The sequence below is a fragment of the Panicum hallii genome, chromosome 6 (assembly GCF_002211085.1).
Source record: "Panicum hallii strain FIL2 chromosome 6, PHallii_v3.1, whole genome shotgun sequence".
NCBI lineage: Eukaryota > Viridiplantae > Streptophyta > Magnoliopsida > Poales > Poaceae > Panicum > Panicum hallii.
The window spans coordinates 9,250,255-9,307,976 of record NC_038047.1 but is presented as its reverse complement, the minus strand read 5'-3'; the positions used below and the strand labels follow the sequence as shown (position 1 = coordinate 9,307,976).

The following is a 57,722-nucleotide window of genomic DNA, read 5'->3' as shown; positions in this document are numbered from 1 at the left end:
CTCTCTCCTCTTCCCACTCCTTTGCTAATTTTTGCTAAGTGTGATCAATTCTGTTCATCATTTTTCTGCATTGTTTTATTTGGTTTGCTATTGCCAGTAGAACGAACAATTAACAAGTAGTATTTGTTATCTTTGAGACCTGTAAAGCTTAGAAAGTATGCATCAATTTCAAGTCTAGCATCTTTCTGCTGGTGATCTAAGGAAATTCATGAACATCTCAGCCACTGACATCACACCTTTTTGTAACTTTTACTTGAATGTAAAACCTGCTTTGTTCTTCAAAGTGTAATAGTGCTACTTTATGTATGGCTACACTGAGCAAATGCTCAGTATCAGTTTTTAGGACTTAGGATAATGAAATATTTTGTCATCTTTGAATGTGCTTTTATTTATTCATTGTATTCTTTTATCTATGCGCAGATTACTTGAAGGAGACTGTCCGTGATACATTAAGATTTGTCAGGTTCTGTTTTGCAGTTTTACTTTTGCTTCTTTAGTCATTCTATTCATTCCCTTTGTAGCCCTCTGCATGTTTAGTCATAAACTAAGCTTTGCACAAATGCTTAAGAAGAACCACTGCTAACTCTGCGTCTATATATATTCAGCGTCAGTCCAAAAGGGGTCAAGTTCCTCTCTACTGCTGGTAAAATGGATGGCACCACTGGTTTTACAGCTGACTGCAGAGATGATTGATCTAGAGGAACATGCTAGTTCACAGCAGAAAGAAGGTGGTGGTTTAAATCATGTGCCCACAATAGAATCCGAAAAATTTTCTGTGGTAGGTTTCTCAAAATACTATTTATTAGATCCCGATCCACCCACTACTTAACCTGGAAATTTTAGCTTTTTTGTGTCTTGTGTCTCATTTAAATTTCTTTCAGGATGAAACAAAACTTTATCAAATGCTCCTGAATGTCAAGATGAAGCTGGCTCAAGATATTGGAACCGCTCCGTGAGTAAAAATCTAAACGATAACAATGCGTTTAGGAATCTGTGTTGTTTAGCTATTTTATGTTGGAAAGGTTAGCAAACCGATATTTTAATCCCCCTTGTTACAGATATGATATATGCGGTGATCAGACAATAAGAAATTTCGCAAAGATGAGGCCTTCTACTGGAGCTAGACTTGCTAATATCGATGGTGTCAGCCAGGTATTACTTAATATGTATTGTATGCATTTCTGCAGTACATCCAATTTTAAAATACACGATAGTGTGAACATTCTATTCCATCTTGTACTCGTATTTTAATACATCAGGCATTTTGTTTGCAGCATTTTGTCTCACGTTTCAGTGGCATTTTCATCCAAAATATCACACAATTATCGAAGGAGTTAAACCTTCCATTGGATAATTCACAAATACCACCACCAACAACAACAAATCCAGCTGTTGAAAATATAGCTGGTTTACCGAAACCTGTACAAAACAATCTTCCAGGGATCTTGGGTGATGCAAAGTTGACTGCATGGGAACCGTGGCAGAAGCAGGTGTTCTCATTCCTGAAAATCGCAGTGAGTTACCATTGTTTTCATTTTTCGTTTTGCACTGATGGTATACTCAAGTTCACAACTTAATATGATTATGTATTCCAGTATTTTCGCAGAGCAGTGCCAATAAAAGAGCAAACTGTTATTGCCTACATACTTGATGCTGCTCAAGAAGGATGTGAGATGGACTGGAGTAGGTTTTGCAGGGAGGTAGGGCTGACACCTGAGATAGCCTCAGGGATCCGTCTTGCAATAGCAAAGGTTGGATCACGTGACAAGTTGAAGCCGATCAAAGAGGAGCTCCCAGATAATGTAATTTTCTCTTAGCGCATAATCACTCTATTTCTGTTTGTGATTTAGTATTGCTTGGAAAATGTAATAGCCACTCTTATCAAACATTGGCTGTAGTTCATTGTATGTGCATCCAAAGCTGTCGTGAATGTCCAATTTACTTCTGACAAAAAGAAATGCTACATGACAATCGCAGGTAACTTACGACATGATCAAGACCTTCCTGACAATTGAGGGGCGTGGATTGTCAGAGCAAGTTTTTAGTAATGCGCCTGCTTCCCCCCATGCAAGCGAAGCCGGCGGAAATGATAATCTAGGAGATGGTGCCCTAACAAGTGATGCAAACCCTACAGCAAAGAGAGGCCAAACTGACGGTATGGTTGGTTCTGCTAAGGAGCCAGCAATGAAACAGCAAAAGATACAGGAGCATGGAGTTGAATCTTCTGGCACAATTGGTGTCACCGAAGAATCTGTGCTAGAGTTTGTTGCTAGCCGTGATGGGGTAAGCGGACACCCAATCATTCCTTCTGAAGCTCGGTTGGAAACCCACGTCGTTCATGTCGTCCTGTGTTGACGGTTGACTGTTTTCAGGTGTTATTAGACAAGGTAGTCAAGCACTTCAATGGCTCCAGGAGAGAATCAGTTGTCGACATATTGGACAGCCTCGAATCTGAATTCAAAATTGACAAGTAAAATGGGAAAACATGATGATGTAACAAACTTACACTACCGGACCCAGGCCCTTTGCCGAGTGTCCCAGACACTCGGCAAATACACAACAACACTCGGCAAAATGTTTGCCGAGAGTAACACTCGGCAAAGGGCACTCGCCAGCGATTATATCGGCAAATAGGTCTTTGCCGAGCGCCTTTTCTCGGGCACTCGGCAAACACTTTGCCGAGGGTCAGAGGCGGCACACGGCAAACGAAATAAACAGTAAGGCCGTTTGGGCCCGTGACGGCATCTTTGCCGAGCGTCCGCGACGTGGCGGTCGGCAAAGGCTAGGAGTAGATTGTTCCCCAGAGGAATGCGAGATTCCGAAAGCTTTATTTTTTATTGTGGGTAGGGGTAGATGATTTACTTCTGTGTCCGTGATCAATCAGGTCTAACATAATGGCATTTTTGTTAAAATGACGAATACAAGAATTTGCGTTTATTTAATAGTGGTAGAAGCTATATGTAATGGCCGTGTCATTGTCAGAAACATGAAGTGTTGTAACAGATCGAGCAGTAGTAGGTTGTAACTGTCTTTTCAGTTTGCTCCATGTACCTATACATACATTTGGGACGGAAGCATTGCCCGTATAGCCATGGCTGCATTGACAACTAAAATTTCCTGGTTTATTCTCGCAAATACCATAGCAAACATATTGGAGTTTCAGGAATTGATTAACAAAATCCATTCTTGGGCAGATTGATAGTAATACAGATGCGCTAGTTGATTTTAAAGAGTTTGCTGTGGCACTATATGTGCATCAGCTGGTGGAACATGAATGGATGCAGTACCTGTGGCGGCCGGGGCGCGGCCGGGGGCGCGGGCCGGGGGCGTGGCCTGCGGCGGGAGGGGTGGCGGAGCCGGCGGGGCGGCGTGAGAGTGAAACTGTGTGGATAAGGTGGAGGGAACCGGCCGGTTAAATATTCAAACCCTTTGCCGAGTGCCAGATCTTGGGCACTCGGCAAAGGCACCTCTTTGCCGAGTGCCAGATCAAAGGCACTCGGCAAAGGCCCTCTTTGCCGAGTGCCGGCAAAGAAATCACAATTTTCAAACCCATTTTGTCAATTTATTGAATTTCTTGTATTTATTGAAATTTGAACTACAGGTCACATGAATAATGGAAAACAATGAATGAAAAAAATGATATTAACGTTATTGAAGGATGCGTTGAGATCTTATCAAAAAAAATCAGAAATTTCGAACTTGTTGTCCACGAAACATGACGACGAACTTCTTATCCAGTTATTTTTAAAATGTAAAAAAGCAAATATGGTCGGAAAATTATGAAACTTGTCGAGATGTAATGATATCACGTGGGAAAGCTGTGATAAAAATATAACGAGGTTTCGTGAAAGTTAAAACATACGATGCTTACAAATTGAAAGTTCTCCAAAGAAATATATGATTTTATGTGAAATCCGATTAGGTGTTATGCATCGTAGATGTCAACTTTCACGAAATCTTATACAAATTTTATCACAGTGTCCTCACATGATAACATGACATCTCGACAAGTTTCATAATTTTCCGACTAAATTTATCTTTTATACAATTTAAACACGACTTGAACATAATTTAGTCGCCATGTTTCGTGAATAGTAGGTTTGAAATTTGTGGTCCTTTCTTCGTTAACGCCTCAAAGCATGCTCATTAACATGAATATGTTTCATACATTTTTCCCACTATTCAAATGACCACGCAGTTCAAATTTGAATTATTCAAGAAATTCGATACAATGAAAATAAATTATCGAAATATAGCAAACACTTCGATAAAAGAACCTAAATTACATATCTTGTTCAGGAGAATATAGGAAGGCAATAGAAAAATTTTTAGAGAAATTAAAGAGTCAAATTTTGTATATTTTGCCGAGTGTCTGCACCAGACACTCGGCAAAGAGTCACGGCGTGAACTACCGTTACGGCCGAGTGTCTTGCCCAGGCGCTCGGCAAAATGCCTCTTTGCCGAGTGTCTGCACCAGACACTCGGCAAAGAGTCACGGCGTGAACTACCGTTACGGCCTGGCGCTCGTTTGCCGAGTGTAATTCTTTGCCGAGTGTAAGGCTCTCGGCAAAAGTTTCTTTGTCGAGTGTTTTTCTTTGCCGAGTGCCCTGCTCTCGGTAAAGGATGAGTTCACCGTGTGTTTGTCTTTGCCGAGTGCGGCCCTCGGCAAATACATTCTTTGCCGAGTGCCCGACAGTTTGCACTCGGCAAAGTGTTTGGCTCTCGACAAAGTGCGGGTTTCCGGTAGTGTTAGGGGTTGCTATGTCAGATTCCTAAGAGCTTGCCAGGCTAGACCAGGTAGGGGATATGCCTGTCGGTTGTATCTAGATGTGTATACATGCTGGTGATGACTTTGTGCTATGGTTGGGTGAACCTTTTATCAGCAACATCGCTGTTCCGACTGGTGTGCATGTGCACGTTTTGGGGATCGACCACAAGTTGTACGAAAGTTTGTCTGGATATCCTACGACTGTACGGGCTCTCATTCTCACAAGCATGCAAATAAGCATTCAGTAGGATGGCAACCCGTATCAGTGATATATCGAGCTATCTTAAACACCCATGACATAAGCAAATGAAAAGGAAAACCATGACATGTTCTATCAATTCATGCCCTATGTTCTAACTCTATGAAACATGAACATTATCATGCAAGAGGAACTATACCCCATCAGACAACAGATACTGTAGCCCATTCGAGAACACGTATACAAACCTAGGTACCGTAGCGATGAACTCTGATCTCGGTGGCTCGTGCTCGACAGCACGGCTGTAGCGGTAAAACAATTTCCAGGCGACCTTGATGTCCTCACAGCGATGTTCGTGGAGGGTGAGGGGAGGGCTGGGGCCAAGCATAGGGTGGACTGGGCGGCGAGATGCCAAATTACCAGGGTGATGGAGGTGACGGGCAAAGCATCGAAGGGAGGAGGCAAAGACGGGCGGCTTCTAGACCGCTGTAATCGTCGATCGGTGGGCCCATGGGGAACGCGGTTCAGGGGCACGATCGACAATTGGACTAAGGCATCAGATGGTTGCAAGGGGGAGGGGGTGGCGGATGATGTACCAAGCCCGTTAGATTGTCGAAAGGGGGCCAGAAGTTATGAGTTTCATTTTGTCAAATTTTTTAAGAACATATACAATTCTCAGAAACACTTAGTGAATTATGATGTTTTTTGCTCTCCATTACTGTGTTAATTTCATAAACTTTGTTTTTTGGATTAAATGACACTTTAACATCGTTATTTAATTTCACAGTATTGTTATCTTATCGTGCGATCCGTTTGTTTTTAGTATAAAAGTTTTGCTGCCCTGTAGCAACGCACGGGCATGCAACCTAGTATACTTCAATGGGCAATCTCAACATGTACCCGTAGTATCCATAGATGATATCTATCTCCCACATAGGTAACACACCTCCTTTAGAAACTCCACTCTACAACCCATAATTTCTTAGTGTCGATCAAATAAATTTATTCTTTTTTCTCTCCACCTATCACATCTGTTCCCCATCTATCGTGAAGATACTATCTTCTCCCAATGCAAACTTCGCCTTGAATTTTGCATTGAAATTGAGTCTTACATGAGACCCGGTTTCTTCCTGACGGGGGCGAACATCACGGACTCCCCAAAATGCGATCTTTAGGGAGCTAATCATGGATAGGCCCTCCCAAACTCTCGGCCTGACCGGGAAATCATGTGGCCGCGGACGGCCCACTGGCTGGAGGAGCATCGACGGCCCGGTATTAGGTTCAAACGCAGAGCATAAGCCACCTCGCCCAACCCCGAGAGTGCGGGCGCGGCCTCGCCCGACCCTGAGGGCGTGGGTTCCGCCTCGCCTGTCACATCCTGAATTTTCAATTCCGCAATTACCTTAGAATTAGCTTAATTAATAACTATCCAAGTATTTAACTAGAAAAGATTAGTAAATAAAAATAATAATAATACAGGTGAAGAGTGCTTGCATGTGTCTAGCAGACAACGGAACAAACCCCGCGGACAAACTATTCAGCTGTAGTTTGATTAATAGCCAAAGGCTCATGTGGTGATTAATTACGACACCTCAACGTTAGCCCCATCTACATGAAGAGAAATAATAAAACATAATAATATATATAATAATAATACTAAATAAAATATAATAATAATAATAAAAAAATAAATTAAACATTAAATCGAGCTGTACAATATATTGGCTCTCCAGACTTTATAAATTAATGACAAATACGCAGACTATACTCATTCATGCACCAGACGCAAAACTCCATACGCGCGGATAGAACTCCGTACCGCGCTAGCGTCTCGCAGCGCCAGCACCTTCTCGAACGAGCTCGCCCCTTCCCTCGCCACCGCCATTCTGTGTCAGCCGTTTCCCCGACCACGCGCTGCAATCTGCCTACCTCTCAGCCATAAAGAGAGGAGGAAGAGATGAGGCGTGGGAGAGAAAAGAGAAAGAAAAGAAAGAGCGATGAGATGTGAGACAGGAGAGAGAGAGAGAGATGAAATGTGATAAGGAATGGAGAGAAATGAGACATGACATGCATGCGTGGTGCAAGTTGACTACCATGCATGGATGGGAAATGGCAAGCTGCTGAGACACAAGCGCCAGGAGTCCCATGCATGTGAAGAGCAAAGTTGACTACTATGCCTTGATGTGAAATGGCAAGCTGCAGAAGCACAAGTAACCAGCCCTCTCTCTCGAACTATCCCTGCAGCATTCAACCAAAGAGAATAGTTCGCGCACGGCACGCGTTGTCGTACGCTCGCTACAGCGCAACCTTATCTCCTCGCACTGTGCCGAACCGCCTTATCCCGTTTATAAAAAGGCAGCGGCGCTGGTTTGCGATCTCTCGCCAAACACTGAAAAACCAATCGACCCTCTCCCAAGAATCACTGAACTTTCTCCAACTTGCAGTAACAAGGTAGCCATTCCCGCCGATCTCCGAACTCGTTTTTCATTTCCGAAATTAATACACAGCCACACTGTAAATTTCATATCTCACCCATCCGAACTCCGAATCACCCAATTCTTCTTCCTAAATTCATATAAATTCAAGTGCTATTTTATAATGATGATTGTGTGCTGAGCTTGATTGTCTGTGTGATTATTTGATGCGATAAATAGGCCGTACCCGAGGAAGATCCTGTCGAGCAGAACGACCCTGTGACGGGTGTTGGGAACGTTAGCGAGGACGAAGGCAAGTCTCACTGACCCTTTGATCATATTTATCCTATGAATGATTGCTTATAGTAGAGCCTGGATAGGTGATCATTGCATAGTTGAATGCATTGCCATTGTGAACCTCATTGACTGCCTTGATTTGCATATTGTGATTTTGAATGCCTTGATATGAGTCTGCATTTAATATTTATTATTCCTTGTTATTGGATGCATGGTTAAATACTTGTCTATGTTTGAGAAGTGATAATGATTTATGGACAAGGCCTGTAAGTACTACCGTTGGTGTAGGCTTACGCTCAAGCGCTATCATGGTGATAGACTTGGGTAGGCGAGTTTTGTGATTAAGGATTTGTGGTTGTGGTGCCATCTCACCTAACTTTTGTTCGTACAACCACTCGACCCTGTATGGGCAGGGCATAGGCTAATCCCACTGGCTATTTCGGTGACCGTCCTGAGATTGAGTTGATTTATATTTGTGACCAAGAGTGGTCTGGATATAATGATGGTGCTGGACGGGTTTATCCGAGATAGGCCATGGCTTGGTGTCACCTATGTTCGGGCCGTGCTGAGCGGTTCCGGCTTGTGGGTAAAGTGTACAAGCTCTGCAGAGTCTGAAAATCCATTCGAATGGCTGTGTCCTTGGTATAGGACAGGTTACGGTGTGGACATCACACCTAGAGTGAGATGCTTGGAGATGAGATATGCTTTTGGATAAGATTTGTTTGCATATATAGTTATTGCATGGGTATATCCTGATAATTTGCATTACAGTTTCGAGTTCATTCACTTTTGAGCATATTTATTTGATCATTGCATTAATTAATTTCTCTATATATCTCACTCCCTGGCGAGGTGGGACTTGCTGAGTACCTTGTACTCACTCTTTTATTGTTGATGTTTTTAGCAGCCGATCCGGATTACGTGCCTGAAGACTGCGAGTAGTTCGCGTCCGCACCCAAGTCAAGCCTGTGGAGTTCAATGTGGAGTTGTGGTTGAGTCATAGCGTCTAGTTAGTATGTCTGAGTGTGAAGACCAAATAAATGCCCTCCTGTTAACGACCATCGCTGCTTTAGTCGTCGTTATCATCTTGATGAGGTGTTGTGAATGTCATTAGTGTGTTATACGCCTATGTACCACTTGTGTTATGTATTGTGTCAGGCCTCCGATGCGAGAACAGGCGAGGGCATGCCTTGACGTGACCACCGGAGGTGAGAGGCCATCATGGTGAGTCCCCGTCGCCCGCCGCGCCAGGGGTTAAGCCATAAAATGCGCCGGGGGCTCACGCCGCCTGTCTTGTCAGAGCGCACGTTGCCCACCAGAAGCGTCGGGGGCCTATGCCGCCCGTCCTGTCGGAGCATGTTGCCCACCAGGCATGCCGGGGGCCTACGCCGCCTGTCCTGTCAGAGCGCACATCGCACGTTGCGCCAGGGGGGCGGGCGGCGCAAAGACACCCCCAACATCATCTGCAGGGCCAACGGAGCCCATGTGAAGGGGAGGAGAGCAGCGGATCCTGGCAACCCTCCTCTTTCTACTTCTTATCTCTCTCTCTCTCTCTCCGTCACTCGGGTATCCGACACCTGCCCCTTAGCTTATAAAAGGGAAGGGGAGGACCCCCGTAGGGGGACCGAACTCTCAGATACTCACGCACTCGCATAGCACTTAGCCACCAGAAACTTGGGAGCCCGTTCCCTCTCTCGACCGTTTGTAAACCCTACTGCAAACTAGTGCAAGAACCCCTTGTGTCTTCCTTGCACACCATTCGAGCCAGACGTGCAAGCATAAATTTACTAGTTGGCGGGCCGAAACACCAACACTTCCTCTCTCTTTCTCATTTATTATAATGTCACGTAAGCTAAAAGTCCTATATAGCAATGCAATTAATATCATGGACACCATCCTACATGAAGGGTTGGGAATGTCCTAACATCTATTTTAAAGGTACTATCCAACATAATTTTTGAATTTTGGTTGGTTGGATCAAATACTCAAAGATTATTGACCGGATAAAGATTCATATTTTCGATCAGATCATGGTCAAAGCGTCGCCAATTTGTGAATAAAGGGACTTCTAAAGTTAAGGGCGTAATTTTTATTACGTGTATTTATATCCAATTATAGTGTTATGCGTCTAAAAAAATTATGTTGTTACCATTACTCATATGACTTTGTGATTTTATTCTCGCTCCCACAGTAAAAATACAATACCCTAAAATACTCTAAGATGAAATGATATTCCTCGCAAAAAAATAAAAATGATGTAATATTAGTTTGTGCACTTACATACTTATTAATTAACCAATTATAAGGGTATATGTTGTGCACTGCCAATTCACCCCTAGGTCGGCCTAGTGACTCTAGGGCACGACTTCGCGTCATGGATGTGAGAGATGATGAGTGTATGATGACCATTCAAATTTTTAAGACCTAAAGTTGGTGACATTATTGAGCTTTCATTGGGCCAAGTCGCCTACCTATTTTCTCCGTCAGATCTCGAGCAATGCAAATCTCAGCCGTCCATAGGAGTGCCAGAGTTTCGCGACCCTTCGCTGAGCTCGTCGATTTTCCGGTCGTTTCGCGTCGTGTACTCTCTTGCACCAACGCCGTCACCATGGTCATGGCCGCCGTTGAGCTCGAAATTGCCGGTGCGGGTGCTCCACCCACGGCTAGAATCGAATCTGCCGTGTCGCCATAACAGTGTGCTGCTCAGAGAGCCCTCCGCCGCCACCGCGGCGCATCCATTCATGGCGGCCTCATCCAGTCGCCTGCCTCCTGGCCTCGTACACCATTCCGACTCTCCACCTCTGCCTCGCTCAAACACAACGCCGGCAGCATTGAAACCGCAGGCCGTCTCATTGATGATGCGCTCAGCTATTCGGCCGATGCCGAAGCCGTGCTTTTCTGCCCGTCATGGCCATCGTCGTTGGCCTCCATCCAACTTGTGACGAGCGACAGTCAAGGAGAAGATAAATGAGCGATGGGGTCACAACCACGGCCTACCTGGCTATGGGAAATTTGGTGATTGACTATGATTTGTGAATTTAGAGGTAAGTTGGAACTGAGAAATTTTAGTTTAATTGAATCTTCACGGGTTCCTGATTTGTTTAGAGATAAAAATGCAGATACAGAGACTGACATGGAACAAATTGGAGCTCATGTGGCCAAAGAGCAAGAACAAATTACAGCAGATGGAGGTCCGACTTGGAATGCCAACCCAGAGATGAGCCCCAGCTCAGTCGCCCAATGACCCAATAGCTGGAACTGTCATAATTTTCCGTGTTGTCACAACCATCTTGTCAGGAGAACGGGAACGTGGTGATGACCCCATGGTCATATATGTTGTGCCAAAGGAACACGTTAAGAGTATTTTGCTCCAGAAACAGTGCAGGTAGTTCCATCCAATTGACTCTACTTTTCTCAAATTGATTTAAAGAATCAAGTATCTCATGATTTGCAAGGAGCTAGAAACTAAATACTGCTTTCATATTACGGAAATCGTGTAAACTTGTTGCTTTGTTTGAACCCATCCGATATTGACTCTCATTATTGTGGAACAACTGGATTACTCATTTGTTTTCTATGGTTACCTTTAAACGAGAATCGGGTGATCTCATTTATTTTTTTCTTCTTGTACCCAATGGCAAACTGCAAATAGCTTCTTTCCTTATGCCAATATAGAAGATTAAACATATCTTATGATTTCTATAAGAATTAGAGATATATGATTTCACCTAACTATGTAAAGCAAATTTTGATATTGTGTAATAAGATTCCAGTGTGCAGGTACATCTGCTATCACTACCGGAAACGCGGTCTTTGCCGAGTGTCCGAAGCTTTGCCGAGTGCTAAATATCGGGCACTTGGCAAAGAGACTCTTTGCCGAGTGTAGCACTCGGCAAAGAAAAACACACGGTGAACGCATCCTTTGCCGAGCGCCAAGCACTCGGCAAAGAAAAACACTCGGCAAAGAATACTTTGCCGAGTGTCGGGGGCAAAGGAGGACACTCGGCAAACAAGCGCCACGCAATTAACGGCGTCATTCTTTGCCGAGTGCCACGTCACAGGCACTCGGCAAAGAGACGTTTTGCCGAGTGCCTGGCCAAGCCACTCGGCAAAATATACATATTTTTTTCTCTATTTTCTCCTAATTTTTTCTATTGTTATCCTACATTCTCCTCAACAACATATGTAATTTAGGTTCATTTCTCAAAGTGTCTGCTATATTTCGTCAATTTATTTTATTTTATTAAATTTCTTGAATAATTCAAATTTGAACTGCGTGGTCATTCGAATAGTGGAAAAAATAAATGAAAAATTGTTATTTATATTAATGAGCATGCTTTGATGCCTTATCGAAAAAAGGATCAGAAATTTTTGAACTACTGTTCACGAAATATGGCGACTAAATTGTGTTGGAGTCGTATTTAAATTGTATAAAAGGCAAATTTGGTCGGAAAATTATGAAACTTGTCGAGATATCATGTTATCATGTGAGGATATTGTGATAAAATTTTTATAAGATTTCGTGAAAGTTTGTAATCTACAATGCTTAACACCTAATCGGTCTGTATATAAAATCATACACCTCTTTGGAAAACTTTTAATTTGTAAGCATCGTATGTTTTTACTTTCATGAAACCTCGTCAGATTTTTATCATAGGTTCCACATGTGATATCATTACATCTCGACAAGTTTCATAATTTTCGGACCATATTTGCATTTTATACATTTTAAAAACAACTGAACAATAAGTTCGTCGTCATGTTTCGTGGACAACAAATTTGAAATTTCTAATTTTTTTCTCGATAATGTCTCAACGCATGCTTCAATAACGTGAATATCATTTTTTGATTCATTATTTTCCATTATTCGTGTGACTTGTAGTTCAAATTTTAATAATTACAAGAAATTCAATAACATGAAATAAATTGACGAAATATAGGAAACACTTCGATTAATGGGCACAAATTGCACGTACTGTTGCATGCAATGTAAGTATCACAGCAAAAAAGTTTAGTGGCAGATAGATGTAAAAAATTAAAATTATTTGCCGAGTGCCTGTTTGGGGCGCTCGGCAAAGCCGCCTCTTTGCCGAGTGCCTGCTCGGAGCGCTCGGCAAAGCCTCCTCTTTGCCGAGTGCCCACGATCTGTGGCACTCAGCAAAGCCTCCCAGGCTTTGCCGAGTGTCCCAGATCTGGGTCACTTGGCAAAGAGGGAATATATACCAGTGCACCGCGCCCCCGCCCGTTACCCACACGCGCGCGCTCTTCAATTTCGCCCCCGCCCGCGCCCCCGCCCCCGGCCCCGCCGCGCCCCCACCGCTCCCCCGCCCCGCGGCCCCGGCCGCGTCCCCGGCTTGCGCCCCCGCCGCCGCCGCGCCCCCGGCCCGCGCCGCCGCCGCAATTGTTCACGTGAACTGCAATATTCAAATTTTTGTCATCCCAATTGCTGTTTAATTTTTGGTGCATATTTTTTTGCTAATTGGTATAAATCATGTGATATGCTTTGTTTTGGTTTCATTTCCTATAACTCCAAAGGTTCAAATTTCTCAAAACCACATAAAAAAATAAATGACTTTCTAAGCAGGTAAACTGGCCAATGCTACAAAAGGGCGCGGTAAAGCCGCGCTAGGATTTCTAGTTCAATATAAAAGGTGAGCTTGTTCGTATATTTGGATGATGAAGTATTTGACAACATGCCACAACCTAATTTTGGTCATATAATTATGTCTAGGAGATGAAATGAGGATGATGTATATGCGGCGTGGTTGGCGCATACAAAAAATATAACTTATAGTACAAGTTCATGAAAACCCAAAACACAGCTTGGAGTTAGCCCGCCAGTACAATGTTGCGGAGGTCATAATTCTTTCAACCAAAGTAGGATGGAGGTTCATGACTAGGGATGCAAGTTATATTTTGGATCATTAGGTCGATCTAAAAGTTGATAAAATATACTAGAATAGCATTCTAAGTAAATAATTTGGGAGGAGAAATAAACTAAAATGTCATGCCATCGTAATTAAATAGCTGACTAAAAAATACTACTGGATACAAATGGATATGGTTTGACCTCAATGTTATGTCCGAAACGGCTTTTAAATTGTCAAAACAAGTCACTTTATTTCTGCCAAGCGTTGCGCCTCATTTTTAATTGGGCTTTGAGTCTTATAATTTTGCTTGAAACCCATACTCATGTTACTGTGCACCCCCACCAGTACGAACACGCCCCAAGGATGCTCTAGGTCAGCCTCCCTTGGCCGCCACCTCCCTAGCTACCGTCTAGCATCTATCAACCCTAGAGTCACGGGACTACGCACATGGCACTAATATTTTAGAATATGGATGGAGCATGTTCAAAGGATCTTGGTGATGTCTAGAGGAGGGTGAATAGGCATATCTAAAAATTCCTAAAAAATCTTCGTAGTGGTTAAATCTATCGGAACTTCTGACACTGTGTAGGAAGTTTCGATGGGTCGGAACTTCGGACAAAGGACCGGAACTTTGGACAAAAAGGAAAGTTCTTATACGAAATTCAAAATTAAATTTGAAACTGCAGAACCTGTCTGAATCAAAATTTGCATAATGATACTAGAAGACTTCTGCAAGTGATCTTTGCAAGCACAACAACTTGAGTACATAGATCGGTACAAAACAAACTCTAGGTCAACAGGAACTAAATAAATGCAATAAGCACAAGATACAGGAGATTTATTCCTGAAGTTCGCTCCCACTAAAGAAGCTACATCTTTGTTGAGGAGCTCACAAAAAGCAGGGTCTTACACTAACCCTTTTCGCCCCTCAATCAACCATAAAGTAGGATTGAATCACTTACTATAAAATTCATGAAGAATGAGTAATACAAACTTCCTAGGCACATACACATGAGAGGACGCTTAACCGGGCGACGCCGAACCGTCTAGAAGCAAGCTTCAAGAGCAGCAAACACGAATCGATGGATGAAGATGCTTCAAGTGCTCTTGAGATGAACGTGGTTGCCTTCTTATTCAAATGCTCAAGTCTCACACCTAAATTTTGCTCTCACCCAAGCTCTAGCTCAAATCAACTCAACGATTAGCTCTTGGAGGGATTGGGGAGTAGTATTGAATGTTCTTGAAGGTGTTTGTCTCGGATTAGATCAACAGCAAATGAAGGAGGGGCTGAAGAGGTATAAATACTCGAGCCTCCAAAACTAGCTATTGTTGTGCTGGTTAAGTGATTGTCGGAACTTTCGAGCCATGGTCGGAACTTCCGACCCTATTAAATCAGCCGGCCCAAGGACCCCTGTCGGAAGAAGCTGGCAACTTCCGACACTCCGTCGAAACTTCCGATATACACTAAAACAGTGAGAGAACTGAGTGCACAAGTGTGTGATTGGTGTCTCTCTTGGATAGTTAGCATCTCAATTAGATACTTTGATATCTTCAAGCTATCTATTCGCATTCCTCTTAATAGTACAGTATTTCCAATACTCAAATTCGAAATAGAAATTAATAAAAGATCTTCTTTTAAACTCCAACACCATCCATAATTAAATTTGCATCTTTCCTTTCTTATTTTTCATTTCATTGAATTTTAACCTGTCCATAACTTGATAAGCTCATTAGCTACTAGGGGGACCAAATGCACTTTCACATGTCCCATACCTTATACCTGTTGTAAGATACTCGGATACGAGTAGGACTAGTCGGAACAGAAAGAAACTACCCGGTAGCACTCGGGTAGGACTCTAAGCTCTTATCTGGCTAGGATATCTGTAACCCTATCCTCTCAGACTATATAAGAGCGGGTAGAAACTCCCTCAAATCATCCACATCTAAGGCAATACAAACCACTACACAGGCCGTAGGGTATTACGCTCCTTGTGGTCCGGACCTGTCTAAATCTTTGTGTTTCTAGCACCTTCGAGTTCCTAATCTGGTGATATCTTACCTACAATCTACCACCTTGAAGGTATTCCTCGGTGGGCTTGGCAGTAAAACACCAACAGCATCTACCATATATTAGTATTTGCTGCCACCAGTTCTAACTTTGATTTTGTTGAGTTCCAGTTTTCCTTACCACAAGTCCTTTTGCTATGGATCAGGACCCAGGTTCTATTGAATCAATAACTTGAACCTTTATCTAAGGGTGCGTTTGGCAGAGCTCCTAAGCTGATTCTCTGCTAAATTCAGCAGGAGAAGTTTTTCAGAGAGAAGTGATTTTCTGCTGATTCTGTGAAGTGATTATGTGAAATGAACTAAGAGGCTCGGAGCTGGAAAAAAATAGCTTCTCCTGATTTTGTTAAGTGATCTCCATTCCGATTCTAAGAGTTTATGATAGAGAATAAAAAAGAATCACTTTCAGCTATAGAATCACTTCTTTTAAAAATCAGCTCACATAGAGAATCAGAATCAGATGGAGCTCTACCAAACAGATCCTATGTAGAGTCTAATTCTTGATGGAGGAATCTGTACCATCCTATTATACATAGTTGAGGTGTGTAAGCCTATCAAACAATACACGCAATTGATCTAAAAACATACTTTATTAGAACTCTATATATTCATGCCCTTTTAAAGTTTAATTTCATATGGGACAACACACAAGTCGACAAAAATATTATATTTTCTAGCCTTATGTTGTTATTTTCATTTGCCTCAAATACAAATCATTTTTCTCTTAAAATCTTGGATGCACAACTTTTCCTTACTACTGTAAAATTTTTAGTGGGATTGGATGTACAACTTTTCTTTACTTTTACCTCAAAAGAAAAATATTTTAAGTAGATGTTCTTTATTGAGATTGAGTATTTGTATAAAAAAAGCGCTTTAAAAGAGTTTCATAAAAGAACAAATTTAGAAAAAGTAGTATGCTTCATTCTTTTGTTTCCGACCGTTTTCATCCCTACGCGCCTCTTTCTTGGTATGTGCCCGCAGCCGCACGCCGTGGCGGCTAGTCACCGGCGCCAGTGTGGTAGGAACCACCACGCATGCAGATTCTCGGGGTCTCCCACTGGTTTTTTACTCCGGCCTCTAGAAATAATTGAGTTTTTTATCTTTTATATAATCCTCACCTCATCTAGTTTCTACTCTCTCCGTCCCAAATTATTAGTCGTTTTAGCTTTTCTAGATACGTAGATTTTGCTATATATGTAGACATAATATATATTTAGATATATAATAAAAACTATACTTTTAGAAAAGTCAGAACTACTAATAATTTAGGATGGGGGGAGTATACAATTAGATTGAAATCAAATCATTTGTGGCTTTGGGCAGGGGGCCACCATGGCCAAAAAAAAACCTCTGATACCCTTGTACTTTTTTTTTTGAGAACAGACCCTTGTAATATGTAAATACATAGCGCTGGACCAAAACGGAGCCTCAGATGCCTAAGCGTCGTTAGTGGCAATTCCGTTGCTCCGCGTGTCCCTTGCTTGCCCAGTTGCCTTCTGCGTGTGCGACGTATTTCGTGCGGCCCGCATGGTCTGGTCTGCTGCTGCCTATATTAAGCGTGTTTTGCTTTTGTTTGGGCCGTTTTTGTTTGCTAGGCCTTCCTATGCGTCGTTGGTGCCTCTTCATTATTTTGTGCATTTTTTGGTTGCTGCTGCTGCACTGCGGCCTTCTCATGGACTGCGGGCCTGTTTTGAACGCCGCCTAACCCGTCACCGTCTAAAACCCGCCACCGCCTAAGGTTAGGCAACCGCCACAGGTGCGGCGTGCCTAAGTAGCCATGCTTAGTTATATATTTGGTGTACTGCCGCGCCTAAGGTTAGGCATACTGAAAAAAAGTACGGTAAATGTTTGATATGCTTCCACGCCTAATGTTAGGCACATGTGGCATCTGTTTGGTAACACGCCTAACTTATGCATGTTGGTGTTGAGATGAAGATTATTCCAAAGCATTGAGCAGCAGAACACACCATCTCTTCAGAAGACTGGCAAAAGGGGAAAAAGACCTTCCGCCAGGGGTGGCGGGCGCCCACGTGGTGGATCGGGGGGGGGGGGGGCGCTCGCGGTGGATCCCGGGGGGAGGAGGGGGCGGCGGGGAGGAGGAGGACCTGGCGGCGCGGACGGGAGGAAGGCGAGAGTGTGGCGCGATTTCTGAGTGCGGCGGCCAAATCGAGCGCCGCACCTACGGTGATATTTACTATGGCGAGCTGTGGAAACACGCGTAAGGAACTGTGGCGCGCTAACTTTAGTACCGCTGCCAAAGGCACGCCTAAGGTTAGCCTGTGGCGCTTTGCTGTCCATCCAAACAGCCCCTGTGTGCCTCCTACGCCACATGCCACACCGGTACTGTCCACCACCCTGGTGTTCTGGCCCACGGTCCCACCTGTCCGTCATTTTCCTCGGCGCCGCCGACGACTGAATCCTTCTTTTTTCGTCCTTCCCTTTCTCGGTAAGTTTCTGTTCCTATTCTTTTTCGGTTGCTCTTCTTTGGTAAGTCCTGAGATCTGCTGCCCTTTCTCCGGCCGTCCGCCCTGCTTCCTTCCCTCACTCTCATCCGCTTCGTATTCCTCCTTTTCTTTTTAGATTTCTCTTCTTTTCTTAGTCTGCCTTTATTTCCAATATTGTTGGTGGTCTTGATGGATCCGTTTTCTTCCTGTTTTTGAATCGCATTGCTGTGCTGATCTGATATTTTCCTTTCTTTGCGACCAGGATCCATCCGCCTGCTCCGTGCTGTGGTCTTCGTGGTTCGAGGGCCCTCCTATTGGTGTTCAGTCCAGGTGAGATTATCTATTTTAGATTTTACGGTTCTTCATTGTCTGGCCCTACTATCCTGTCGTGGTTATTCTGGGGTATGATTTTTCTTTTTCTTCTCTGACTGCAGCTTCTTCTTACTCCTATGGATAGCCTCTGCAAATAGGGAAAAAAACTCTGTCGTTTTGTTTTATTTGTGCTATATGTGTGTCAATCATATCTACATTGTACTTAAGCCAGCCGTCTGCTTATTTTGCGCACTTGGCTTCATTTCATTTTGTGACAGTTCCTAGTCCTGCTCTTAGTATTAGTCTCTTAAGAGTATGATGTGTTCTTTGCCTGCGCTCATGTTTTATTCTATTGTGTATGCTCGGTTGCAAAGGCTTTGTTTTGTCATTTCATTGCTGTTGTGCGCATTTTTTTTTCCTGCACTTGCCTTGTGGTTCGTAAATTATGTCAATGTGCGTTGCTTTTCCTGTTAGTGTGTTCACAATTTAATTTAATACATGCCCTTTGTACTCAGGATATTGTTGTTGTGCAGTGACCTTTTTTGGGGGTTGTCATTTGTGCTATCCTGCCTTTAGGTTACTTTTGCATTTGACCTCCATTTTAGTTATGGTCTTCATTTGCTTAACTGCTTCAGTGTCATTTCTTTTTTTCAGTGCATTTATTTCTCTGTGTGGGTTGCATAGCTGTGTTGGCTTCTATTTTCAATGCCTTCTAGAAGGGCAACAAATGCTCGGTCAGCTGCGTGCGCATTATCTTCTACATCAGCCCATTCTGCTTTGTCCGTCCGTCGTGTGCGTGGTAGTGCTCGGGGAAGCTGTCATGGCCGTTATGGTCATCGTGTGCGCACTGGTCTTATTGAAGGCCGACCAGCTGCATTTTTAAGTGCAGGTCCGTTCTTATTTAAGGATCATCTTGATTCAGTGTGGCTCATTTTGTGCTCGGTTGTTCCATGTTCTTCACCCTGCTCGGTGTGTGGCATTATTGACTTGCTCTTCTGTGATCTATTTGCATCTGTACCAATATGTATAGCTGTGCTTATTGGCCTTCCTGCTCTATCAGGTGCAGCCTCCTCGGCTGTTCCTTGTTGGGGCATCATCGTCAGTTAGTGCCTTTTCTTCTATGTGCTATACATTTTCAAGCATATAGAATTTCATTCCTTTATTCAGTCTATCTATTTGATGTTGTCAACATAGGAGACCATTACTGTCCGCTGGGGCTACGTGTTGATTCTAACAAGAATCATGTTAAAAGAATGTGTTGCAATAGAGTCAAGGCGGCAGCGAGGCAAGTTCTGTGCCTTCCCTCATTGCCTGCCTATTTTCTTTGTTCTTCTTCGTTTAGTGTTCGCGACATCATCTTCATAATTATTTGTAGATCATCTTTGCCGTGCTCCTTTTATTGAGCCTGTATTTTCATTTCCTAAGGAGTATATTGATATGTTGAAAGATACATTCCTGGTATGAGCCTAAGTGATTAGGTAGTACAGGGCTATTTTTTTGGCTGCATTTGCATTGTCGCATTCCTTGCTGTTTTTGCAGCTAGGTATTCTGAACGGTCTTATTACGGTGGTCCTGATTATGTGTGACAATATTGCTTTGCTGTTTTCTGGTATCATGAGAGAATACATAACCAAAGTAACCACCATCAAATTTGTTATAGTGGATGCTGTCGTGGAGGCAGGGTGTCACTACCTAAGCATAGGGCTTTTCCTTCACCTCTTCAAGAGTTAGTGCGTTTTGATGGAGGTCCACGGTCTAATTCTTTCATGCGACTTATTAGGCAATACAATTCATTGTTTGCCTTCAGTTCTTTGGGTGTTCATGTTGACAAATCTATTAATACTGGAGATGGTCCCTATGTTTTTCGTATCAATGGTGTTGTCCACCACCGTATTGGCTCGCTGCTTCCTGCTCCTGGCAGGCGGCCAGAATATGCACAGTTTTATATTTATGACACGTCCAACGAAATCCAGAATAGGCTTGACATTTTCTCTGCTGAAGGTTCTGATCAACCAGATCCACAGATTGTTGCTGCTCTTATTCAGATGTTAAATGAAAATAATCCTTTGGTTCATAAATTTAGGATGGAGGGCGATAGACTTCTGTGCGCCTACTGCGCTAGAGATTGCCATTAAGCTGGCTGGCGCTAGAGATTGCCATTAAGCTGTCTGGCACTATAGATTCCCATGGTGATAGGTATTCTTTACCTGTAGTTCCTGAGTTGGCTGCCTTGCTCATAGGTGGTTTGTCACCTAATGTTTCATCCTTTGATGTTGTTGTTGAGGCTCATACATCTGAACTTAAGCAGATTTCTCCAATTGATCCAGCATTAATGTCATTGCAATATCCATTGCTTTCCCCCATGGTGATCCTGGTTTCCACACTGGGATAATGCTGAAACAGATAGATGCCCACCCTACTGGTCGAGACAAGGTGTCTATGCTAGAGTATCATGCATACTACATGCATTATCGTAGAGGAGAGCCTAATTCTGCTCTTTGTAGTGGAAGATTATCACAGCAGTATGAGGTTAATTGTTATTCCTGTGTTGAGGCCAACAAATTATCCTTCTATTTTTCAATGAAGATTTGCTTCGTTGTGAGACCTACCAAGGTATATCCGATGCAATATGTCGTGGAGCATCAACAGGAAGAGATGTTGGCATCAAGAGGATGTTACCTGCCAGTCATATTGGAAGTAAGAGATATATGCAACAGAATTTTCATGATTGCATGGCTATTTGTTGTGTATATGGTCCACCAGACAAGTTCACTACTTTTACTTGCAATTCCAAGTGGCCTGAAATTACCGAAGCGCTCAGGTTTGAGCCAGGTCAGAAACCTTGTGACCGAGCCGACATGGTAGTTCGAGTTTTCCATATGAAATTGGAGGAATATCTCACTGATATCAAAGAAGGATGCATTTTTGGACCTGTTTGTGCAAGTCTGCCTACACAGTAATTTTTTTCCTATTCTATTTCTATTATGTGGTTACACATTACATGAATTTTAATTCTGTTTATTTCTTCCTGTATTTACAGCTGCACATACAAATGAATTTCAGAAACGCGGCCTGCCGCATTCACATATCCTTGTGTGGCAAGCTGAGACAGGTCATGAGCCATCTGCTTTCGAAGTTGATAAGTACATTTCTGCTGAGCTTCCTGATCCAAAGCTGGATCCATTGGGGTTTTCTTTGGTCCAAGAATTCATGATCCATGGTCTGTGTGGTGTAATTAATCCAAGAAGTCCCTGTATGAAAAATGGCAAGTGCTCAAAAAAATTATCCAAAGCCCTTTCGAGTAGAGATAAACTTTGATTCAGATGGGTATCCTTTATATCAGCGTAGAGATAATGGCATTGTAGTGTGGAAAAACAATATCCAATTAGATAATCGATGGGTCGTGCCTCATAATCTTACAGCAGTAAAGAAATATCAAGCGCATATCAATGTTGAGTCCTGCAACAAAACATATCTCATCAAGTACCTTTTCAAGTATGTAAATAAGGGATTTGATTGTGCCATAGTGGGATTTCAAACAAAGCAATCTAATCCATCTGTGCAGCCTAATCATGGAGAGAGTACATCACCTCAGCAGCAACCTGATGATGGTGGTGTAGATATAATTGCAGAATATATCATATCTAGATATTTGTCTTGTTGTGAAGCAACTTGGAGACTTTTCAGATTTGAAATACATGGAAAATTTCCTTCCGTTGAACGACTCTTTGTGCATCTTCCAGGAATGAACTTTGTCACTCTTGATGAAAGTGCTGACCTACAAGAGGTGGTTGACGATCCAGAATCAGAAAAGTGCATGTTAACTGAATGGTTCACTGCAAATCAGATTTCGTCAGCTGGGCATGATCTTACTTGCTGTCAATTCCCAACTAGATATACTTGGGATTCGGACAAGACATGGAAACTTCGCAAAAGAGGCACTAAATTAGGAAGGCTCAGGTTTGTGCACATTAGTACCAGTGAAACATTTTACCTTAGAATGTTATTGATGGTCGTTTGTGGTGCCAGAAGTTATGAGGAAGTACGCACCTACGAAGGGACTGTATATTCTACCTTTCGAGAGGCATGTCAGGCTTGAGGTCTCATTGGAGATGACACTGAGTGGTCTTTTTTATTTGATAGGCCATTGTTTGGGCAACTGCATATCAGCTGAGAAATTTATTTATGATCGTCTTAGTGTACTGTGAAGTCGGCAACGTCAGAGCTCTATTTGATAAGTATTGGAAATATATGGCTGATGACATTGGTTACCGCCTTCGAATTGCACTTGATAATCCATCATATGTAGTACCTGATTCCGTGCTGCAATCGGGTCTCATGAAAGAACTTACTAATATGTTCAGCAACAATGGCCTGTCCATATCATCCTATGACCTACCCATTTCAGGGATGAACTCTATGGATGCCCGTGCCAATAGACTTATTATGGAGGAAATGTGCTATGATAAGGCTGCGTTACTTGCTGATTCAGTTAAGATGGCTACTTCCTTGAATTCTGACCAGAAGTCCATATATGACTCTGTTATTCAGGCTGTTTCAAGGCATCAATCATTTGTTTACTTTGTTTCTGGACATGGAGGTACTGGGAAGACCTTTTTATGGAATGCTATCTTAGCAACTCTGAGATCACATGATCACATTGTGCTAGCAGTTGCCTCATGCAGTGTTGCATCACTCCTCCTTCCCAGAGGTTGTACAGCCCATTCAAGGTTTAAAATACCACTTGGGTGCTTTGCATCAAACCAACCCGGTGGACTCAAATATTTATGAGAATAGCCTTTGTGGAATAGGAAGAGGAATTAACCTTGCTGGTCTCATTGCCAAAACTTCTTTGATTATATGGGACGAAGCTCCTATGAGTCACAAGCTCCGATGAGTCACAAGCACTATTTTGAGGCCTTGGATCGTTCATTCCGTGATATTCTAGCTGCTGATGACCTTAGAAATGCTTCATTGCCATTTGGTGGGAAACCAATGTTACTTGGTGGAGATATTAGACAAGTCCTACCTATTATTGAGGGCAGTGACCGTACTGAAATAGTGAAGGCATCTTTATTAGGACCATACTGTTGGAATATATTGGGCCATGTGTATAGGGCCCATAGAGGCCCATGTACATCTATAACCTCTCTACCCTGTTTAGGGTTTTGGTATGGGAAAAATATCCTTCTTCATGGTATCAGAGCCGCCGGCCCGCCGCCGCCGGCCACTATGGCCGGCCGCCGGCCCCTCTCCCTCCTCCCCTCTCCTCCTTCCCTCCCCTCTCCTCTTCCTCTCCCTCCTCTGCTCCCGCTCGCGCCGATTTGGGCACCTGGGCCGCCGGCGCCGGGCCGCCGCCGCCCGGTTTCCCCGCCGGCGCGCTGGTCCTCGAGGAGGCGCCGGCCGCGGGCGCCGCCGCGGCACCACTGCTCCAGGCGCCGCAGGGGCCGCCGCCGCCCCCCTGCTCCAGGCCGCGCCGGGGCCGCCCGCCGCCGCCGGCGCCGCAGGGGCCGCCGCGGGCGCCGCCGCCCCTCTGCACCAGGCGCCGCAGGGGCCGCCGCTGGCGCAGGGGCCGCGGCAGCTCTCTCCCGCCACCCTGGGCCCCCTGCAGCCCGACGCCGCCGCTGCCAGGGCTACTGCTGGCGCGGGCGCCGGAGCTGCGGGACCCCAGCCGCGCGCTGCCGTCGATCCGGCCGTCCTGCGGGCTGCTGCGCAGCTGCTGCAGGCCGCGGGCGCCGATCCGGCCGCCCTGTAGGCCTCAGTGCAGCTGCTGCCGGCTGCAGGCGCCGATCCCGCCGCCGCCGCTGTGGCCCACGCACGGTCTGACCTCGGGATGGCGCCCGAGGATGCGCCGCTCTCCGCCGCCGCCTTCCGTGGACAGGCCGACGCCGCTCTCGCTGCGGCCCTCCTCGCCGCCAAGTCGGAGGCTTCGGCGGCACAGGAGCGGGTCCGTGTGGCTGCCCTCGCCTGGGAACACGAGCGCGCCACGGCCGACGCCCTCGCTCTTCGGGTCGCTGAGGCGGAGCGCTTCCTCCGCATCTCCTCTGGCCAGCCCGTCGACCCTGAGCACGGCACCTCCTCCTCGTTCCAGGCCCCGCCCACTGGATCTGGAGCCCGATACGACCCGACCGACCCCATGGTCGCCCAGCTCCACCTCCAGGCTGCCGGCGTCCAGAACATCAGGGCCCTGGTCTCCGTCCTTCTCGACCCCGCGTCCTCCTCCTACAGCCGCTGGCGGGACCAGGTCCTCCTCACCCTCCGCCGCTACGCCCTCGACGACCACGTCCTCGTCGACTCGCCGATCGAAGCGCGGGACGTGGCGTGGCTGCGTCTCGACAGTGTCGCCATGTCCTGGATCTTCGGGACCATCTCCCTAGATCTTCAGGACCTCGTCAGGACCCACGGCGGCACTGCACGGCAGGCTTGGGTGGCGCTCGAGGGGCAGTTCCTCGGCAACGCCGAGTACCACGCCCTTCAGCTCGACGCCACTTTCCGCACCTTCGTCCAGGGGGACCTCTCTGTCGGTGAGTACTGCTGGCGGATGAAGAGCATGGCTGATGCTCTTCACGACCTCGGGGATCCGGTGTCCGATCGGGTCTTGGTACTCAATGTCCTACGGGGCCTGAGCAGCACCTACGACCACCTGAAGTGCTGGATCGCCCGTCAGAGGCCCTTTCCCACCTTCCTGCAGGTCCGGGACGACCTCGCCCTTGAGGAGATCACCAGGGGCCTCGCGCCTGGATCCTCCTCGTCCAACCCCGCAGCGCTCGTTGCCACTCCACTGGCCTCCTCCACTGCTCCTGCCACCTCCCTCCTTGGTGCTGCTCCCGCCGGGCAGACCGGAGGTGGGGGGGCCCGTGGACGTCGCCGCCGCCGGGGTGCTGGTGGTGGCACTGGTGGCCCTGCTCCTGGGGGTACCGGTACCGGTGGCCCTGCTCCTGGGGGTACCGGTACAGGTGGGGGCCGTCGGGGCGCGCCGACCCAGGCTCCCGCTCCTGCCCCTGCCCCTGGAGGTACACCCTGGCCATCCTTCAGCAACCCATGGTCAGGGCGCATCTCGATGTGGCCGTTCCAGGGTCCGGCAGTGGGGCTTCGTCCTCAGCTCCAGCCGGCGGCCATGTTCACGGGTGTTGCTCCACTCTTAGTGCCGTCCTGGACCCCGCCCGCTCAGCCTAGCCAGCAGCCGACCTGGCCGGGGGGGTGGGACCAGGCCGCTCTGACGCAGTCCTTTAGCACCATGGGACTGACACCGCCGGCCAGCACCGAGTGGATCGCCGACTCGGGTGCCTCGTTCCATACCACTCCTGATGCCGGTATCCTCTCTTCTGTCTGGCCCCCACACCCCTCTACTCCTTCTATCATGGTTGGTGATGGGTCTTGCCTTCCTGTCACCGCCGTGGGTTCTGCCCCTCGTCTTCCTAATGTTTTTGTTGCTCCTCGAATGGTTCACAACCTTCTTTCCATTCGACAGTTTACTGCTGACAACTCCTGTTCTATCGAATTTGACTCCTCTGATCTTACTGTGAAGGATTCGGCTTCCCGGCGTCCACTTCTCCGATGTGACAGCCCGGGGCCCCTTTACACCCTTCGGCTTCCTGCTTCCGCTGCCTCGCCTTCGGCTTCTTTGTCTGCTGCTTTTGCCGTGACACCTTCTTCCACCACCTGGCACCGCCGGCTTGGTCACCCCGGCCGCGACGTTTTGGCTCAGCTCAGCCGTAGTACCGATGCTCCTTGTACTAAGGCTCCTGCTGAGCACCTCTGTCATGCGTGCCAGTTAGGTCGTCATGTTAGACTTCCATTTTCTTCTTCTTCTTCGCATGCTGCGCATGTTTTTGATCTGATTCACTGTGACCTGTGGACATCTCCTGTACTCAGCATGTCTGGTTATAAATATTATCTGGTCATTGTTGATGATTTTTCTCATTACTCTTGGACTTTTCCTCTGCGCGCCAAGTCTGAGACCTTCCCCACCCTCATCCACTTCTTTGCCTGGGTGTCCACTCAGTTCGGCCTCACAGTTAAGGCCGTCCAGGGTGACAACGGGCGGGAGTTCGATAACTCCACCTCCCGGTCCTTCTTCCTGTCTCGGGGTGTTCAGCTGCGTATGTCTTGTCCGTATACCTCTCCTCAGAACGGCAAGGCTGAGCGGATGATTCGCACGACGAACGACGTCGTGCGCACCCTTCTGATCAAGGCCTCTCTACCCCCGCGCTTCTGGGCTGAGAGCCTCCATACCGCCACCTACCTGCTCAACCGTCTCCCTTCCACTGCTTCTCCTGCTCCCACTCCACACCACGCTCTCTTCGGTACCCCTCCTCGCTACGACCACCTTCGGGTCTTCGGGTGCGCGTGTTACCCTAACACCTCCGCCACCGCTTCTCACAAGCTGGTGCCCCGCTCGACTCGTTGTGTGTTCCTCGGGTACTCCCCTGACCACAAGGGGTACCGATGCCTTGACCTCACCTCTCGCCGCGTTCTGATCTCCCGCCACGTCATCTTTGACGAGTCGGATTTCCCCTACTCTACCTCTTCTACACCTTCTCTCGACCCCGAGCTGGAGATTCTGTTTCCGACTGACCCGGTGGTTCAGCCACCGTTACTTGTCTATCCTTTTCCTGCAGGTTTCCCCGGCGCGCCGGCACCGAGTGCGGCCCCGGTGCCCGCGGTCGCGCCACGCGCGGTCCCCAGACCTCCGGTCGTACCGCGCGTGGACCCGGTGTCTCCCGCTGCGCCACACGCGGCCCCGGTGCCTTCACGTGCACCTGCGCGGTACGCCCAGCCGCTGCAGGTGTACCGGCGTCGCTCGGCGTCGACCCCGACACCACAGCGGTACGCTGAGCCGGTGCAGGTGTACCGACGTCGTTCAGCGCCGACACTGACGCCGCCTCCTGCTCCGGAGGCTCTGGCGACGCCGACGCCGGAGCCATCGCCGCCGCCACCTCCTCCGGCTCCCTCTCATGCCGAGCCGGACGTATACCACCCGCCTATCCTCCATCGGGATCCTCGACATATCCATCCCATGGTGACTCGGCGGATGGCGTCTCAGGCCGCGACTCTCTCCGCCGCCGAGGGAGAGCCGCGGGTCTCTCCGGTACCCTCCTCTGTCCGCGACGCCTTGGCGGATCCTCACTGGCGTCGCGCGATGGAAGAGGAGTACGCGTCTCTTCTTGCCAACCAGACGTGGGACCTTGTGCCGCGTCCGTCCGGTTGCAATGTGGTGACTGGCAAGTGGATCTGGACGCATAAGCGTCGGGCTGATGGCACATTGGAGCGCTACAAGGCTCGCTGGGTTCTCCGGGGGTTCACTCAGCGGCCTGGTGTGGACTATGATGAGACCTTCAGCCCAGTCGTGAAGCCTGCTACGGTGCGCACAGTCCTCTCGCTTGCGCTCTCGCGCTGTTGGCCTGTGCACCAACTGGACGTGAAGAATGCGTTTCTTCACGGCACTCTGTTAGAGACTGTCTACTGTTCTCAGCCAGCGGGATTTGTGGATTCGAGTCGTCCGGATATGGTTTGCCGGCTCAACAAGTCTCTCTATGGGCTGAAGCAGGCTCCTTGTGGTTGGTACTCTCGGTTCGGCACGTTCTTGCTGACATTGGGGTTCACCGAGGCCAAGTCTGACACGTCTCTCTTCATCTACCACCGTGGGGATCAGACTTCCTATCTGCTGCTCTACGTTGATGACATTGTGCTCACAGCCTCTAGTCAGCAGTTGCTTCAGAGTGTCATCTCCTCTCTGCAGCAGGAGTTTGCTATGAAGGATCTCGGTCAGCTCCACCACTTCTTGGGCGTCACTGTTGAGCCTCGCCCGTCTGGTCTTCTCATGCACCAGCGGCAGTACGCACTCGATATCCTGGAGTGGGCTGGGATGACTGATTGCAAGCCCTGCTCCACTCCTGTTGACACTCAGGCGAAGCTATCCGCTGATCTGGGTGATCCGGTGGCTGATCCTACTGCCTACCGGAGTCTGGCTGGTGCTTTACAGTACCTCACCTTCACCAGGCCGGACCTCACCTACGCTGTCCAGCAGGTCTGTCTCCATATGCATGATCCCTGGGAGTCACACCTTGCTGCGCTGAAGCGTCTCCTCTGCTACGTCCGTGGCACTGTGGACCTCGGCCTGGTACTTCACCGCCCGTCCTCTGTTGAGCTGGTGGTCTACACCGACGCTGACTGGGCTGGCTGCCCGGACACTCGTCGCTCCACTTCCGGCTACGCCGTCTTCCTGGGCGGCAACCTGGTCTCCTGGTCGTCCAAGCGGCAGCCGGTTGTCTCTCGCTCCAGTGCCGAGGCGGAGTACCGGGCTGTCGCTAATGGCGTAGCGGAGGCGTCCTGGCTACGACAGCTCTTAGCGGAGCTCCACAGCCAACTCGCCAAGAGCACGCTCGTCTACTGCGACACCGTCAGCGCCGTGTATCTCTCCACCAACCCCGTCCAGCATCAGTGGACAAAGCACGTGGAGACCGACCTACACTTCGTGCGCGACAGAGTCGCAATCGGCGATGTTCGGGTCCTCCATGTCCCGACTACCTCCCAGTTTGCTGACATCTTCACCAAGGGACTGCCCTCCTCGACCTTCTCCGAGTTTCGATCCAGCCTCAACGTAGCCGGTGGCTAGTTGTGGCTGCGGGGGGGTATTTGCCCTTGTACTCTCTTCTTGTCCAGTTTTGAACACCGCTGCGCCGGTTGTTCAGACTGCGGGGGGGGGGGGGGGGGGTGTTGGAATATATTGGGCCATGTGTATAGGGCCCATAGAGGCCCATGTACATCTATAACCTCTCTACCCTGTTTCCTGTTTAGGGTTTTGGTATGGGAAAAATATCCTTCTTCACATACCTATGGAGACATGTCAAAGTTATGCGTCCCTATATAAATATGAGGCTGAGCAATCCATCTCTTTCTCTACAGGACAAGGTTGAAATGGAAAAGATTGCTAGATGGGTTCTTGAAATTGGTGAGGGCCGAGCTCCAATGGTAGCCAAGAATGGCCAGCCAGAAAATGATTGGATACAAATACCACAGAATTTTGTGCTGTCACCAAATGGTCCTAAGATACCAGCCATTGCTGATTCCATATATGATGATTTCCATCTTTTCTATGCATCCATCCCTTATCTTGCCCAACGATCTATAGTATGCCCTGTCAATACCATCATTGATGAGATAAATAATTTCATGCTTGATAAAGTGCCTGGTTGTGCTCGTGAGTACCTGAGCTTTGACAGTATTGCTAACTCATCAGAACAGCCTTCAGATTTCCAAATGCTATACCCACCGGAGTTTCTAAACTCCATAATTCTTAATAATTTTCTGCAGCATCGTCTTGATCTCAAAATAGGTGTTCCTGTTGTCCTTTTAAGGAACATAAATCAATCAATTGGACTCTGCAATGGCACTAGGCTGCTAATCGAGAGATTTGGTGACCGTTTACTAGAGGGTACAATCATGACTGGGAATCATGTTGGACATTCAGTTTGCATACCCAAAATTGTTCTCAATGGTACAAGCCCAAAATGGCCTTTCACTCTGCAACGACGTCAGTTTCCAGTAAGAGTTTGCAGTGCAATGACGATAAACAAATGCCAAGGCCAAATGCTAGGAAAAGTCGGTGTATATCTTCGTGAGCCAGTGTTCACTCATGGGCAGTTGTATGTGGCCGTGTCAAGAGTAAACTCAAATAGTGGTCTTAAACTACTTATTGAAGATGATGATGGCGAACCAGTTGACACAACAAGAAATATTGTGTACCAGGAGGTTCTAAGACGTGTAGCAGCTGCACTATCAGGGCTATTAGTTAATAAGATTTTGCAGATCCTGATTGTGCATGTTCCAGATTTTTTTTTGGTTATGTGTTCTGTCTCAGTTAGTTTAGTAGTATCTTTATATGTTTTGTTGTGTGCTGTCTCATCTTTTCTTGTGTGCTGTCATTGTTAAAAAGTCATCCAGGTGCACCATCACCTATTTTAAACGAGCCTTACATAAATATATGTTCACCTCTCTTCACTAGTGCCTGCAATAGATGCTACCATTTTAGTTAAACATTGGGTCGATGATTTCCATTTTGTGATATCTGCTACTTAACCTGGTTGGGTAATTATCTTTATGACTATTCTTTGATCTTCCTTTTTATCTCCTCTGCTGTTACTTGGTTGCCTTCCAAAAATTGGTCATAGTGCTCTAATCTTTAAAAAACCTGTATTACCTTCATTTACATGTCATTGCCTGGTCTTTTAATATTTTATTTCACTATTTGTCAGGAGCATGTTGCTACTACCATTTATTAAATTTACTTGCTTTTTTTTCTCCTGCACACAACATTTATCTTAGATAATAGCTACTGTTCATTCTCCTTTGCCTACAAGATGGAGTATTCATAGCTGAAAGATGTCACTTCTGAATCACAACATTGGACTGTAAGGACACGGGTTGTCAGGTTCTCAGAATATCTAAGTAATGACGATCCCCTAAAGATTCTTAGGCTTGACCTAATACTTCTTGATGAAGAGGTATTTACATGTTCATAATGCTGCCTATCTCAGTTTGATGTTTTCCCATCAGAATAAAACAATGCTATTTTAATACAGGGAAAAGCCATGGAAGGTCAAATTCCAGAGAACTGGATACCATTATTTAAACCACAGCTAAAGGAAGGATTTGTTTACTATATCAAATACTTCCAAGTTTGCAATGCCCGTGCAACATATTGTCCTGTCGACCATCCATACATTATGAGGTTCACTGCACATACTAAAGTATATGAGGTCAAAAATATTCAAGACACCTTCCCAAAATATGCATGTGCCCAGGCAACATATGAGGTGCTTCGAAACAGAATAGGCATTACACAGTACTGTGCAGGTAAGATTTTTTTTCCCCATTGCAGTGGTAATCATTCCATGATATTAACTAAAATAGCATTACTTCTTCAATGAGGCTATTGTTCTTATTTCCCTTCCGCATTATAACTGCAGTAGCAATTATTCCATGATATTAACTAAAATAGCATTACTTCCTAATGAGGCTATTGTTCTTATTTCCCTTCTGACCTATGACCATGCAAACACTTTTGTACAGATGCCATCGGAGTTTTCACAGGATGTTCACATGTGAAAGTGCAACAAACAAAAGGAGGAACTAAGCATCTACGAAATGTATACCTCACTGATGGCAGGTACCAAAAAGAATTCATCTCCATCCAATGAAGTCCACAATTTTTTTCTATTTTAACTCATGACAATTCCTCTTGCCTTCCTGTAGAGAGATAGCTGTTGTTTCTTTATGGAATCAGCATGCAAGCGCTTTCGAAGCTGAGCGCTACATGGAAATGGCACACCATGGTCCAGTTGTGTTTCTTTTTGTTGGCATGACATGTCGCATATTTGAAGGTATACATTTCCTACCTCTTCTAACAGTTGTCTACTACATTTCTTCATTCTCTCTGGATATTGCAGTGCTCATTTCATGAATTCTAATGTACTTTCATTCTCAGACAAACTGACACTTCAAGGATCTACATTATGCAAATGGTATGCCAATCCAGAGCTACCAGAGACTGCTGCCCTACAGGATAGGTACCTATTATAAATTCCCTTGCAAAATCAACACAGCATACTAAGAGTGCTGATGAACACCATGATTATGCTGTAATTAAATACATGATATATCTGCAGCTGTACTGGCCGACTTCCTCCACCTACATGGTTTGGCCCAACCGCAGCACAAATAGAACCAGAGAGAATAACTTAACAGAACTATCCCAGTTTACAAATCCACATGTTATCTACGTATGGCGCTACTTATTTAGCATTACATTATTAAACTTAACACACTTACATGATTTGCAAATCTCTTTACAGATTGATGCCTCTATTTTTCTTCGTTCACACAGAGCAATAGGTACATTACCAATGCAAAGATCAAGCATGTGGTTCCTAATCAATCATGGTGGTATTGGGCTTGTGAGAAGTGCAATAAAACAATGCATCCACATGGAGACAAATATAAATGCGTTGTCCCTACATGTTCTGGAACAACAGGAGGACCTAGGTGCCATACTACTGTCACAGAGATCTATATTCCCTCATACAAATTATTGTTTTTCTATAGCATAATCTAATATACCTAACATATCTGCATATATTATGTATATCTCGTCTCTCTATTATCGCCACTGATCCTGTGCCACCAACAGAGCAGCAAAGTGAAAGAACTATACAACTTATGTTCTTTGGATCCATAGCACAAGAAATAATTGGCACTCCAGTTGATACTCTTATTGCTGCTAATGAAGGCCTGGGAATCTTCCTCCCAACAAAAATCACTGCCCTCTATGGAAAGTAGTATGAACTCCATGTAAGTGTTTCACCAATGTCACTACAGCAGGTCAACATCACCTATCAAGTTGATGCTATTGTACACGTTGCTAACATCCCTGCACCTACACCACCTTTGTTGCACCTCCGTATGTCACGTAAGCTAAACCTTTTCTATCAATTTGGTTCTGTATATTAATATGACCTACTGATTACCTTATCTTTCCAATTCTGCTTACTCAGCACTTGAGGGACAATCTCCTCATCAGCCAGCAACACAAAACCAAGAACTCCACTCTACTGATAAATCTGCAGCCATCACTTGACCAAGTGGTTCTGGGTCTACACCATCTGAATGCAATAAGGTATCCACATAATACACAAAAACTGCCTACTTTCATTACAGAAAATGATCACCACGTTAATTAATGATTTAAAATTATGCTAGGACACGACCTTAGCATTACCTGGTATAGGTACATCAGGTGTAGAAAACCCTGACCATCAGGTCCTTGCAGGGACAAAGGTACACTTCCGTACCGGTAGTACTTTTTGGCCTTCATAATCATATCCTTAGTATATTTATGTATTGACTATGTCCATGTAACTTTAGGCTCCTGAATCATCTGAAACCAACCTGCCTTCAACTCCAGCCTCACTTGCAGACCTAAAAAAAACTCAGGTATATCTCATAACACCGTATGTACTATGTTGCATATGAAACCAATTACCTCTTCATTATGTAATAAAATAATACTTTACTACCTGTTTGCCGCGCAGGTTCCGACCCAAAGAGCAAAAGGAACAAACGTCCAGCCGACGACGCATCTAATAGCCACAAAGAAAATGATCCAGGGTATGTTAACTACACAACAAGTACACTAGATTTGCCTGAATAGGGTGCACATTATAATCCAAATCGTCGGAACATATTCTATACTACAATTTATGCTCCATAATGCATTTCAAATGAAGATTTCTATAACTCTCATGTTCGATACTGTGTAACACACCCTCCCTTCCTGTTTGTTACAGTGATATTCATACGACAGCCAGAAAGAAGACCAGGAGGCAACTAGATCTCACCAATCCAGATGAACAGAACTAGGTGATTTGCATAGACCAATAAACCCATTAATATGCGTATCTCCTACGACCAAATTGCAATAATTGAACTCACTACTCCAATGCAGTCCTTTGCAGTCCAGCAGTGCCCTCCCTGACGTTGGCCAACTAGACCATCTCCATTGAAGGGAAGAGAGCCTGCACCCTCCTAAGAAACGTCTTTAGTCAGATGTTGAACATCTATATTATGTGCTCCGAACAACTGCCATATGTAAATTAATCAGTACTACCTCAGCTTGCCAAACATTGTGCTATGTGTGATCGTACTCCTATGCTCGGTACAGCACCTGTGAAATAAGCAAAAAAAAAAAATAGCAGCCTCACAACTCTGCAATGTTTGATCTTCAATTCCGATGTCTGCAAAACTGCTGCTACTTATGTACAGGTACATTCTTTCGGACTGTACAAACATAAAAATACAACCTCCATTTCTGCCATTTACATGTTACATTAAAACAAAATTTATGCATCCTGCATTTCTCAAACGACGTCCTGTAAAACTTCTACGTTTTCACCTCCCTGATCCAAACTGGATTGCTAATATATCAGCAATTATTATATGCCACATATACTTGTGTAACCTTTTCATTAATAAATCAAGGAGATATTTACAAAACAAGAACTTACTAATGTATTCATGGACTAATCTTTCATAATTTCTGTAAATAATGTAGTATATTCAAACATCAATTCACTTGCTACTACAAAATCATTTTTGGTTTATCCTAAATTGATGTAGTTTAATTTTGACAAAATTTATAGTAAAAAGTTAACACCTGACACAATATATAAAAAATTGTAAAAAAATATTCCATAACCATTCTCAATTGCCAATTAAAATATTAATATTCTTTTCTACTCCCAAAGCATTTTCTTTTCATATCTTAAACCATATTTTAGGTACTTCCACACTACTTTTTTTACACTGCGCATTTCATTCTTCACATACTGACGCAATTAAAGGGAAAACATATCAAACCAACAAGAGCATCCAAAAAAAACATCTGCACACCTTAAAAACTAAGGCTGACTCCAACAGGCGAGCCATCCGGCTAGGCAAAGGCAATATGGCTAATGTGGGAGAACTGTAGCACCATAAATCCGTCTCCAACAGAGTAGGTATAAAGGCAAGGCATTTTGGATAGGAGGGGAGAGGGAAGGTAAAATGCGTGCTCCTTCAGGCCAAGCCATCCGCGGCTCGAGCAACGGTCCGTTGGGCGGGACGAGAGAGAAGGTTGTGCGGCAAGGGAGACATCGCCGGTGCGGGGCTGTGCAGCGGCGGCGCCCGGCTAGCTCCTCCCCGCCAAGGTCAGCTCCGGCGAGTCCCAAGTCAAGGTTGGTCCCCTTCCGTTCATCCCGTTCCATTCCCGACTTGGAATCGCTCGATCTGCTAGTTCGTACGTCGTGGGGGTTGATATCTGCATCCGGTTTGAGGAACGGTGGGTTCTCTCCAGATCCGTGGAGTCAGTGGCCGGTTGTAGCGTGCGGCGTTTGCGGCCGTTGTTCTAGTGCAGTGATTTTGGTTGCATGGACTGATTTGCATTTATTTTTCACTTTGGGTCACGAATCCGTGGTTCATCCGTGGTGAATGCTTGTTGACTTCATGTCCTTTGCTAACCATTGCAATCAAAATTCAACCTGCTGCAGGATGGAAAACAACTTGAATCCCTGTGCAAACAATGATGGTAACTCTGAGGCCTATCTTGAAGGCCAGGAATGGGAGTTCCCTCTTTCTGATTCATTGGAAGATTTGGATAATCTTACAATTCCTCAGGTTTGCCACGCCGCTATTGTATTTTGCTGCTATTGCATTGGCTAACTAAATGCTGCTATTGTATTTTGCCGTTGCTGCAAATGGTTTAGATGCGGCAAGCCATAGGTCTGCGGCGGCCAATTCCATTTCATCCTGAAAGACCACACCCTGCAGCTGTTAATGTGGAAGCCATCCAAGAGCACACGGAGGTAATTGGACAAACTCCCGAATTACAGATTCCTGTGCCTCAGTCTAAAAGAGATGGGAAAGGCAAGGGCAAAGCCAAAGTCGCTGCTAATTTCAGTGGCAAGAGGGTGTCACAAAGAGGTAAATCCTTTAGCAAAGAAGAAGACAAAATTATATGTTCTGCCTTCCTGAATGTGAGCAAAGACCCTATCGCTGGTATGTCCCTTTTTCGTTGTAGATGAACAATCTTGAGTTATATCATTATAGTGCAACTTGAATCTATGACCTGTAAATATGTAGGAACAAGTCAATACAGTGGCGGTTATTATCAAAGGATACATAAATATTTTGTTGAGAACATTGAAGGCCCTTCTACAAGAAGTCAAGTTGCCATTTGTAACAGGTGGCTAACCATCCAAAAGGCGGTGAACAAATTCTGTAGTCATCTTTCGTTTGTTGAAAGGTTAAACAAAAGTGGAAAGACTGAGCAGGACCGAGTAAGTCAATGTGCATCCTTATAAATAAATAGCAGTAAACCTACTGGCAGGGAAGAATATGAGTAGACATTAGACAACTGACAGTTATGGTAGTATTGACTTGCATATTTTTGAGCTCACGTGTGTATTAAGTCTCTCCTTAGAAATGCAGTGTTCATAGCATTGTTTAAAACTGGGGTCCATAATTGATGGTTATATTTGATTAGGTCCCTGCAAAATCAATCAAAATTAGTTTGTTCTAGAGATTATGACACTATAGTTATATGCATCATTTTGTTGTAGACTGTGTGAGCACTTTGTCTGGAATTCTTATATAAATGCCAGACTGCAACTTCATGTGATCTTTAATTTATTTTACTTGATGCAGTAATCTTCCCACCCTACAATTTATAACTAATATACCTTCTTCGTTCATAGATCGATGATGCTGTTAAAATGTACGAGGAGTCAGAGCCATGGACGTTCATGCATTGCTGGAACATCCTTCGCCATGAAGCTAAATGGAGCGATAAGATGGTGGAGATCAATTCTGGAGGCAGAAGTACAAAAGTTAATCAACAGGTTGCAGGAAACAATCGAGGCCAACAGGGACAATCTGAGAATGATGATAATGAACAGCCAGCTCGACCAGAAGGAAGGGACAGTGCCAAAAAGCGTAGGAGTCGTGGGACTGCAGACAATGATGCATCTAGCGCTGCAATTGAAGTTCTTCAAAGCATGAATGCAAGGGGCCAGATCAAGGACGACAAAGAAGACAGTCAGATGGCGCAAATACTCCAAGGGAAGGATGCTAAGATAGAGCTTCAACAAAATATGATTGCTCTGCAGAGAGAGGAGATGCAAAAGAGATGGGAACTTGAGAAGGAGAAGCTGAACTTGACTAGGGAGGAAGTACAACTGCGTAAAGAACAGACAAAGGTTGAGATGATGAAGGCTGAAGCTCATTTCATGGGTCAGGATCTAGACAAGTTAGCCCCACACCTCAAAGAGTACTTCATATCCATCCAGCGAGAGATAATGGAGCGTCGAGGGATTATAAGCTCTCCAACCAGCAGTTCTGGATCGAGCATGCCTTAAACTTTTTGTGTGTAACAAACTATTTACTTTCTTCCCTGTTGTGGACCGAAACATCATGTTGTTTGTAGAACTATTTCTTGTATTGCTTGTTGTCGATGGAACATAATGTTGTGTGTTATAATATTCAGAACGTTATGTTGTGTGTACATCTATTTGCTATGTTTGCATGGGCAATATCGATGGCACATAATGTTGTGTGTAATAATAAACTATTGGACGTTGGTGAATCCACGCGACAAAATTAAAATCATACAACTGGATAGATTGTATGAATGGAAGGCTGAAGCTCATACAGTTGGATCCAGCAATTAAACAAAGACGACAAAATCATACTTGAATCCATAGGTTTAGCATCAAGACATACAATTGCATAGATTGCACAAAATAAAATCTGCAGCCATACAGTCATGCAAATGGACCGGTGGAAGCTCCAAAATGACTCCAAAGGTGCTCGACAAGGTCATGCAGAAGTAGGTCATTTGTTTCCTTGCTTTTGATGCAGTTGTAAGCATCAATTAGCTCACTGATCTCTGGAACATCTCTGTTCTCTAGAATTGCTGGATCTTCGGGACCTTCAAAGCCACGTGTATCACAAGGATTTGTGTATATGTTCCGTTCATCTTCTATAACCATGTTGTGAAGAATTACACATGCACGCATGATGGCATTGAGCTGTCTTGGCTTCCACAGCCTAGCGGGATTACGGATGATCTTGAACTTAGTTTGTAGTACTCCAAAGGTTCGCTCCACATCCTTCCTACATGACTCTTGAGCGGCTGCAAAAATTTTATGTTTCATGCTGACCGGGGCACTGATTGTCTTCACTAAAGTTGCCCAATCTGGGTAAATTCCATCGGCCAAATAATACCCCATGTTATATGGGTTGCCATTGATCCAATACTCAACCTCAGGTGTCCTACCATTGGCTAAATCATCAAACACAGGAGATCGATGCAAAACATTTATGTCATTGTGAGAACCCGGCAGCCCAAAAAATGCATGCCAAATCCGTAGATCCTGAGTAGCCACTGCCTCAAGTATAATAGTTGATTTGGATTTATGACCCTTGTACATGCCGGCCAATGCCGTGGGACAATTCTCTCATTCCCAGTGCATACAATCTATGCTACCAACCATGCCGGGGAAACCTCTAGCCTCATTTTGCTTTAGAATGACTGCAAGCTCGTGGGCACGTGGTGGTCTCAAGTACTCTTTCTCATATACATCAATGACAGTGTGCACAAATTGCATGAGGGTGTCAAGAACAGTGGTCTCTGCCATTTTGTATGTGTCGTCTAATGCATCTGCAGCTCCACCGTAAGCTAACATTCTCAATGCAATTAAACACTTATGAATCGGACTGAAACCTAACTTATTTGCTGCATTCCTTTTTTGCTTGAAATATTGGTTTCTAGCACTGACATCTTGGACGATGCGTAGGAACAAAGATTTACGCATTCTGAACCTATATAGTGTTATTGTGCAATGCTTTATCAGTGCCATAATTTAAGTATAAGGTACAGGTTCTGAACATTGGAACAAAGCAAAATATAAGCATCTGCGATAAAATGTTACCTTCGCCTAAAATTCTCTTCACCATACAGTGGAGGATCATTGAAGTAATCTCGCATTATTTGAGCATTGACCTCTTCCCTGTGACGATTCTTTACTGCATGCCCAATGACAGATCCTCCCCAACCTCGTTTCTTCCCTACGACCATTGTGACTGCAACGGCCGTGGCTTGCAGCTCTTCCTCTACACAACGATTTGCGGCAGCCGTACTGCAAATCCCCATCTTGATGTAACTCCATGCCATGGTGAACTCTGTCCGTCCTGACCTGCAACAGGGCAAAAGTATCAACGCCCACTACATTCGTCCCCAAGTCCCCATTGCTGCACTCGTCGCAAAGAAGAAGAATCTGTTGAACTCACCTGCAATCCGTGACCTTCCGATGACCTCCGCCTACTCCAAAGCATCCACGAGACGATCCATGCCTCGCATGCAAAGATGTGCTGAAATGATTCAACCCATTCGACGGATCTGCAGGAGGTTGCAAGCGGCGCGGGAGAGAGTTCTTGCCACCGGCGGGAGCCAACTACCAGCAGAATGCATTACGCTATTTGCCTATACTGTTGGAGGCCGCGAAAAATGACTACCGTAGCTATGTCATTCACGATAGGCAAAACGTCTATTTGCCTACTCCGAATGGCTTCTCTTGTTGGAGTCAGCCTAACATCAACAGGCAGTGCGTTATACCATAGATCCATCACCTTACAGACAACCGTGTCCAACACATGCATTATCTGCCTCCGTCGCAGAAACTCCACTTCCACTATATTCACAAACAGTACATCATACCTCCATATATAGGCAGGTATTTTAACCTATTTACATAGGATAACAGATACTTTAACCTATTTACACAGGATATGCACATGGCCTTTATCATAGACCAAGGCATTGCAACTTCAGAACTACTCTGGAACTATATCTACACACCCCATCACACTAGACTGGCAAAGGCCCCTCCATGCTAATCAATTGTCATTGCAGCACAAAAGCCCAAAATAATTTCTTCCATTACTTCAGACACGGCGATATATCTTGCGCTTGGAAGATCCCTGCCCCATCTTCTCCTGAAAAAAAAACCAGATTAATTTTCATTTCACGGCAAGGACAATCTACCAACTTAGCACAGGAATAAATAAATCTACACATGCCCAACCATGAATAACTTACCATCTGCCGGACCATCGGTTCCAGATCAGCACTTTTATTAACAAGAGACACTAAATCAAAAGCAAGCTGCTCCATTCTTGATTCAGGATGCCTTGGGCCATTATACACAACCTTCACATCATCCATTCCAAGAAGCAGGTCTTCCTCACCAATTGTACCTATAGGCAGGACATCCTTGAACTTTTGACAGATTTTCTTGGCATCTCCAACAAGATTTGTATAACCAAAGCACATTGCTCTACCTTCTTTCATTCTTTGAGCCAGCTTATCACAGAACAGTTTTGACCAATCTTTCTCAGCAGATAGCCTCCATTCTAATTTCTTCACCTCATCGTAATTGATATCCTTAATAATAACACCACTTCGCTTACACATGTGCTTGATAAGGTCATCACTAGCACTTTCCATAGCATCATACCTACCCAAAGCATTATCACCGATGAATTTCTGCTTCACATTAGGACCACCGACCTCACAATTTCTGCTTCCATCTCAATCCAACCACGAAGGCCACCCTCTGGCTCATCGACAATACCCCAATCATGTACTTGAAGCTGCAGGCAACGCGATATTTCCTTCGCGATCAACTGCTTTGATATAACTACTGGCCGTGCAGCCTACAAAATACAAAGACAAAAACGGATATTCCATACATTACTAACCGATCATATGCAACCTTAAACTAATTAATCTGTTACGAAACTAGAAAAACACAAACGAACCATAACAGTCATCATCAGGCAAGCATATGCAGCAACGTATATACACAGACTTACCCTGGAACAAAGTCATCAGTAATCGACTCATCATTACAACCCTGTGCTCCCACGAACACCTCAGATTGCAGAGCACCAGTGAGAGCAGAAAAACCAAAGGCAGCGCAGGCCTCCGGTGGGGTAGTAATGAACACAGCAGGACAGTACTCCGATTGATTACCAGCACTACTCGAGCCGGCATCTATCTCTCCCGACACAGCACCCTATATAAAGATCCACCATTAACAATTCCTCAAAACTACCATGAAAAGGCAAACGCAGTAACTAATGACATACCTGACAAGGCACATTTGCACACCGCAGATCCGGATCCCATTCAGCAGCCCTTTTTACAGCAGGCTCCACTTCTCTCACCTCCATTGATGAATCCGCCTCCATCGATGGCTCCGAGAAATACCGATCTGTTGTCTCCAGGGCTGCCACAGCACCGCTTACCCTTGCATCTAAACCCGTGGCCTCGCCGCCTGACAAAGCACACATAGGTGGCAGCAGTATTGCAACGCCAACTCAGGGCACCCATCAACCAAAGCCCAATACAACCGGACCAAAATGTGCTGTCATGCCGTCCATCCGCTGGGCCCAATCTGCCTTTTGTCGCTCAACAACTACATGGACTTCTGGCTTTTCTTACTCGCCTCCCACAAATGATAAAGTGTGGACCTAATTGCCCCACTGCTGACGCCAAGCACCATCTTTACCGTATCAGATCCTTTCTGGGCCACAATCTCTGAACCCCCACAGCCCATACGGCCATACGCATATTATAAAGTTTTTTTTTAAAAGGGTTAAAAAATTAAATTCGAAAAAGAGTGCCGGTTTGGAACAATTCGAAAAATAGGTACCTCCCGCCCGATCAACGGGCGGGAGGCGACATCCCGCCCATCCAACGGGCGGGGGGTCGAAAAAAATTTCTTAGGCCCCCGGGAGGGGCCTCTTCGCGAAAGAAAAATTTTCTTATTCACGAAGAAGCCCCTGACGCGGCATCCCGCCCGTCCAACGGGCGGGAGGTCTCCCGAGGGATATCCTGCCCTCCCAACGGGCGGGGGGTCGGGGGCATCCCGCCCTCCCAACGGGCGGGACCTCACCCTCCCCCCCCCCCCCCCCACTATTTAAGCCCCCCACCCACCCCTAATTCTCATAATATTCAGCAAAAATCAACAAAAAAAGAAAAGGGAGGAGAGGAAGAGAGGAGAGGAGAGGAAGCGGCGATGTCCACACGTCGGTTTGGAGGTATATTCTCGATATAGTCGTATAATTATCAATTATTTTTACGAATATTTGTTAGGGTAGTTATACGTAGAATAGTTTTCAGTATTTTCAATAGATTTTAGAAATATTTGTTAGGTTAGTTCTATTTTAAATAGTTTTTAGTATTTTTAATAGTTTTTAGATATATTTCTTAGGGTAGTTATATTTTGAATAGTTTTCAGATATATTTTTTAGAATAGTTATATTTTGAATAGTTTTCATTATTTTCAATAGCTTTTAGAAATATTTGTTAGGGTAGTTCTATTATAAATAGTTTTTAGTATTTTTAATAGTTTTTAGATATAGTTCTTAGGGTAGTTATATTTTGATAGTTTTTAATAATTTTAATAGTTTTTATATATATTTCTTAGGGTAGTTGTGTTTTGAATAGTTTTTAGTATTTTCAATAGTTTTTAGGAATATTTCTTAGGGTAGTTATATTTTGAATAGTTTTTAGTAATTCAATAGTATTTAGATGTATTTCTTAGGATAGTTATATATTGAATAGTTTTTAGTATTTTCAATAGTTTTTAGGAATATTTCTTAGGGTAGTTATATTTTAAGGAGTTTTTAGTATTTTTAATAGTTGTTAGAAATATTTCTTAGGGTAGTTATATTTTAAGGAGTTTTTAGTATTTTCAATAGTTGTTAGAAATATTTCTTTGGATAGTTATATTTTGAATAGTTTTTAGTATTTTCAATTGTTTGCAGGAATATGTCTTACGGTACTTATATTTTTCATGCAGATATGGCGCAGACACCGGAGCTCCTTGACGCGAACACCGACGAACGGCACAGGTCGTACCTGGCAACGGTGGAGGGGCAGGAGCTTCACGAGTTGCGCCCTCGTGTAGCAAAGGAGTTGTTGCACCTGGACGACCGCTCGCTTGACAGATGATACTTTGTATTTTTTTACGGAACTAATGTATAGCTTGTACGACAATTATAACCACAATGCAAAATATACAGGTTACGTGAGGCTAGTTTGCTGCCACTCGCACGTATGCTTCAGGCCGGCGACGGCCAAGATGGTAGCGCCAAGAAGCGGATGCAGCTGGACCGCTCTCTACTTGCGGCGTTGGCGGACAGGTGGCGTCCGGAGACGCACACGTTCCACTTGCCGTGCGGGGAGATGGCCCCCACGTTGCAGGACGTGTCGTATCTGCTCGGGCTTCCCATTGCAGGTGAAGCTGTTGGCCCGGTTGTCATGCCACCTACTTGGAGGGCAGAGCTTCAGAAGCGGTTTGCTCCAGTGAACCCGCCACTTTTTGTGAACATACCTGACGCGCCCGGCCCCGCCAAGAGTTGGGTAATACAATTTAGGGTACGTACAATTATTTTTTAATTAATTTAATTGAATCATATGTGACTACCTCTAAGCATTGAACAAATATATTTCAGGCTCAGGATCTCCACCCTGTGGCTGGGCAGTACGAGGTGTCACTATGCCTGGAGGCATATCTGTTGTGGTTTTTCGGCTGGACTCTTTTCTGCAACTCTAGTGGCAATTATGTGGACAAAGTTCTCATGCAGTACGCGCGCGCGATTGCGGATGCGAAGCCGGGCCAGGTACCTGGGTGGAGCTGGGGATCGGCAGTGCTTGGTGCCACGTACCGAGGCCTTTGCCAGGCCTATTTGAAGACGGAGAGGACCGCCGTCATCACAGGCTACCCACTTCTGCTGCAGCTATGGTCGTATGAGCACTTCGCCATAGCATGCCCTCTAATCAGCGAGGAGCCTTATCCGCTCGAGATGTATGGGATGTGGCACGAGGATAGCCCCACGATGGGTTCGCTTTGGACCGATCGACGGGTAAGCTCTTTAATTTACTGCTTTACGTTTCTGTATATGCAAAGTACCGATGCAGTTGTGTAATTTTGCAGATGAGCTGGGCACATCGGCAGGTCCGAAAAGCATACCCGCAGTTCGTGTCCGAATTTGATCAGATGCGGCCACAGGATGTCATCTGGACCTCGTACACCGCTGCGGCTATCCAGACACGTGCGCCGCACGGGTTGTCCTCCCTCTGCACGCGTGACGAGGCATACTGGCTCACAAAGGCGAACCTAGTGTTCGATGTTATCGTCGAGCCGTACTGCGTCTAGCGAGTGATGAGGCAGTTCGGGCGACGACAGCACTTTTCTCTCCTACCTCGAGCGTTCCAGGCCGTGCCGCGCAACGTACACGAGTAAGTTTGTGATAACTCATTTTATATTAATTATATAATCGTTATCATAAAATAATGTTGTCTTTCAAATGTTTGCAACACATATTCGCGTAGGGGATATCATGCCAACGAGGTCAACTGGGTGGTCAAGCTGCAGGAGACGTAGGAGGGTGGCTAGACGCACGTGACGATGTGTGGGACGAGCCGCAGCCACACACGGAGGCGTCTTACGGCGCATACCTCCGCTGGTACCTCCCTCGCACGCGTCCGTACATCACTCTTTCACGTATTGATGACGCCGAGCATCAGTACCAGCCGACCATCTCGGACACGTATCCCTCATACCGTGATCAGGCCCAGCGTGGCGCGGTACGTCTTTCGCAACTTGAATTATTAAATCTTTTTTTTATAAAAGATTGATAACAATATTACTCTGCTTCCCATTACATATGCAGATCGATCTGATCAACTTCGCGGAGGCCGAAGCTACATCTCAGATCACGTTGCTTGAACGTGGAGTACGTGTACCGGAGGCACATTACAAAGACAGCTTGCGTAAGATTCAAGACAACTTGACGCGAGCGTTACGTGCACTGACGTGTCGCGGCAGAGATGACGTGGGGACCTCCAGTTCATCTCATGCGTCCGCCCACGTGTACACAGCTGGTCTGTCGACCTCTGCAGCACCGCACACAGCATCTAGCGGTACTACCGCTAGTTCAAGCTGTAAGTCCTTTATAATTGCCATTTTAATCATCTTTGATTTACACGACTAATTTCGTTTGTTTTTATAGTCATGCACTCGACGGCAATGGGACCTTCTCCTGCAAGAATGGAGTCTCAGACGTTTGGCGCCTATGCTCCAGGAACGTCTCTCTCGTTGGGTTCGACGCCAGCTGCACCGTACTTCCAGGGCTATACTCAGCATGCATGGTCGATGGGAGTTTCTGCACACGGTGGTCCATTCGGTGTGCCGGATTGGGACGACTGGGAGGGCGGCTCCGCCACTTGGTCTGAGTTGGTGGGCGGCGGCGCCGGGCCTGACATCATTGGTCCCTCCCAGACGTATGACGCTCCAGGTGCACAGTCCCAGGATGGCCCGTTCACGCCTGCACCTCCTCCGCCTCGTCCTCACCGTGCTCCAGATGCATTTACGTACTGGGAGGACCACATACGCCGACGGACTAGGACTAGGGGGGAGGACGAAGAGAGCGCGAGGTCCGGGACAGGCGGGGTAGATACTCCTGATTTGGTGGACTTTTTATATATAAACTGTTTTTGTATGATACTATTTTCTTTTTAATTGGTTGATGTATCGTACAATCGTAATATTTGGATTCTACGTTGCAAAAAGTTATCATTTAACCATCTTCATACGAGTTTTACATACAGTAATCTTCTTCGTAAAATTCAATTCAAATTTTATATGCACACAAAAGAGTATGGCGAATAAATATTGTATTTAAAAAAGTATGAATTTCAAATAGTTTATAAAACTTAAATTCCAACAAAAAATAACAAAAAAAAATAAACAGGGGCACCTCCCGCCCACTGGCCGGGCGGGGTGCCTCCCGCCCACTGGTCGGGCGGGATGCCTGCCTCAGGGACCTCTTCGCGAATAAGAAAAGTTTCTTATTCGCGAAGAGACCCTCGGGAGGGGCCTGGAAATATTTTTGGAACCTTCCGCCCGCTGGATGGGCAGGAGGTCCCCGGCCCCACTCCTCCCGCCCGATCAACGGCGGGAGGTACCCATTTTCCAATTTTTCCCACCTAGCACCCTTTTTCGAATTTTTTTAAGCCCTTTTTTTTTTAAAATTCCATATTTTATGTAGGCGCGGCGTTAGCGCTCCAATTTTTCTAGTTTTTTATGGTCCAGCGAAGATTTATATCGAGTGACCCTAGTCCCAGCCAGCCCAAGAAACCTTCGCAGCCCACAAGCCCAGCGCTGCAGACCGCAGCTCAGCTCGCGCTCACCCCAGCGCCGCAGCCCCCCCAGCACCCCGCCGTCCCGCACGCGCTCGCCCCCCCAGCCCCACGGCCCCCTCGATCGCGACACGCGTGCGTGGGCGGAGTGCCCGACTGCCCGTGCCCCGAGCCCCCGAGTCGACAGCTCGGCTGCACCTGCTCCCAAGTCCCAACCCTAAGCGGGCGAGCGGCGACTTGGATCCGGCGGCCAGGCGGAACCACGGGAGGAGGGAGCGCGGGGCCGGCCGGCCGCTCATCGCCTAGAGGTAGGGGGCCACGGCTCCCGGAGGCCCGCGGCCCGGCGCGGGTTCACGGCGCCTCGCCTAGAGGCCGGCGCGGCGGCGCTGAAGCCGGATGCCGCGGCCGCACGGAAGCCGCGGAGGGCAGGCGGACGGGCTAACAGTAGCATAACAGCTAGAAGGAGCAAGCAGGTCATTTTTTCCTCCAACCTTGCAATGCAACCCCCATTTTCCCTACTAAATTGAACAAATTGACCTGTGCGATTATTTATTTCCATAAGGAGACTAGAGTTACTTGGAATTGGAGATACAATCTAAATCATGCAATTTAAGCACTTTTCAGCTATCGCTATTTTAACTATTGGTACGTGGATTAGTTTGAGTGCTTTAAGCACATAGATAAGTGGCCCTAGGCGTGAAAATCTACCAGCTCTGCCACTGGCTTTGGCCCATTTTGTACTAAAATTACTGACGTAGACTTGCAATTTAAACTGCACAATGAAGAGGACAGTAGCAGTATTAAACATGTAGTCCAAACATCCTCTCATTTTGAAACCTTCCTTTTACTTTATCTGTTTTCTATATGTGAAATATGTGGTAGTTTTGTTCACTGAATTTTGGCCCTAGTCTTGACCAATTTCTGAGTCAGTCCCTGAATCTGAGCGCATAAGTTTCTTTCTAATAGGATGGAAGAAATGCAATGTGTAAACTGAAAAAACAAGAACATGCTGCTATGGCTGTTTCTTTTCTTTACATGGAGAAATGCGATGAGTAAACTGAAAAAACAACAACATGTTGCTATGGTTTCCCATACATGGAGAAATGTGATGAGTAATAAACTGAAAAGAAAAAACAACAACATATTGAAATGGGGAGTTGGAAAAAATATTACTGGCTGCGGAAGCCTTTGATTTGAATAAGGAAGGTAAACGGGAAATGGGGAACATGAATCCAAAACACTTTTTTTTTTCAATCTGCATTTATTTTAGAAATGAACACGAAGGATGTTTCATATAAGTTTGGAACTGAACAGAAAACTCATTCGAAATTTCACAGGTTGATTTGAGTTGTTAATTTGAGGCTGTACAGTTCCTTCAGCAATGGTTTATTGTACTCACTGTGCTGATTACTGCCCCTCCATAAAGGACCCTGACAAAGGATACATGTGAGATCTCTCTGTTCTTTCTATATTATTCTAGTGGGATACGATGCAAAACCAGTCAGTATGATTCTTATGAACATGGCCTTATTTCCTGCCCTGTTAATGATTGCCCATTAGATTTTACAAAGCAATTGGTGCTCTTGGGCTTGTGCAATTGGTGCTCTTGGGCTTGTTTATTGATACGTTAACTGACATATTTGATGACCAGATGCTGTGGTACATGTGGAAAGGTTCTTGATCAGGAAATATACACTGATGAGCCTAATTTTGTTAAAGATAACTCGGGGCAGGTTGGTTTTGCCTCCATGCCTTGTAATACTTGGTTTTTATCTTTTTGTTCACCAATTGCTCAGATTGATATGTTTTGGGGCTATACAGAGCCGCTTGGCTGGAAGTATTCTGACAAGCATTGAGTCTGGATATTCAATGTCCCATCAAAGAACCTTAGACAAAGGTATGAATTTTCGGGCACTTACTTATTTTACTTATTGTGCTACTCCATGAGCTAATTTGTATACTTTATTTTATAGGGAAGGATGAGATTAGTCAGATTGTCAATAACTTACATGTCAGCGGTGGGGATACTATCATTAAGAGGGCTCTTCACTTCTATGAGGTCTATATTTCTGTTATCAGTCAATAGTCATGTTTTTTAAATAGAATCCAGTATCATGATTTTGATGTTTCTTCTTTTTGAAGTGCAGCTAGCTCTTGACCGTAATTTTACAAGGGGTCGTAGAACAACACATGTTGCAGCTGCTTGCCTTTACATTGCCTGCCGGTATGCTACCACCTAATTACAGGCTCACTTATTGGAACGTCAGTAGATAATCTTATATTTTCTTCCCCTTCTGTTGTAGGAAAAGCTCCTACACGTTTTACTTACTATTATATTCATTAGAAAAGTAAAGATGTAACTTTCAGAAGCTTCATCTCAGCGTCCATTAGGATTACAACATTTTAAATGCCTAAACTATAACACAAGTAAGCTCTTCCAGGCCACATAAATGCATGTCAAACCCATTCAAGAGGCTATGTTAATATGTGCTGCATTCCTCCAAGTAAACACAACGTATATCTTCCCCACATAAACAATGAGCTCCCATTCTGGAACCAACACCTTTGCTTCCAGAGTGAGCATCTCGCTGTGTGGACCGAGGTCCACATCATCAATGCCAGTGTTGTTGCTGCCGGAGATGAGGTCCTCATTGTTTGGAAAATGCTGCTGCCTCTAGGAACAAGTTCCATGTCGAGGGATTGTGGAACCAGCGAAGTTTTCAAAAAAAGAAAATAAAATTGTGCAACCAGCAAGCTTTGTAGCCCATCGAGAGTACAGGGAAGAATGGAAGTCTGCTTCTAGGGAAAAGATGAGGGAAGGATCAGACACACCGTAGGGAACTTGCCTTGCTTTGCTAGGCAAAGCTAGCCTCTCCCAGCCAAGCTAGGCAATGCTAGTGAAGGTTCCAAGCAGATCCTATTTCTTCCAAAAGCTCTTATGTTTCATCGATTATTGCTGAATTCCCAATTTAGTTTATTATGTCTTTCTTAATCCTCAAAATACTGCTTTCACCATCATGTTTTTGGTGGTATCTTTTGAAAAGTCTTATCTGGCTTGACTTTCTTTTATTCCTTTTCTTTTGGCTTCAGTTTTACCTAATCTTCAGTTTTACCTACTTTTCTGCCAGGCAAAGTAAAAAAGCTTATCTTCTTATCGATTTCTCCGACTATCTGCAAATAAGTGTGTGAGTATCCCACCTTTTTGGCCCTTTATCTGGTATGACTCAACTCATCTGGATTTTTTTTGTTTTGTTTCAGTTATGTCCTAGGTGCTGTTTTTCTCCAACTTTGCCAAGTTTTGCTACTCTCAGATCATCCATTTGTTCAAAAGCTTATAGATCCCAGCCTTTTCATCCATCGTTTTACTCAACGTAAGCGGATAACATATTCTGTTGCATTGTATATTTTGTTCATTGGTTCTTATGTGTGTAGTGTGTGCAATTGTTCAAATGGTTGAGGTATGCACAAATATTCTAAGGTGCTGTCCAAGCTTGTCGATGGTTGTGTGCAGCCGTCATTTTGCCTGTTCAATCATGGCTTGCCCATTAGAGTATTTTGATCTTGAAACTCTGTGTGGAGATTGTCACTTAGCATGTGTTTCAGCTCCAAGACTTAAAAAAGCTACATTTTCCTATAATATGTATATGATGTACTTAATGCTGATAATCTTTCTTGTGCGTTCTAGGCTTTATTTGGTTATTTATTGTCAATACGTCATGACTTCAACCTGGATCTATTTTTATGCTAAATAGTGGAACTCAATTGGTACCAAATAAAAAATAAATCATTGCTTAGTGAGTTCACAGTTTAGTAAAAAAAGTGAACTGTTGGATTACCATGCGGACTGAGATTAGCACTAGAGAGGTCTGCAGGTTTCGATTAACAGCATCATCTCTGTTTGGCTAATCCATTCAGTGCGATTTGAGACTGAACTTCATCTAATCTTACCTCATGACTAACTGAAAATTGTGCCACCGAACAATTTGTTGAGTGGTTTGTTTTTTTGTGCAAATGTTGCAAGTTACATGCCATATGGGTATGTATATCAGAATATTGTACATGTGCTATACTGCTATGTTACAACTAATGAGATCCTTGTGGACCTTGCTTCTAGGATTGACCAGAATTAGTTCCTCTATTTATGTACATGGGTCTGATTATTCAGGTTTTGTTACAATATATTGGTTTTGTTTTTAGGTTTGCTGGGGGGAAGGGATAATGCTGTATCAGACACAGCTTTACGCATTATAGCTAGCATGAAGCGAGACTGGATGCAGGCAGGTGTTCCTTCCTATCTTTCTCTTATCTTCTTTCAAAAGGCTGAATAAGCTTACCACCTTGCTTGCAGACTGGTAGGAAGCCGAGTGGATTATGTGGTGCAGCATTATACATTGCTGCACTCTCTCACGGGTATAATTACACCAAGGCAGATATTGTAAGTCCAGATGATCATGGGATACTTGAACTTATTCAACAATTTATATTATGAAAATTTTACGGGTGCATATTTTTATGTGTATGACAGGCATATGGTTGAACATTGTGTGACATCAATTCTGTTTTATGTTTCCCAGGTTTCTGTTGTGCATGTGTGTGAAGCCACTCTAACTAAGCGATTGATAGAGTTTGAGAATACAGATGCTGGCAGCTTAACGGTATGCTTATTTCTTCCATGAAATTTCCAAACTCGACGAACCTTTCAACTTATAATATTCAATTGAAATTCCTTTTTGGTTTTACAATATATTCTTGGCACACTGCAAGCATGAATGGGGCTGGACAATTGGTTTTATTGGTATATTCAGTTCGGTTTTTTCGGTGCTCAAAAACTTCGGTGTACAAAATCCAAAACCGATCGGTGCACAATAAAAACAGAAACTGACCAATTCGGTGTCAGCTTTTTCTGTTTGGTGTTAGGTTTTCACTGAAGTTCTCCATACTTCCTCTATCAGTTGAGAAATCATGAAACAACAGATGCAGATATTAAAGCCAAACGCTTCAATTGTTCTCCCACATCAACAACCAGTGCAAAAAGACACAAGAATAATCACAGCATACCTTGACAAGAGAAAGCAGCAGCAGCAAGCCAACAAAGTACTAGGATGTGTCTTGGAGAATCAAATCGAGGTTGAACCTCCTAATTCTACCAGCCCCACGACTAGGGCCCAGTACCTGCCAGCTTAGCGGCACCACGCCCAGCCACTCACGCTTCTCGCCACACACATCTTGCCCCATTTGCTGACGCTGGACGCTGTGCTTCCCATTGGCCACCAGGTTCACAGATGTTGCCAACAAAACAAAAACACACACACACACACAAAAACAAACACCGTAAACCAAAAACTGACAGTTTGGTTTAGCTCGTTTTTTCATTTTCCGGGGCAGAATGGCTGACAGTTAACTCATGTGGTGCTGTTCTCATTTAAACAGAGTCATTTGTTTGTAAGCTGCAGTTCTGTAGTCTACTGAACTGTCCAGTAAACATGAGTTAACATTATATGGCAAGTTTTAGATGGTAATGGTTCGAAATTCCAATTTTCGGAAAAAAAGCTCAGACCTGAGGCGATACTGATCCTTTCTAGGCCAGCAACTGCAAGCAACCAGACTGTCATGTGGTTTAGTCTATTCATTTACATTCATATTGTTTTTAAAAAAGGTAAATTCATAATTTTAGTTTGGTCATTTCTAGGCTTGTTCCCATACAGAATTACCAGTACTTAGCCTAGTTCCCTTTCATAAACACTTCTCATCAGTTTGAATTAAAAAAGTGCAATTGTTATTGTATTGTAATGCTCCTGCACTGGTATTCTTTGTCCTGCCACCTTCTAGAGAAAACTGTTCACTTATGGATTTCCATCCCACATCATGGTGTAATACACAAGTATCAACCTTAGCAGGCAATAACAACACATACCCTATCAAAAATACATTGCTTGCTTCTTTTGTCATTCTTAATGCATGTTAACAGTTCTCTTAAGATGTGCGTATGCCTATATCTTCATGCCCCTTTGTTAGATTGAAGAATTTCTGGCGACAGCTGATGAATGTAATCAAGAGCCTGTTCCAAAATGTTCGCTCAAGTCTGGAGAAGTTCTTTGCAAGCACAAGGATAATAAAGGTTCTGTACATTTTGCTCATGGACTGTGTGAAAAATGCTACAACAAGGTAAATCACATCTACTATGTGCGAATTGACTTGCAGACTTCATTTACTTTTGACACTTTGTCTGATTGTCCAGTTCACTAAACTGTCGGGTGGATTAGAAGGTGGTTGTGACCCTCCAGCATTCCAACGAGCTGAAAAGCAAAGACTTGAAGCTGCTAAAAGGGCTGAAGATGCTGCTGCAGCTAAGGAGGCAGTTCTGGAAGAATCTCTTTGTGACACACAGAATTCTGATGTTGAGAATACCATAACTCCTAGTAAGGTAATACCTGCTGTACAGAGGAAGGCTAATGGCATGGAATTTTTTCCCTGGGGTGGTGGTGGTTGGTGTGCCTGTGTGCGTGCGCTTGCATGTGCGTGGGCGGGGGAGCCGGCGGTTCCCGGGTACCTAAAGGTATCCTGAATTTAAGGAAACCTGTCCATTTTACAAGTATGCCTAAGAAAATAAATTTAGTTTGTAATGAAACTGAGTATACTTATATGTAGTTTCCTTCTTATCTTGTCATCTGCATAACAGAGATTTTACCTACCCATGTGCAATGTTTCCAAATTGATTGTTATAATCGTCTTTGGTAAGTCTTAATTCTTCAAGTAAACAAACATTGTAGTTCAATAAGGCAGTATGTTAAATACTTCTTTTTTGACTATTCGACATTATTTATGCAATTTCACCAATTTCCCAACTTTTCCACCTTATAGTTTTTCTAATGTCTGTTAACTTCATTCACAACTTGTACCCAATTTCATCTGCATTATATTAGTATAGACGGTACTTCAGGATTGTCACTTGGAGGATTGGAGTAAGGCTTCGATAATTGTTTTGAATTTTTCCTTGCTTCTGGTGCTCCAAGTAAATTAGTTGAGGATGTTTAGTGTGCCAAATTGTCTAGCAGCTCTTGATTTGTCTAACATATTACATAATATGTTATCTGCTGCTCCTGAAGTGTATGTTGGGCCACAATAATAGGAAACTTGTTCAGTTTGGAAGTTGATGACTTCTCTAAATTTTATGTTCCATGTAGTGCACATTGTTTTTTCAAAATTTCAGTGGCTTAGCCATGTGCTTATAGACTTGTTTTCAAGACATCAGTACCAATGTCATGTCTAGGCATATGAAGGGGTGGAGGACTGTAGGACAGAAGGCGTTGTGCCAGCAGAAGAGACCTAAGGTGATAGCCAAGGACTGGATTTGGAATGTTGTGTCCTTTTCAAGTTAGGATAGTAAGAGTCAATATAGGTTAGTCTCATAAGTTGATATCATTGTTCAGTACTCCCTCCGTTCCAAATTATAGGTTTTTTTGACTTTTCTAGATATATAGTTTTTACAATGTATCTAGACATAGGTATATCTAGGTGCATAGCACAAGCTATGTATCTAGAAAAGCCAAAACGAACTATACTTTGAAACAGAGGGAGTGTGTTTTTGTGCGAGGTGCAGAGGCAAATTGTGTTAGAAGACACGCTGTCCAGTGTTCTCAAGGTGCATCCTTAGCAGCGCCTTGGCGACAAGGCTTGTGTTGGACATGAAAGATGTCCTGCCCCTTAGACAGGGAGGGACAGAGGTATGGCAGAAGCGTGGCGACAGGGGTTGCTGTCAAGGGACATTGGGAGGCATGTGGGGATGAGGGCCACCGTTGCCTGCTGACAGCAGCCCTCAGTGGTGGTCAGGGTCAGCCTGCAGCCCTCAATTCCATTCAAGCCATGTTCTGCCTAGTGCCTACTTCTGTCAGCAATGTAAAAGTAAACTTTATAGAACTAAAAAGACTTAATTTGAAAGGGTTACTCAGTGGGCGACAATCCTAGGTGGACACGTGAAAACAACCCTGTAGAACATATGTAGAAGTTTTGAACAATTCCTAAAAATAAGTTACCATATGCAGGAGAGGCTGGAGAGCTGATGTTCTATAATCATACAAATTGTCAAGATCAAACTCAATTTCTTTCATGATATATGAAATTGGCAAACAATGAAGGAAAAGCTTACAATCAGGATAAATAGTTATTGCAATGAATTTCTTTCTTTTCTTCACTCTTTTGTCAATTTCACATGTCACAAAATAAATGAAATTTTTGTCTGGAAATTTTCCATGGCTGTGTATGAGCATGCCCTCTGCACGCGAGACTTTTCTGGGAACTTTTTAAAACTTATGTTTTGTAAAGTTGTTTCCATGTTTCTGCCCAGTGCATGATTTCTACTATTTACCTAGGTAAAAGATTAATTCGGCACCATGGTAACTTTGAACCTTTTAGACCCAAGCAACAATACTGATTGTGAAAAAAGGAACGTTTAGTCACTTTAATCATCAAATGGTCCAAAATCCCTTTTTGTTGCTGAATGTTGGGATGTGGAGCATCGTTACATGTTTCTATTACCTTTTTCTTTTACAACTCATTATGTGCTTATTTCCTCCCTTTTTCTGTTCTCTGGGAACTCACTTCAAACAGGGTATAAGCGGAGATAAATCTTCAGCAGTTGCATCTGAGGAATGCACAAATGACTCTATACTGTCCAAAGCTCCTGAAGGAGGAGGTTTGTTACTTCCTGAACCATCATACTTAGCAATAATTTCAGTTTTCCTGTTTTAAATCCTTGTTAAATTGTTTTTTTTTCTGAAAGCTGTATGCTATCTTGCATGCTTAGGTGAAAATTGTGAAGGCGATGCTGATCCAGAAAGCCTTTCTGATATTGATGATGTAGAGGTACTTTCTCGATGAGTTCTTTTTATCTTATTTTTCAGGATTTATTTTATGGCACTAGTAGTTAAATGTGGGGTGATGACCAAACAAGCTTCTGCAATTTGATGAAATGCTCCAAATTTTGTAGGTTGATTGGTACCTTCACAATGAGGAAGAAACACAATATAAAAAGATTATCTGGGAGGAAATGAACAAAGAGTACCTTGAGGTAACGGTGACTCAACCAATGTGACACATTTTCTCATCTTGACCAGAGGATGCTACTGCCTGCTGTTTGGTTTTACAGGAACAGGCGGCAAAGGAAGCTTTGGCAGCTGAGTTGGCAGCTAGAGGTGTTGTTGTGGAAGAGGGAAAGAAGAAAGTAAGAAACACTTTTGTGCAATCAAACTTCCTGGTACATTACACATTTGCTTACCATTTTATGCTGGGTGGTACGATCATCGGTGGACATTTCTAACATAGAAACGAAGACGTAATGAAGACACCAAGAGCTCAAAACCTGCTGAAACACCAGCAGAAGCAACATACAACATGCTAAAACGAAAGGTAGATCACTTGTGCTCTGTCACATACACCTGAAATAATTGTCCTATGTGCACTGTAACTTTGAACTACGATTGTAAACTAGCTGAAGTTTAATATTTAATGTCCCTTCTCACAGGGACTTGGTTCAAAGGTTAGTGCGGGAGCTGTTGGCGAATTATACAAGGTATGCCTGTTTCTTTACGTTTATATTAGCAAATATGGCCGGACGTTGCTACAGGAAACCATATAAATATATTAATTAACATATATTATACATCATATGTATAATATAGTACGTGTGGGTTGAGAACTTCAGTCTTTTACTATTTTATTCACCAAGCGCTAATTTTAAATAGTTTCGGACTCTTAGCTCAATATATTGGTCACCCGGATTCTTATTAGAATTCCGATTGACGGACTAAGGAATCATTGCTTGCTTTAGTAACAGTAGAGATAGAGATAGAGATTCATATGTAGAGTTAATAAATTATACCCTGCTGTGAGTTGAATGAATTATATACTGTAAACGATTCTGCAGTATTTTCTTTAATAATTATTTGGTGCGTAGCTGAATTTATTTTGGAAAACTAAATGAACTAACAGCATTGACTCTATATTGCCCATTATGCTACATTTTTGTGACAATGGCGATCAATTCTGCAAGCAGACTAAAGATGAAGATGGCAGCGCGCATAAGAAAGAAGAGATGGATTTTGACGCACAGTATGGGCAGGACGATGCTGATGGTGAAACATTCGATCATGGTTACTACAGCTACGATGGTTATGACGACGATGGCACAGGAGTCTACAATGGCATTGATGATTTTGATTTCAATTAGCAGCATTTGCTGAACAGCGTGCTGATCAGCATGACCTTTTGGGACAAACTAGAAGTTAATCCAGAAGAGATGGGGCAAAAGAATCTCCATCTGTACACTGTAATACTTTAGTTTATTTTTTCGAAGGGAGTTTCGATCAGATCAACAATTAGTCTAGTATGTTGCTTACGATGGTCAACGTAGTTCTGTTTGTATAATATGTGAGAAACTAGGTTCTGCTAGGTTGTAATTGTAACTAAGTGCATGATTGCATTGTTCATTATCGGTAAGTTATGTGTAACCATAGGCATCGTATATCAATCTATACAAGAACGAAATTTTTTGAAAAATGTTTCTCATCTAGATTAGATCTGCTGTACCTCTACGTTGGATATGCTTTTCAGGGTTGAAGAAAGTGGGAGAGGGTGTAACCCATAAAAACTGTGAGTTGGAGAATGTTTCCACTAAAAAAATAATGTTTTTTTTGTCGCTGCAGCTATTTCTTACCCATCGGGTATATTTTACTCTCCCGGACTCACAAAGCCTGCTTTAGACGTGGAAAGCTCATAGCAATTAAGAGAGATAGCATAAGAGATAATTTTTTAATAATCTAAACTTTAGCACACAACTTATCTCTAGATCTACGTATCAGCTTCACATATTTTTGGAGCTTCACATATTTTTGGAATACGTGTATGAGATTCTTTCCTCTTTCTCTCTCCCACCTAGATAAAATATTATATTTTATTTCTACAAGCTAGCTGAGTTGGTACCATTGGAGCAGGCCTAACGCGTGCGATCCAGGTATTCTGCTGCCGCAGAAGGCTGCCGGCCCACTACGCAGGCCCACGTGTCGGTTAGTCAACAGAAGAAAAAGTAACGTAGGTTAACGATTGCAATCTAATAACTCTTCTTCTGAACATATCGCATTCTAAATTCAAAATAAAAAACATAACATATGAACTGAGATAGTGTTTGGTTACCATCGGTAACGCAAATGAAAATGGAATCAAATTACACTGTAATCAGAGGTGGGATCACTGATTGCACTCTTTCTTTGGTTTCAAAATGTAACGGCATCAGATGCCAAGATCGTCCGACCCAACGGCATCAGATACCAGGGTCGTCCGACCCGTCCGCTCCTGTTGCCAGATCTTGGAGGTCCACTTCGCCTTGAAGATGACATCATTCTTTCAACCTTCACCGTTTGCAGCAGCTGGGTCTGCTACCTTGGGTGCTCGCTAACTGCGGGTTCTGGAAGTACTCTCCTACCAAGGTCGCGGGAGACCGTCCATGTTGAAGAAAACAAATCTAGGGAGGAAGAACACATCTGGATGGAGGGAAG

At 44.5% G+C, this 57,722-nt stretch overlaps 3 protein-coding genes, 1 long non-coding RNA gene and 1 pseudogene across 9 annotated transcripts; 4 read left to right on the top strand and 1 right to left on the bottom strand.

Moving 5' to 3' along the window:
- The window catches only part of LOC112898123, a 2,840-nt pseudogene extending 366 nt beyond the window's left edge, over positions 1-2,474 (top strand).
- A 15,843-nt stretch (positions 2,475-18,317) lies between these two features.
- Positions 18,318-19,620, top strand: LOC112898595. Its single transcript, XR_003229871.1, has 4 exons — positions 18,318-18,386; positions 18,491-19,337; positions 19,429-19,470; positions 19,563-19,620. It is a non-coding gene; the product is annotated as an uncharacterized LOC112898595 (long non-coding RNA).
- A 9,507-nt stretch (positions 19,621-29,127) lies between these two features.
- On the top strand, positions 29,128-34,119 carry LOC112898593. Of its 4 annotated transcripts, none has more exons than XM_025966943.1 (14): positions 29,128-30,874; positions 30,953-31,226; positions 31,443-31,539; positions 31,626-31,753; positions 31,858-31,939; positions 32,039-32,152; positions 32,257-32,414; positions 32,560-32,829; positions 32,924-33,045; positions 33,129-33,206; positions 33,294-33,362; positions 33,461-33,536; positions 33,716-33,788; positions 33,874-34,119. In XM_025966943.1, the coding sequence occupies exon 1, from the start codon at positions 29,178-29,180 to the stop codon at positions 30,300-30,302; it is 1,125 nt and encodes a 374-aa protein (XP_025822728.1). In that variant the 5' UTR covers positions 29,128-29,177; the 3' UTR covers positions 30,303-30,874; positions 30,953-31,226; positions 31,443-31,539; positions 31,626-31,753; positions 31,858-31,939; positions 32,039-32,152; positions 32,257-32,414; positions 32,560-32,829; positions 32,924-33,045; positions 33,129-33,206; positions 33,294-33,362; positions 33,461-33,536; positions 33,716-33,788; positions 33,874-34,119. The 4 variants fall into 4 exon arrangements, with proteins under 4 accessions (XP_025822728.1, XP_025822729.1, XP_025822730.1 ...); XM_025966944.1 differs by having other exon boundaries at positions 32,560-32,838; XM_025966945.1 differs by having other exon boundaries at positions 32,225-32,414.
- A 5,777-nt stretch (positions 34,120-39,896) lies between these two features.
- On the bottom strand, positions 39,897-41,322 carry LOC112896282. Of its 2 annotated transcripts, XM_025964210.1 has the most exons (4): positions 41,112-41,322; positions 40,836-41,038; positions 40,060-40,676; positions 39,897-39,956 (listed from the first exon to the last, which is right to left on the bottom strand). In XM_025964210.1, exons 3-4 carry the CDS (start codon positions 40,465-40,467, stop codon positions 39,906-39,908), a joined length of 459 nt encoding a protein of 152 aa, XP_025819995.1. In that variant the 5' UTR covers positions 40,468-40,676; positions 40,836-41,038; positions 41,112-41,322; the 3' UTR covers positions 39,897-39,905. The 2 variants fall into 2 exon arrangements, with proteins under 2 accessions (XP_025819995.1, XP_025819997.1); XM_025964212.1 differs by lacking the exon at positions 39,897-39,956 and having other exon boundaries at positions 39,998-40,676; positions 41,112-41,316.
- Positions 41,323-46,234: 4,912 nt separating this feature from the next.
- On the top strand, positions 46,235-56,660 carry LOC112897846 (transcription factor IIIB 90 kDa subunit-like). Of its 2 annotated transcripts, none has more exons than XM_025966238.1 (20): positions 46,235-46,646; positions 47,511-47,619; positions 47,825-47,906; positions 47,995-48,070; positions 48,147-48,232; positions 48,321-48,397; positions 49,302-49,358; positions 49,432-49,544; positions 50,371-50,450; positions 50,522-50,608; positions 50,748-50,828; positions 52,189-52,338; positions 52,412-52,597; positions 54,781-54,865; positions 54,953-55,035; positions 55,160-55,240; positions 55,319-55,393; positions 55,495-55,578; positions 55,694-55,741; positions 56,225-56,660. In XM_025966238.1, exons 2-20 carry the CDS (start codon positions 47,555-47,557, stop codon positions 56,396-56,398), a joined length of 1,770 nt encoding a protein of 589 aa, XP_025822023.1. In that variant the 5' UTR covers positions 46,235-46,646; positions 47,511-47,554; the 3' UTR covers positions 56,399-56,660. The 2 variants fall into 2 exon arrangements, with proteins under 2 accessions (XP_025822023.1, XP_025822024.1); XM_025966239.1 differs by having other exon boundaries at positions 46,236-46,646; positions 54,977-55,035.
- Positions 56,661-57,722: the final 1,062 nt, after the last annotated feature.

Bases quoted from the DNA above. Each gene is read 5' to 3' on its own strand.
- LOC112897846 (XM_025966238.1), top strand. From the start codon at position 47,555: ATGGTTTATTGTACTCACTGTGCTGATTACTGCCCCTCCATAAAGGAC. The intron at 47,620-47,824 runs GTGAGATCTCTC...TTTGATGACCAG, and splicing joins GACCCTGACAAAGGATACAT to ATGCTGTGGTACATGTGGAA. The intron at 52,339-52,411 runs GTAAATCACATC...CTGATTGTCCAG, and splicing joins GTGAAAAATGCTACAACAAG to TTCACTAAACTGTCGGGTGG.
- LOC112898593 (XM_025966946.1), top strand. From the start codon at position 29,178: ATGGGAAAAATATCCTTCTTCACATACCTATGGAGACATGTCAAAGTT.
- LOC112896282 (XM_025964210.1), bottom strand. From the start codon at position 40,467: ATGGAAAGTGCTAGTGATGACCTTATCAAGCACATGTGTAAGCGAAGT. The intron at 39,957-40,059 runs GTAAGTTATTCA...TTTTTTTTTCAG, and splicing joins AACCGATGGTCCGGCAGATG to GAGAAGATGGGGCAGGGATC.